The following is a 72,089-nucleotide window of genomic DNA, read 5'->3' as shown; positions in this document are numbered from 1 at the left end:
CCCTTTGAAGCCTGCCGCTTAGATTTTTCTTTCTTTTGGGGGGGTGGTATGTCATGTTCGCTGTTTCAATGTGCACTGTACATCGTAACGTTTCACATGCCATGGTGCTGACACACGTTTATGGTGGGAGGGAGCTGCTGTGAAACATTGTGCCAAGCTCTGTATCTGTGGAATGTGTTTGGGTTATGTGGTCTACTCAAGGACTTTTCCCGCGGACCATCAGAAGCCGTTAGGAGCACCTGGAATTGTGAGCCTGGGAAGATTCTACGGGGGGAGGCATCTTGTTTGTACCAAGGGTTTTTTAGTTTGCATTTGGCGCACTTTTTCCATTCTCAGCTTTCTTTGTGATCCTGCATACTATTCTTTAATAAATCAGATATCTTTATGATCCTGTTCATGAGTCTGATGGTGTTTTAGGATAGGCAATCATTACAATAACATAGTTATTCAGGTATTATTTCTTATTTTTTCCCAGTTAGGTGGAATCAATTTCCAAAACACTTGTTTCAGGTTGGAGTGTCTCTATCAACTGAGTTAACAGAAAATAGAATGTGACTGGTTTTTTTATTTTTGAAATATAAACCCAATTGACACAGCTCAGTTAGGTTGTCTGGGAGGCTCTTAATCATTAACATACAAAAAGTTGTAGTTTAATTATTCACAAGTAGCAGAAAATGAACAGTGATATCTAAACAACATCCTAAACACAAATCCAAACAATCTATTTCACAAGATTTGCAAGATTTCCCCATCAGCCTTGGTATTAGGAGTCAGAGCATAATGGAGTAAATAACATCAATATTCCCCAAATTGGAGCATTAATAGGGTGTAGTATGAAGATACACAGAGTACCTTGAGGAAAAGGGACATGGCTTGAGAAAATCTAGACCCTTCAAATTCTAGAAGCCCATTATTTGGTGCAAAGTCATGAAGTTTCTTCATATTTGCTCTGAATGTAAAAAGGTTTCAACATAGGCCTGTGAGGAAACTTCCAGGTTAGGGATCTGCAGATAGTAAAAACCTAATCCATTTTACAGCCCACTTTGCACAGTAAATTCAGGGGTAAGAGATTTGATGTCCAAATTCACAGTTCCATTAAGGAGCAGAGCAAGGTTTTACATCCCACTGAAAATATTGTAAGTTATCCTGCAGGGCAATTCTCTTTAGCAGAAGTGAGGGGTTTTTTTGAGGAGATGGGCAGGTGCAAGCCTGACATTCTTGCTAATATTTGTCCTAAATCCACTCCCACAAGATACATGACAAATTTTTATATCCCTATTCCAAATAAATGTGTCTCAAGTGCATCACTTAGATTAAGATATGATATATCTTTCTCTGTTGTCTGTAAGATGAGTCATGGCAACTGGATTTCTTTCTTTTTGGTAGAAACGTTTTGCTGCTTGTCCAAGCAGCTTCTTCAGTCTGGGCAAAGTTTGGTGAGGGGGCCCCATATACGTCTTCCAGGGTGGCTGCCTTGTCCCTACACCTGAATGGCTGTTAATTGTGCCATGGAGGTGTGGATTATCTTTGGGATGTCTTACTTCTAGATCCTTTGTTCATTCCCAAGTGGATCGTTAAGGGTGGCCTTCCTGGTGGTCTTATCTTCCTGGAGACTGATGAAAGAGCAGCATGAAACATGGGGGACAAGTTGTGTCTGAGGCCTCTGCCTCTACTGAGGGAAGGATTTTCCACTTTGGCATGAATGGATTCCTTAACTCCTCTCTCAAACCACCTATCTACTTACTACATAGTATATGCAATCCAGTGCAGTGAGGAGCGTTCTGAACTCTACATTGGGCAAACCAAACAGCCTTTACACAAGAGGATGGCCCAACACAGGAAGAGCAACAAGATCCTGCAAGGTAGACTTCAGCAATTCATGGAGCGAGAATTGCCAGATGTACAAGCTGGGTTTAGAAAAGGCAGAGGAACTAGGGACCAAATTGCCAATATCCGATGGATAATGGAAAAAGCCAGGGAGTTTCAGAAAAACATCTATTTCTGTTTTATTGACTATTCTAGAGCATTTGACTGTGTGGACCATAACAAATTGTGGCAAGTTCTTAGAGGTATGGGGATACCAAGTCATCTTGTATGCCTCCTGAAGAATCTGTATAACGACCAAGTAGCAACAGTAAGAACAGACCACGGAACAACGGGCTGGTTTAAGATTGGGAAAGGAGTACGGCAGGGCTGTATACTCTCACCCTACCTATTCAACTTGTACGCAGAACACATCATGCGACATGCTGGGCTTGAGGAATCCAAGGCTGGAGTTAAAATTGCTGGAAGAAACATTCACAATCTCAGATATGCAGATGATACCACTTTGATGGCTGAAAGCGAAGAGGAACTGAGGAGCCTTATGATCAAGGTGAAAGAAGAAAGTGCAAAAGCTGGCTTGCAGCTAAACCTGAAAAAAACCAAGATTATGGCAACCAGCTTGATTGATAACTGGCAAATAGAGGGAGAAAACGTAGAGGCAGTGAAAGACTTTGTATTTCTAGGTGCAAAGATTACTGCAGATGCTGACTGCAGTCAGGAAATCAGAAGACGCTTAATCCTTGGGAGAAGAGTAATGACAAATCTCGATAAAATAGTTAAGAGCAGAGACATCACACTGACAACAAAGGTCCGCATAGTTAAAGCAATGGTGTTCCCCGTAGTGACATATGGCTGCGAGAGCTGGACCATAAGGAAGGCTGAGAGAAGGAAGATAGATGCTTTGGAACTGTGGTGTTGGAGGAAAATTCTGAGATTGCCTTGGACTGCAAGAAGATCAAACCAGTCCATGCTCCAGGAAATAAAGCCAGACTGCTCACTTGAGGGAATGATATTAAAGGTAAAACTGAAATACTTTGGCCACATAATGAGAAGACAGGATACCCTAGATGATGCTAGGGAGAGTGGAAGGCAAAAGAAAGAGGGACCGACCAAAGGCCAAGGTGGATGGATGATATTCTAGAGGTGACAGACTCGTCCCTGGGGGAGCTGGGGGTGTTGACGACCGACAGGAAGTTCTGGCGTGGGCTGGTCCATGAAGTCATGAAGAGTCGGAAGCGACTAAACGAATAAACAACAACAAACAAAAGAAAAAGGACACTCATTTGAGGTCAACAATGTTCACATTTTGGACAGAGAAGATAGGTGGTTTGAGAGAGGGCTTAAGGAATCCATTCATGCCAAAGTGGAAAATCCTTCCCTCAGTAGAGGCAGAGGCCTCAGACACAACTTGTCCCCCATTTTTCATGCTGCTCTTTCATCAGTCCCCAGGAAGATAAGACCACCAGGAAGGCCACTCTTAACAATCCACTTGGGGATGAACAAAGGATTTAGGAGTGAAATATCCCGAAGACAATCCACACCTCTATGGCACAATTAACAGCCATTCAGGCGTAGGGACAAGGCAGGCACCCTGGAAGACATATATGGGGTCCCCTCACCAAACTTTGCCCAGACTGAAGAAGCTGCTTGGACAAGCAGCGAAACGTTTTTACCAAAAAGAAAGAAATCCAGTTGCCATGACTCAACCTACAGACAATTCCACCTGGATGACTGAGAATCTTCATCAACTTCTTTCTCTGTTGGATTCTTGGTGTTACCTAGGCTGATAATGTAACATCTGCAAGAAGAAAAGCAAGCTCAGAAAAAGCAAGAATGCAACAATTCAACCCTGAACTACATATATTCTCCACTTTTAAAAAAAGTTCTTATCAGCCAAAAAAAATCCACTGCACTTTCTCTTTTACTATCTGCTGGCATCAATCCACTGCAGGCTGAAAGCCTCTTTATGGAAGGTTATGGACCAGAACTTACCATGCTGGTCCTGTGGGGTTAGTAGATAGATGTTTTTGACTCCCCAGTCTAGGTCTGAGAGAGAGTGTCCACCCAAAGTCGTCCAGCCAGTTTCTGTATCTGAGGGAGGACTAGAACACAGACTCCCAGATCCTAGTCCAGCACCTTTAACTCTTTCTTTCTCTGTTTAATAGCTTTTAACATATTGTTTTAGCAGTACAGGAAAGTGCACAAAAACTCAGGTATTCTTTATAGATGAGATAAGAATATATAACACTTATAGACTAACGTAAATGAATTCCTGGTAAAAATATAGTTCCTAAATATATGGAAGACATTGCAGTATATATAGACACCATATCCAGATATAGATGATCAGCTGGATAAACAATTACACCTAAAATTTGTGATTAACAGAATCATCAAGGAGTAGATAAGAGTTACTGAAAGCTAGATAGCAGTGCATTGTACAAACAGCAGAGGAATATTTAGCAACATTCAATGAAATAGAGTCAGATTGATCTGATAATGGTACTATTCATAGTTGTCTCATTACAAGATATATCCATTGTAACTCACTGCATAGTGCTGGCTGTAGTATTACTGTAGTTGCTAAGCACAAAATTATTTTTAAAAAAGCACACTGCCCATTCATTTTAGTAAAGCAAGCACAAAGCTTTTTCGTCTGACTGTGACCTTTGAATGGAAAACTTTCAATCTTAATTTAGCAGAACATTGGTTAACTGGTTGTAAATTTCACTCTCTTCCCATCATACAAGTACTCTGTAAATGTTGGGAAATGTTGCAAAATTGCATGTTTCAGACAGAATTAGGCAATAGATCCATGAAAGAACAACACATTATTAAAGGCTCTAGTATTACAAAACAAAGTTAAAGTGATATGATCAACAAAGATCACAAAATCCACAATGCTGACATTAACAATAACTAGTTTTAGAAGATGTCCTATTATGATATAATATAGTTAAAAATGCAGTGGTTTCTGCAAAACACAAGAATCAAGGATCAGTTCCAGTGATCTCAAATCTGTCTTCTTGGTGGTACTTCGTGTCATAGTCTTTCCCAGACTGGTCCCTGCCATATGTGTAGGGCTTCAGTTCCCATATCTCTTGTGGATTATAACTTGGAATTATGCAGGATAATGTCTTATATTTCTAGAGGACATAGCATTAGGAACACTGACATCAGATTAATGGCTAAACAAGCAATTCCCTGGTTTTTTTTCCTCTTACACAGTAAAAATAAATGTTTTGAAAAAATATTATTGAAATATGCCATTTTCTCCTTGTATTAACATTATTTTCTTGAATGCATTTCTTGTTTTGGGCTCTTTAGGCAGTGACAGAAGCACAAAGGAAAAAGAAAAGAACTTTGGACTGTAAAAAGGTTTCAGCCCAGTTTTCTATAGATGCAATTTGTGATGGAGGGAGAAAAAAAGAATTCTTGCCTTGTCTCCATACACCATCATGCCCTGAATCACAAATTGTCCCACCTTGTCCCCAGTCCATGAGTGGAAAAGTTGTTGCTGTACAATAAAAGCAACTTTTTTCTAGGTTTCCAATGAGAGAGAGTAAACTACTATTTTGTTCAGAAAAAAATAGAAAGTGTGTTGTTCTGAAAGTAAAGTAAATATACTTTTCTGAGAAGTATTTTTACTTTAAAATGCAGCAGCTTTAGTTTTTCTTATTACAGTATCCAGAAAATAGTGAGTTGGGGAACTGGGCTTTTATTGCTTACTTGCCAATTGGCCTTTTGTCTGTTTCAAACACAGCCCACCCTGCCCCAAACAGCACCTAGTCAGTTTCAGATCACCAGCAATACAGGAAATAACAAGTTTCACAGGTCATGGTAAGATCTGCCTCTCTCCTTTCTACTGTAAGTCTATTTTTGTCCTGATATTTTCCCATGTGTTTCTTAATTTCACTTTATTTTAACTTGGGAGATGCCCAAATGGGTGTGCGAGGCCGGGTAGATGAACCAGCCTGGAGAAACCAGACAGAGAAATCTCTCTTCCTGCTACCGCCTGATTGCCAGTTGCTTTTCCTGCTGGCTGCTGACATGCTGAAGGACAGCAGCAAAATCAGAGGCAAAAGCCACTCATGTTATCTACAACAAGCAGCACACTCACAAATCAGGAAGCTTTTCAGCAGGGACAGATGCAACAGAGGCATGATAAGGACTAGCAAAGGGGAACACAAAGATTATGCCAACACCTTCAGTGTGCTAACTTAATGATGGATAGATGGATAGTCCTTTAATTTCATAGTAGGGAAAGGCCCTAAAGCAAACTTCTCAACTTGGTATCCTCCCTATGTATTGGGAGCTATAATCCCCGCATTCCCTGCCAACAATATACGTTGAAATGGTTGGAGTTACAGCCAAGATAAGGTGGAGAAGAGAGCCAGTCTAGTGTAGAGGTTAAGACATCAGGCTAGAAATTGGGAGACAGAATTCTAGTCCCACCTTAGGCACGAAGCCAGCTAGGTGACAGTCCCTCTTTCTCAGCCCTAGGAAGAAGGCAATGGCAAACCACTTCCAAAAATCTTGCCAAGAAAACTGTAGGGACTAAACCAGGCAGCTGCCAGAGTCAACACTGACTTGAAGGCACCAAAAAGAAAAAGAAAAAGGTTTGGAGAAGGCTGGAGAAAGAACCTTTCCCCACTTACCCTTCCTATGATACAAGCTTGCCCTAGCAACTTTTTTCTACTGTGTCCCTATAACATTGCCTTCATCATATCCCCAACCTGTGAGACAGCCTACTTCTGCCTTGCACTTTTTCAATTTTGCCTGGATTTTTTCTTCATCTGGATTTCCACTGTTGAAGAAATGAGTCACAAGTAGTGACTGAAACATCAGAAGAGAAGGAAAGAGAAATAGAATAAAGCAAAGCATCAGAAACGTGAACCGCCCACACGGATGCCCCTCCCGTTTGGTGACCGATAGGGGCACACAATTTACCTCCAGGTTTTGGCGGGCTTTTTTGAAACTGATTGGCACTGAACAGGCGTTGTCTACCACGTGGCATCCCCAGACTGACGGATCCACTGAAGTCCTTAATGCCACTTTGGAGCAATTCCTCCGCTCTTATATAAACTATCATCAGGATGATTGGGTTGACTTGCTTCCGTTCGCTGAGGTGGCTTACAACAATGCTGTCCACCAAAGCACGGGTCAAACCCCATTTCGCATTGTTTCTGGTAGGGATTTTGTTCCCATCCCCAAATCTCCCCAGCCACCTGCTCCGGCTGTTGACGCTGGTGATTGGGGCTCCCGCCTGGCTGATTCCTGGCCAGTCATTCGCACGGCTCTTCGAGAAGCTCAAGAGACTTATAAAAAACATGCAGATCGCCACCGCCACCACCAGCCGGCTTTTCAAGTAGGGGATTTAGTCTATCTGTCTACTAGATTTATAAAGTCCCCTCAGCCATCTAAGAAATTGGCTCATAAGTTCATTGGTCCTTTCCCAATTACTGCAGTGATTAATCCTGTCACTGTTCGTTTGGACTTGCCTCATAATTTGAAGTGTTTGCATCCTGTTTTTCACTGCAGTTTGCTCAAGCCTGCTCACATTCGTCCCGCTGGCATCCTCGCTCTCCTCCCCCTCCACCGATCATGATTGATGGGCAGCAACACTTTGAAGTTAAGGAGGTGCTGGACTCTCGCAGGCTGCGGGGAGCTCTTCAGTACTTGGTCTGCTGGAAACACTTTCCACATTCTGAATGGGTTGCTGCCCGAGATGTTCTTGCCCCTGATTTAATACGTGCTTTTCATGTTGCTTACCCTTCTAAGCCCTCTAGTAGCTGATTTTTTGGGGGGGGGGCGGTATGTCATGTTCACCGTTCCGATGTTTCTGCATCGTAACGGTTCGCTTGCCATGGTGCTGATACGTGTTCTGGCTGGGAGGGTGCTGCTGCGAGCCTTGTACTAAAAACGTGTTGATCTGTGCCAGAAGGAATGTGTTTAGACTATCTCTGAAATGTCAAGGTCTCTTTGCCCGTTGAGCAGCAGAGCTCGTTAGGAGCACCTGGGAATGTGGGGTGAACTGTATGTGAGGGAGGGGCTGGGCTGCTGTTTGTAAGATGCTATTTAGTTTGAGTTTAGGCACGCTTTTCTCATTCTCAGTTTTTTACCTGTTTGCACCCTTTTCTAAATAAACTCAGAACCTGAATTGCCATTTTGAGTCTAAGCGTTTTATTGGAATTAAAGCAACCATCACATAAAGCTGAGAATCATTTTCCAAACCAACATCGCTGCTCTTTACCGGAAAATTTTCTTGTGAAAGAGGATCCAGCGATGGCTGAGTGGGAAGAGGATCTTACAGAGTTCAATGAACAGGCAGAACAAGCTCCAGAGTCGACGGCCACAAGCAGGGACCCGAACCCTGTCCCCGCCCGAGCAACCTCTCAGTCGGGGGACTCCTATTCTACAGCAGGATCAAAGAAACCCCCGCAGGACGACAGAGCGGGACAGGAGCAATTTCTATGGGATGTGCTGATGGACCCTCAGCCCACCCCGCTCAACATGGAAGCTCCGCTGGCCAGACACTCCGCTGGGAGTGGGACCCGCGGTGTCAAGGAGCCCTCCACAGGAGGGACCAGGGCTGGAGGACTCCGCCATGCCGGACTGAATTAGGGTCCTGGAATCCAAGATCGAATCCATGGAACATGTCTTGCGCTCCATGTCGGCTGCATTTGGGGATCTTGTAAGAATCGTCAAAGGTCCTGGGGCGATGCGGCCGCCCAGCCTCCCACCTTCCCCCTCACTGCCTCAGGGAGGGAGCACCCCACCACGGGACTCACCAGGGGGTCCGAGGGGATCTACTCCCATAGGGGTGGCTCCGAGGCAGCCATCCAGTGGGGTTCGACATATTGGGGGAACCTCCCAGGACTTCCCGGTGAAGTTTGATGGTGACTAGCCTGTCCTTCTTTCTCACCAATGCTGCCAGCTTCATGAGATGGCATGGCCACCTCTTCCCGTCGGAGGACGAGAAGATAGCGGCAGTGGCCACAAAATTGAAAGGCAGTGCTGCGGACCGGTATGTCCAGATGGCGGAAATTGGGGCTCCAGCCCTGGCCTCATTCAATGCCTTTTTGGCTGCCTTAAAGCACTACTTTGAAGATCCCTTAGCTAAAGAAAGAGCTAAGGACGCGCTGAAAGCACTTGTGCAGGGGCAGAAGCCGGTGGCTGACTATGCACTAGAATTTAAAGTTTTGGCAGGCAAAGTTCCTGAATGGTCTGAGGCTACCTTGATTGATCGCTTTAAGGATGGCCTCAATCGCGAGGTCTTGCGTTGGGCTCTTGGGCGAGATGATCCCAACTCATTGCATGATTGGATCTGCCTCGCTGGTAAAGCAGAACATGCCCAGCGCACCTTCATGATGGCCACAAGAGAGGACAAGCCTGTCTCATCTGGCTGCACTCCGGGGCTGGCGTCTACCTCGCGATGGGATACGGAGAAGCAGCGCCGATTTGTCCGGGGCCAATGCATCACCTGTGGGAAGCCAGGTCACCGAGCTGTTGACTGCCCCAAAACTAAGGCGGCAGAATGTCCCACGAAAGTGCTTCAAAAGCCAACCAAGAAAGCTGTCAACCCTACTCATCAGGTGACAGGAGCTCTGGCTACTGCGGATGACGAAGACGTCTACACCCCAGGAGAAGAATTAGACACCTTGGAGCAGTTGGCGAGAAACGCTTTCCACCTGTCTTAACCGGCACCATGGGGCAGGTGGTGCAATCCGGGCGCAACTCTAATGGGGTGAGTGCTGATTGCCCTATTCTCGCTGTTAAAGTTGACTTGGGCTTTCAGAAAAAATCTATTGAGGTCTGGGCTTTACTAGACTCCGGATGTTCTAGGTGCTTGATCCATCCTGATTTAGTCAAGGAATTGGATTTACCCTGCTTCCCCCTCCCAAAGCCGCTGCATTTCCAGCAGCTTGATGGCTGTACTGCGGGGGGGGGGGGCAATCCACTTCACGGGGGAAGTTGCGTTGCGCATGGGATCCCACTTCAAACTTATCCAGTTCATAGTGACTCCTGTGGGGAATCCCCTGGTGGTACTAGGGATCCCATGGTTCGCTTCCCATAACCCCTACATCAATTGGCGCTCCCGCTCCATTACCTTTGAGGATGGCTTCTATCAAGCCCCTCTGCTAGGACGTCCCATGCCTCCAACGGCTGGGCAAGCAGAGATTGTGGCTTCCCCCCCTCCCCCATCCCCCTTGGAGGGTCTTCCAGCCACATACTCAGACTTTGCGGATGTCTTTGGGGAGGAGGAAGCCAACCAATTGCCCCCCCATCGCAAGACTGACTGTTCCATCGAACTCCTTCCTGGCGTTCCCTTGCCAAAGCCAAAGATTTACCCTATGTCTAAAAAGGAACTCTCCATGCTGCAGGAGTTCATTGACAAAAACCTCACTCGAGGCTTCATTGAACCGGCGAATTCGCCGGTCGGGGCACCTGTTTTCTTTCGCGAAAAGAAGGATGGCAGCCTTAGACTTTGCACGGACTACCGCGGGTTAAATTCCGCCTCCCTTTCCAACAAGTACCCTCTGCCTCTTGTCAAAGACATGCTCGCACGTCTGTCGACAGGCAGAGTTTTCTCCAAGTTGGATCTTTGCGAAGCCTACTACTGCATTCGCATTCGGGAGGGGGATGAATGGAAGACTGTTTTTAATTGCCCACTGGGTTCTTTCCAATATAAAGTTCTCCCATTTGGTTTGGCAGGGGCTCCGGGGGTGTTTATGCAACTAATCAGTGAGGTTCTGCATGACCACTTGTTTAAAGGTGTGTTGGTGTATTTGGATGATGTTCTCATTTACACTAAATCCTTAAAGGAGCATGAACGCCTGCTGAAACAGGTGCTTACCAAGCTTAGACATGCCAAGCTGTCTAAATGTGAGTTTCACAAGTCTTGCTTGGATTACCTTGGCTACAGGATTTCAGCTAAGGGCATTGAAATGGATCCTGTCAAAATTCAAGCCGTGCTTTCTTGGGAACGCCCCAGAACCTGGCGCCAGCTTCAATGTTTCCTGGGATTTGCCAATTTTTACAGGTCCTTTGTCAGGGGGTTCACTGAAATTGCTCTGCCCCTCACTGATTTGTTAAGGACTAAAGGGGTGGGGGAGACCCGCAAGGTTAAGAACCCGGGGGCCATGCTCAATTGGACCCCTGCATGTCAGGCTGCTTTTGATCAACTTAAAAGTTCTTTTTACGGAGGAGCCCATACTCTCCCACCCCGACCCAGATCTTCCCTTCGTCGTTCAGGTTGACGCTTCTGACTTCTCTATTGGGGCTGTTTTGTTGCAGAAGGATTCTGCTGGGGTTTTGAGACCCTGTGCTTATCTGTCCCGAAAGTTTTCAGAGACGGAAAGGCATTGGCATGTTTGGGAGAAGGAGGCTTTTGCCATAAAGGCTGCCTTAGAGGCTTGGAGACATCTTTTGGTAGGGGCTTCTTCCCCCTTTGAGGTTTGGACGGATCACTGCAACCTCGAGGCACTCCGCACGCCCAGGCGCCTCACCCCGAAGCAGATTAGGTGGGCTCAATTTTTCAGCTGTTTTAATTTCCAACTAAAATTCCTCCCTGGAAAGAAGAATTTTATGGCTGACGCTCTTTCCTGATTGCCTCAGGATGAGAGCCCAGTCTCAGATGTCGTTGGCACTGTTCTATCGGGCCCACAACTGGGTTTGGTGGCTGTCACCCGCAGCCGCGCACGGGGCCAGCCGCCGCCTCCTGCCTCGCAGGTTCACAAGCCACCTACTTTGTCCACTTCATTGCGCTCTGCTTTTGTCTCGGTGCTCCGCTCAGATCCATGGTTTCTGGCTAATGTTGACAAGGGGTCCATTGAGCACGACCTCGCTTGGGTCAAGGGGCGGTTGTATGTACCTGACTCACAGCGTTCCACTGTACTGTCACGGTCTCATGACAGCAAGCTGGCTGGTCATTTCGGTTTTCTAAAGTCCCTCCATCTCACCCGTAGGCAGTTCTGGTGGCCTACTCTCCGTAAGGATGTTAAGGCTTATGTGGCTTCTTGCCCTGTCTGTGCTATGTCAAAATGGGCTGTGGGTAAGACCCAGGGGCTGCTACAGCCGGTGGCTGACCCTGCACACCCTTGGGATGTGATTTCCATGGATTTCATTGTGGACCTACCCCCCAGCCAAAAGAAAACGGTCATTTGGGTGGTTAAGGACTACTTTTCTAAACAGGCACATTTTGTGCCCTGCGCTGGTATTCCCTCAGCTCAACTCGCAAGACTCTTTTTGGCACATGTGGCCCCTCCCGTTTGGTGACCGATAGGGGATTTAGTCTATCTGTCTACTAGATTTATAAAGTCCCCTCAGCCATCTAAGAAATTGGCTCATAAGTTCATTGGTCCTTTCCCAATTACTGCAGTGATTAATCCTGTCACTGTTCGTTTGGACTTGCCTCATAATTTGAAGTGTTTGCATCCTGTTTTTCACTGCAGTTTGCTCAAGCCTGCTCACGATTCGTCCCGCTGGCATCCTCGCTCTCCTCCCCCTCCACCGATCATGATTGATGGGCAGCAACACTTTGAAGTTAAGGAGGTGCTGGACTCTTGCAGGCTGCGGGGAGCTCTTCAGTACTTGGTCTGCTGGAAACACTTTCCACATCCTGAATGGGTTGCTGCCCGAGATGTTCTTGCCCCTGATTTAATACGTGCTTTTCATGTTGCTTACCCTTCTAAGCCCTCTGGTAGCTGATTTTTTTTTGGGGGGGGCGGTATGTCATGTTCACCGTTCCGATGTTTCTGCATCGTAACGGTTCGCTTGCCATGGTGCTGATACGTGTTCTGGCTGGGAGGGTGCTGCTGCGAGCCTTGTACTAAAAACGTGTTGATCTGTGCCAGAAGGAATGTGTTTAGACTATCTCTGAAATGTCAAGGTCTCTTTGCCCGTTGAGCAGCAGAGCTCGTTAGGAGCACCTGGGAATGTGGGGTGAACTGTATGTGAGGGAGGGGCTGGGCTGCTGTTTGTAAGATGCTATTTAGTTTGAGTTTAGGCACGCTTTTCTCATTCTCAGCTTTTTACCTGTTTGCACCCTTTTCTAAATAAACTCAGAACCTGAATTGCCATTTTGAGTCTGAGCATTTTATTGGAATTAAGGCAACCATCACATAGACTGGAAGTATTTTAAAATAAAATGCTCTGCACTTCAAAAAGGGTATAGCTATGGGACAGGATAGATTAGTTAAATACAGGGAAGTGATATCGGGTTTTTATAATAATTTTATTAAAAATTGCAATTAAAAAGATAAAAACTAATACAAACTCAAAAAAAGAATAAAAAGAAAAAATAGAAAGTGCAGAAAAGAAAATAGAAAGAAAAATAGAAGAGAAAGAAAAAATAGGAATGTAGTAAAGAAAAAGAAAATATATAAAGAAATGACCTCCCCCTTCATCACAAAAAGTATAAACAATGTTAGTTACTTATCACCTTCTCTTAAAATACAACAAATTATCTCTTCTTCCCATATCCCATCTCTTATCTATAAACAAATCCATAAAGCATCATCATTTCAGTCCTGGTGTCAGCAAAAGTTCATTAAGGGTTACCAGAGATAACAACATATCTATTTTAACCTTGATCAAATAAACCAACTTCATATTCCTTCCTTTTACTTTTAACAATTTTGACCTTTAGTCCCTTCAAATAATATCCTAGAACTTGATTTCTTTTCATTTTTTTCTTTGTCCCTTCTCACAAAATTCTTCAAAGCTTTAACAAGTCTCTTTTGTAAATCCAATATAGGAAAATTATCCAGGTCATTCTTTTGGTTTGTTATTTATATATTCCTTTTAACTATTAAGACATCAGCAGGTGTCATTTGTATGTCCAGTCCAGCATCTTTGTCCATATCATTCTTGCAGCATGTCATTTTTAAATCTATTTTCAGATCATTCTCGGTCTTGTCAGGTAAAACTTGTTCCTCTTCCATTACATATTTTAAACACAGTCTATCTATAGAGTCAGAGAGGCCCACAAGTAGGGTCTGTGTCACCCAAACATGAATTCCGTGCCATTTTGGCACCCCCACCAGTGCTCATTTTGGTGCCACCCCAGCACGGTGCCCGGGGCACATGCCCTGCTTGCCTGCCCCACCCAGTTGCAGCCCTAGAGTCAGACACTCTTCAAATTAACATCTGGGTCCACTGTTCAAAAATATCCTTCAGTATGTCCAATGTTAAAATATTTTGCTCCATTCTGTATTAGTAAGTCAAATTTAAGTGTTCTTCTCATTTAATTGTGATCTTTAGTTCCTTCTGGTTTCCTCTAGTGTCCAACCTTCAAAGTCTCATCCTATCATGTTCTTTTTAAGAGAACATCCTAACATCCTATCATGTTCTTTTTAAGAAAATTCAAAACCATGGGAAGGATTCTTGGAAGTGATACAGTTTGAATCTACACCTGGATGAGAAATCAACTGACTACAGCAATTAAGAATTTCAAGAGCCATTTCAATGAAGCATTCTTCAATTTTTTCTTACAGTGGCCAACACCTGTTCAGCCTTCTTGCAACACGTGAATCGTCTTGGACTCCAAAGAGTAGGGATGGAATTTGCAGGGTCAGCAAAGAATAAACTGGATGTGAGTCAGGGTGAACAATTAGAAGAGAGCATCTTTCTGTAATAGTGGTTAAAATCTTCAGTCAGCTGCAGGCTGACTGCATAGCTGCTTTGTTCTCTCACTGTTTTGAGAACTGCTTCCACATTTCAAAAGCAGCTGTTTGGATTGCTAAATTTTAGGCTGAATGCAAATTAAGTAGATAGCAAGTAAATTTACAGAAAGTTGTTACAAGCCTGGATATTGTGCTGACAAAATTCAGGGACAAGCAAACTTCTGTCTTTGTCAGATTATTTATGAACACTCAAACTCTATCACATCCAGTTAGGAAAATAACCCACTTCCCCACCACCCCAAAACATTCCCTGGATGCCCATGTTGTAATACTACTATTTGACTTGTTCTGGCTTGGGCACAAGGGAATGGTAGTAGCAGTAGCACCATTTCATTACTCTTGGCTGTTACAATAGCTAGTGAAGGAAAGAGAAGTTTGGTAAATCAAAAATATACTGAGCCTGGCATGCAGCATTGTGAGGTCCAGTTGCGATTAGTGTTGCTGCTGCTGAGTCTTCTCTTCACAAGACAGTGTTCTAGAATCACTAATGAAGTGTAGGTCTCCCTAAGACTGATTTTAGAACACTGTCTTAATTGAGAATTATATCCATCAGACTTCCGTATCAGGACTTCAGGATCAGAACTGAACCTGGTTGACCTCACAGTGTTGTCTGTTTTTCAGAACTGAGTTGATTGTATTTTTGACTCTGCTTTAATTTACTGGATACAATAGCAGAGCTAATACTTTCCTTTAATTGTTCTAGGTTTGTGTACTTAGTGGGCAATTCATTTTCTAGTCTTCTGGCTCTTAGACTCAAGCCAGCTGTTACATGCTCCTTTCTGAGGTATAGCATCCTGTTCTTGGATTTTTTTCTTCTTCCTGCATACATTGGTTAGAACTGATTTCTGCCCCTTCCACATCCAGCTGCCAGAGCAACATGGAACCACAGACACAGTTATTGAGAAATGAGCCTGTCTGCCAATATGCTACTATTTCTTATTCACAATTTATAGGAATTTTTATATGCATTAGGAGAATGGCAGCAAGATAGCTGGGGAGTCTTTGGAGGAATTTGATCCTTTTGTTTACATTTTTTACCATCAACTTTCTTTCACATTGCTTCCTATTACAGCGATCTTGTAGTTATTATTTGTCTTATAGGTTTTATTTTATAAAGACAAACAAGTCTTTCTAAATTTTCTTTAAAATTTTTTGCAAATCATCAAAGGCACAAAATATATGCACTAAAAAATATGGACGAGAAAGCAATTTATTTTTGCATGGAATTGGGATGAAGGGATTTTTCATAGAATCATAGGGTTGGAAGGGATCTTGGAGGTCTTCTAGTCCAACCCCCTTCCACTGCATGAAACATCTTATCATCCCAGACAAATGGCTAATCTTTTCTTGAGAACTTCCAATGATGGAACACCCATAACTACAGAAGGCAGGCTGTTCCACTGTTTAATAAGTCTCACAGTCAAGAATTTCCTCCTTATTTCAAGTTTGGATCTTCTGCTGTAAAACTTTCACCCATTGGCTCTTGTCTTACCCTCAGGGGCTATGTAGAATAAATCCACACCCTCTGCTGTGACTTCCCTTCATGTATTGAAAAATTGCTATCATGTCTCCCCTTAGCCCTCTCCTTTTTAAGCTAAACATACTAAGTTTGTTTAACCACCCTTTATAGGATTTGGTGTCCAAGTCCCTTGTTGTGTGGATTTATTCTACATAGCATCTGAGGGTAAGAGAAGACAAGAGCCAATGGGTAGAAGTTTTACAAAGAAAGATCCAAACTTGAAATAAGGAGGAACTTCCTGACCATGAGCGCTCTTAAGCAGTGGAACAGCCTGCCTCCTGAAGTCATGAGTGCTCTATGGAACAAAGTTCCCTGACTTTTTTCCAACTGTTTGTCCATCAACCCTACAAGAAAAGCCTCTGGTTTCAACTGTACATTCGTCTTTAAAATCTTCTGAAAGACTGTATGTATTTGAACCCAGAAATTTCTGGTTTTTTTACAAGTCTACCAAGCATGATAAAATGACCTTCACGTTGTCCACGTTTCCAACATAAATTTGAAGCACCTTTATACATTCTAGACAATTTTCCTGGAGTCATATTCCAATGGTACATCATTTTATAAACATTGAAGTTATAACATAATGTAAATTTCAATCCTTTTAACCACATATTTTCCCACTATTCCATCAGAATATTGTGTCCAAAGTTCTTAGCCCATTTTATCATACAGTCTTTCACTTGTCACAATGGCAGTCTCCTATGAAGGACCTCCTTTGCGCTATGACGAGGCTCAGTATCAACGTGTTTTAAGCATGGTTTAAAAGCCCAGCCGTACCAGTCTTTTTAATGGTTTTAGTCCAATAGTTCACACCTTGTGCTCCCCGAGGACACTATAAATAGTTCACATATGCAGGGAGATAATATTAATAGAGCCCCTTGGATCTTGTATGTATTATGTTCAAAGTTCTATTATTATTCACAGTGTAAATTATTTCACAAATATATGTGCAGTATTAACATTATATAAGCTCAAGACGGCGGTGCTTTCACGTGATGTCAAAGTGAAATGACGCACTTCGGCAGTTAGAATTTGAGAAGCCATAAATGAATGGATGTTTCTCACTTGGTATGTAAATGGAGAGCTTGTTTAAACGGTGTGCTCCAGTAATAGCTATAAAGCTTTTCTATGGCAATGTAATGGTCAGCATTAAGAAAAAAGTTGGGAATTCCTGTTTTCATCCATTCTGCAATTATTGTAATCCTTTTCAAGGAACTATTATGTATAATGAACAATAATATACAAATACTTTTAATTAATCAATAGTATGCAATAAATAGCAAGGGATATTGTGTTACGCTACCTAACGCAAGAATATATTGTGCAACAGTATGACCAACTCTTCTTTACAGTTATGAAAACTGACCTGCTAGAATTGAAATGTAACAATCAATTGAATTGATGAGTGACAGGAGGCTCTGGCGTGGGCTGGTCCATGAAGTCACGAAGAGTCAGAAGCAACTAAATGAATAAACAACAACCCACACCATGATGTGCCCATATCTGAGTGGGTGGATATAGTGGCAATGAGCAAGTAGGTGAGCGCACTGCTTGGAATGTAGACCTGAAAAATGTAGGAGGGAGGCAGGGCAGGCATCAGCAGTGGGCCCTACTCAGTTGAAGATGCCAGATACTGACATCACTTTTGCTGGTATTTGATTAAAGTTACTCTCTCACAGAGTTCATACATCCTAGAATTTGCCAGTAAATTATGGAACTTGGTAGTCAGACAAGGGAACACTCAGTCCACCCTTTGTTCCTGTAGCTCTTTCCATATTATCATCTTTTTTCAGAATGGGAGACTCAGAATTAAAAGGAGAGAAGGTATTACCTTCTAGAAATTTGGTTCTGTCTTTCATCTTATTAGTCTGTTCACTGCTCAGTTTGCTTTAGCACAACAAATAAAGTATTCAATTTTGAGCAATTGCTCAGCTTTCTCAGTCAATTGTCCAGGGCTAGAATGCAGCTGCTGCTTCTTGTGAACCCTCTGGCTGCAGGGAGTAGGCAATTAAAAAAAGAAAAATGGTTACTTACTGACTATTCTCCCAAGCAAATTTAAACTGTAATGTCAAATGGAAGTTATCGGAATGTTCAGTTGCTCTGCTAAAAGTTAGATCCAGGGCTGAGGCTTTATAAAAATGAAATATTAAAAATTCCTGGAGCATACATGACAGATTGTGTACTTGTCACCAAATTCTGTCCCCCCCCCCAACATCTGCCTCCAGTTGTAACAACTATCCATCTGCTGCTTGGAATAACAAAAGATATCGTTCTTTCAGAATTTCATCAGAGTGTTATATAAGAAAAATAGATGAGAAGCTGAACCATTCCATCTGGCTACTGAAGGGTCAGCTCCATTAGCCTCCTGTTCTGTATCCAGCTGATCATTAAAGAGTAATTATTGTTTAAAAATTGTATCTGAATTTGCTTTTCCCCTTCATGCTTGCCATTCTTTTTCTTTCATGCCTATTTGACTCTAAGTCTGTAACCTTTTTTCTCCACGTCTTATTAATCGTAATGAAATTTAATTTGGGTTTAGCATGTTGTGTGAATCTAGCCATCTGGTTTTAAAATCATAATTTATAGCTTGTGTGGTGTGCGAAGCCAACCATCAAAGGCTAAACAAACCATGGGTTAGCCTAATCATAAACCAGAAAAATACATACTGTATATGCTCAGGAACGCATGGTTTTTCAGTCCCAGTTTTCCTAGCTGTATTCACAACTCCTTGTAAGGCAGGTTAGCCTGAAAAAAGTGAATGGCTTTTAACTTGAACTGAACCCTTATTAACAGCGATACGCTCCATGACACATCTGCACTTTCAGTGCACAACTGGTATTTTAGGGTGATCACAGCTGGGATGCAAAAAAAAACGGGCCAGCATTGGACCAAACGGATGGAGTCCCGAACCAGCGACCTTAAGTATGAAACAGCGATCTAATGTGAACTTACTCGACCTTTGTACATTGATCATCAGTCAGAGCAGAAATGTGAAAGCATGCAAACGCTGAAAAGCCGATCCCGTATTTTAAGAGTGGTCGCTAATGGCAAGTCTAAATGGATCGACTAACGCCGTCTCTAGGACGATCATATACTTGAACATCTCCTTCAGAGAAAGCAGGATTTAGAGAAACCTGTACCAGACGTTAGAAAGTTTTCTTCTGCGCAATTAGCAGAACAACAGCTCCCGGAGCCTCCGCGAATTCTGTAAGGAAGGATTGTGTAATTAGAAGAGAAAGGGTAGAACAAGCGTCTGGCTCCTCCCACTACGGACCAAAATTAATCGCCGCCGTCCAATGGAGAACGCCGAATTGACGCCACGCATACTTGGGCGTTCTCAGAGCAGAAGCCTCTCTAGCCGGCCGGCCGCTCTATAGTGGGGCGGGACTGAGGAGTGACGCGCTGATGCGACTGCTATCGGGCGAGTCCCGTGATGGCTGGCGGTGGTGCCGCTGCTGCGGTTGCTCTCTCGCTTGCTGGGCTCCCGGCGACTGCTCCAGGGCCCGTTCTCGGGCGTCGCAGCAGTGCTGCCATGGCTGACGACGGGCACCTGGAGTCCCCCAACGAACGGTGAGTTAAGGAGGCGGAAGCGAGACTGGCAGGTCGGTTGGCCGGCGGTGTCAACGAGGGCGCTATTGAGAGGCCCTCCCTTGTCAGCCCCTGCTGTGCCTGACGCGCGCCCGTGTTCCCAGCTACTTCCTGGCCCGGCGAGTCCCCGGCTTCCCTTGTCGCCCTAGAAATGGGAGCTTGCCCGCTTCCACCGCCGGCCCGCGTGTAGCCTTCTTCTCCAGGATGCATAGCCCTGATTTTGCCTCGCAGTCCCTAGGATTTGCCTGGTGGAGCTCTGCTCTCTATTCGACGTATCCGTGCCGCTTCGCCGCAGCCGGTAGTGTTTGTCAGCTGAAGCTGCCTTCTCTCTCGCTTCCCTTACAGGTGTACCTCACCTGCGTAAGGCCCGTGCATTCACCCTTTTCGTTTTCGGTGTTGTCAGAGATGAGAAGCTAAAAGATGACTATGATAAACCTAATGTGCGTGTGCTCCACTGCTAAACTAGGGGCAACAGAGAACGAATTCGATTGTTTGGGTACAAATTGATAGACAGCTGTGAATGGAGATGTGAGATTTAAAGCATTTTGAGAATAGGAAAGTGTGTTCTCACACCTGGGTTTGTTTTTTTTGCGCTGAATAGCAGCTGTCCTACCTGCTTTTTTACTCCCTGTAAAAGTTGTTTCCAAAGTTTAAGCTTTCACCAGGAGAAGGAACAGCTAAGGACAGCCAGTTTTAGGACTGAAATCACTCTTGGGAGGAGTAATCTCTGCCTCCCTCCCCCCAATATCTTTCAAATCCACCATCCTTTGTGTGTAATTGTGCACATGAACACAGAACTTTGACATGACTTAATCCCTTTAACAGTACAGGTCTGCCATTTGTACATCTACTTGCACCTTACTTTTTTAATCTATATATTTGCTGTTGTCTTTCTCCAAATGTGAAATAAATTTTTCAGTGCCTTGGCCTGGTGACCTGTTCATGCTGCTTCATTAGAATTGTGTTCTAATTCTAATTTCTTCTCCTTGTACTAGTTTCATACATTTTTAAGAAACAATATTCTAGAAATTCAGCTTTCTTTATAGCTTTATTTACTAGTCTGAAATATATATTCTATAATTCCAAATATAGTTGACTTGTATTCAATCTGTATTCTGTGCATACTCTCTCTTTTTCTTTTAGCTTTATATATGAGAGATTGTTGGAGACAAAATTCTGGTAAGATCTGCCTTGAATTAACTTGCACAATGCCAGCCCAACATTCTAGATCTGCTATAATCCCATATGTCACTTACATTTGCTGCCTGCTACTACTCCAGCATAACTGTGTTTGTGTATGTATTTCCCAGCTACAGTGCGTTTAGTGACAATTGCATTAAAAAGCTCACTTTTTCTCCAGCAAATTCTGCTGTTTCCAGTACAGTACAAGATTTTCCAAAAGTCCTTTTAGTGTTCCTTGCATTATTACATTATTTTAGTACATTTCTTTCAGTGCACAACTGTTAATCTAATCAGTACCTCAATTTTTAAAGTAGTCTCTCAAAATGTGTTCCAGTATGTACTCCCTTGCTCCATTTAAAAATATTTGTCTGCTTCTCCCAGTCATTATCCTCTCCCAGTATACGATATGTACTTAGTGAATCTTCTACATATAACTTTAGTCATCTTTTATTACTTTCTCTCCCGAGAAATATCTTTGAGAGAAAAGCAGTGCTAATATATATGTGTCATGTTCACTGTTTCAGTGTGCACTGTACATCGTAACATTTCACATGCCATGATGCTAACACGCGTTGCTGTTGGGAGGGAGCTGCTGGGAAACCTTCTGCCAAGCTTTCTATCTATGTTTATTTTAATGGAATGTGTTTGGGTTATGTGCGCTGCTCAAGGACTTTTCCACCACACCATCAGGAGCCGTTGGAGCACCTGGGATTGCGAGCCTGGGAAGGTTCTACGGGGGGAGGGATCTCGTTTGTACCGAGGGCTTTTTAGTTTGTATTTGGCGCGCTTTTCCCCATTCTCAGCTTTCTTTGTACTTGCATGCTATTCTTTAATAAACCAGATTTTATTCAAGCTCTTGCTTGTGAGTCTCAGAGTGTTTTAGACTAGGCAATCCTTACAATATGTTAATCATCAGTGTATTATAATAGCATTTTCTTGCCTAGATATATTCCATTTATTATTACTGTCACCACACTCATTTTGTATTGCTCGCCCTCTTGCTTGGCTGTTATTGCTTGGCTAGTATTGCCACTTGCTTGGCTAGTATTGCTAGCCTTCTTATCTAGGATAAGTAAATAAATGTCTGAATTCACATATTTTTCTCTACCCCATCTGTTTGTTGTGAAAGTGTCAGGAATCGAATCTGGGCCCTTTTGCATGCGAAGCTTGTATGCTGTACCATCTTTTTGTTCTATCTTATTTTTGATCAGGTTCACAAGGAATATGATTCTTCTTTTGGTTCTTAGTCTACAGTTTTCTCCTGTTCTTGTTTGCTGTATTTATCTGCCACTTTTTTCTTTACTGAAGGGCCATCAAAGAAATTTAGATAACAACCATGAAAGCCTTCCTTTATACAAGAATGTGAACTTTTCCAAGGTGTGTATAAACACTCAGCTGTGCATGCAAGGATTTAAAATGTAGTGAAAATACAGACACACTGCCCCTGAATTTCTCTGTGCACCTGGTATTTCTACAGACCTTGGAATGTGGAGCATGAAGGTCTCCATGGGATTATAATTGTTTTCAACTGTCTCCATTATAGGGATAAGTCAGAGCTTATATTCACAGGGATATTTGTTAGCATATTCAGTTGACACACTTATAACACCCATGCAATTTTAGCACTAGTGTCATAATGTGTGCAGATCTTCTGGTAATGTAGAAACACTGGGTTTGAAGGTCATATGCATACTCTAACAACCAACACAATTTTAATCCTGATATATTCAGGGTAAATGTGAACAAAGAGTTCAGATGTTTCTAATTTCAAGAACATAAACAATAAAGAGGCACTGTTGTAAACAGATTGAACAATAAAGAGACACAGTTGTAAACAGATTGAACACACATGCAAGATCTGCAAAACCTTCAATGTGGTGTTACCAATAGTACTATATATAAAATAATTTCAGGTGGTAATTTCATAAGAATAATTGATGTTGTCTAGTAAATCAGAATTCCTTTCAGGTAGCTTTTCTCACAAATTGATTGTATAGTAATTTCAGTCCTTCAGGCATACAGTGTCATGCTTAGTATTTCCTAAAGAGTATAAAATGCATTTTTACTATTTAATATTATACTATTCAATAACAAAAAGAGAAATATCATAAAGACATTTCACATTCACCTTACAAGTTGACCTTGAGGATGCCTGAATCTGAAGATAGCATAAAGAAGTCCCCAGCATAGCTTCTATAACAGTCTTCAACCTAAAGTGGCAGCGTCACATATAGAACTGTTTAAAAAGTATAGAGAAATACTGTGGTGGACCTAACTTATTACAATCTCATCTTTGTGTTTGGCAAGTCAAGGGCCAAAGTAATTATTCAGTTTTATGCACAGTAAATCCTGGGTAGAACAATAATTGTATTATTTTTAGTTTGATTCTTAAGAGCCATCCCTAAATACCAAGTTCAAGAAGCAATAGCTATATGAGAAGAGTTGTTTTACCTCTCACCTAATGTAGCAACAAACTGCAGTAATGCCAAGGCCTCTTGGAACAGTTGATGTACAGTACAATTCCTAGAAATATTGCGCAGTAATTTCCCCTCCTCTTCCAGATATTCCTCTCTAGTGCAGGGAAATATAGCCCACTACAGTACTTTGTTTAGAGATAAAGTTAAGAGAGATTTTTACATGTAAATGAGGAAAGAAGACTATTCTGAGAGATCTTCAGAGATGATTGATGTTGTCTAGTAAATCAGGAAGAGTTCTCAATCCAAATTTGAATTATTACTCAGAATTCCTTTCAGGTAGCTTTTCTCACAAATTGATTGTATAGTAATTTCAGTCCTTCAGGCATACAGTGTCATGCTTAGTATTTCCTAAAGCAAAAACCATTGTTATGGTTCTCAGTGTATGGCACCATCTGTGACTGAATAATTAGCATATAATGAAAGCAGTTCAGATTGTCCATGAAACTTTAAAAGTATGTAGCATTTGTACTTTTAATCGAAAACTAGGAAGTGACCCCCTCCTGGCTCACAAGGTATTTCCCTGCATTCTATGGCCAGGTTCTGTCCCCCTTGCAAGCTTACTTTACAGTATTCTTTGAACTGCTAGGCTGTACTGAAGAGAGTGAATCTCTTCAGGATCTTAGGCTTGCCACCCAAGTTTTTCAAAAATACGAAATAGTATAAATAATATAAAAAACCCTTTAACAGTAATGTTTATTACAGTACAGTATTGTATGTGACGCATACTTACGTTCTTGTTTGTTTTTTACTAAGGTACCATATTTTTCAGTTGGATTGTTGTGATAGTTACACTATCAAATTAGAATTTATCTGGGACTCATGGTATAGCCCTCACAGGTTGTTGATGTAAAATAGCTGATCATGATATACTTAATTCAGAATGCAAGTTTTAATTTTGAAATCTTGATTTTATTTGTGTGTAAACAGTGAAGATTACTACAGCCACCTCCTCAGTTCACCATCTGTGTAAATCACTGCCTCCATTCACAATAATGCACAGTTAGCTTAAAAAAAAAGAATTTTATTTCCTTTTTTTGACAAGGCAGTCATTGTATTCTGTGTAGAAATTAGGGAGGAGGAGATGATTGTTAGGTAAAGCTTCAGAATGAAGGATGTTTAAATTGGATTAATATACTTCTAATTAGTTCCTCATGCAAATAAACCAAGCCATTGCCATGACCAAAGCAATGTTGATGTTTTTAACAGATTTAAACACCAAAAGAGTTCTTAAAATGCCTGGGAAAATAAGATTTTCACCTGATGCCAAACAGAAACATAATATATATACCAGGTGAGCCTCTCACTTCATGGGAGAGGGGTACCATGACTGAAAAGGCCTGTTCTCTGGTATCTTTCTGCTTTGCCTTGTTGGGCAGGCATATATGAGAAAGAGCCTCAGCTGAAGATCTTAGAGATTTTAGAAGATCTTAGATAGGTAAATGTGAGAGGAGCCTGACCGCAAGCTGAATTGCATTCAGAAGTAGACTGGAACCATATGCAGGTAGCAAAGCATTGCTATAATATACTTGTATCATTCAGTCCCATTTATCAGTTTAGCTGCTCTCTTTGAACTAGTTGAAGTTGTTGGACTGTTTGCTAACATCGGCCAATGTAAAACATATTGGGGTAATTAAAAAGGGAGGTTACGAGAACATGGGTAACTATTACAAGGCTGTTTCGCATTAACTTGATTAGATGTGAATGTTGTAATGTCAAATTACTGTCTGAATATATGTTGAGCCATCAAGAGCAACTGAACTTCTGGTGACAATGCTAGATTCAAGAGTACAGCCAGATTCCAATCTGATTTTTGCGAGGAGGGCAGTCCTTTTAGAACAAAATGAACTCCATTTAGCTGGACAGGTGGATCACTCAAAAACAATAGCTGTATCTTGTCTGGGTAGAGTCTCAGTTCAGTAGCCCTCACCCAAGCCCAAAGTAGGATAATCAGGTTCCTTATAAGCCTGCGCATCAGTTTATTATTTGGAGGCCATTCTTTGGATCACCTCAACATGATGTACAGAGATTAAGTGGCTAGCTATTTTCTTTCATAGGATCTGAAATTGTAAAATTATCTCCTAGAATAGATGCTTTATTTTTCAAATATCAAGCAAAATTAATTGCTTTCCTCTTTGGAATATATATGAATGAATGAAAATATATTTTTATATTGAAATCTTTTTTTAATCCTGCATTATTCATTCATACTTTAAAAGTTACATCTGAATGCTAAGTCTACTACTTGGAAATCTTTGGAGAATTTATTATAAAATTTTAGCCTTGTAATAGTTACCCATGTTCTCATAGCCTCCCTTTTTAATTACCCCAATATGTTTTATGTCAGCTGATGCTAGAAAACAGTTTTACTTTTTCTTTCTGAATGTATGTTTAAATTATCCAGTGCTTGTACAAAAAAATTCCATTAGTAGGAAATCTTCCTTATAGGTAATCAGAAGTTACCTGACCTAAAACAAAGCCCCCAGAATGTTTGTTTACCATTCTTTCTAATAAACAGCATAATTCACCACAATTTTTCTACTTGGAGTAGAAGTTTTCTACTTGAGTTACATATTTGCTGTATCTTATTCACATTCAGAGAAAGAAATCTTAGTAAGTTGGGAAGAGTCTGGCCTTTTTTATTTAAAGTTTTGGAAGACATGAATTTTGGAGAGAATTTATAAAATGGCTAAAATCAATTTATACCTCACAGAAAGCACAAATTATTGTTAATGGAGATCTAATAGAACCTTGTGAGATACAAAAAGGAGCAAGCCAAGGTTGCCCATTATTCCCTCTCCTGTTTGTTTTGGTTCTTGAAATTTTGAATAGAGATAAAAGGCAAGATGAGAGGATAACAGGTATAAAAATTTTAAAAGACAAGTTGAGAGCTTTTGCAGATGATTTGGTACTGGTTTTGGAAAATTCTTAAGAAGGGATTGATTTACTAATGAGAAAACGAAAAGAATTTGGTGGTTTAGCTGGTTTTAAGATTAATAAACAGAAGATAAAGATGTTAACAAAAATATGAAGATACAAGATCAAACAGAATTGATGACCAAAACAGGTTTCAAGATTGAGAAAAAGGTAAAAGATTTGGGTGTTACTTTGACAAATATGAATTGTATGTAATTTCAAAATAATTATGTTAAGACATGGAATGAAGTCCAAAAAGATATGTTAAGATGGGACATATTATAATTATTATTGTTGGGGAGAATTTCTGTGATTAAGATGAATGTTTTGCCTAGAATGTTATTTTTCTTTCGGACAGTACCTGTTTTGACAACTGATTATCAATTAAACAATGACAGAAAGACATAATCTAAATTTGTGTGGCAGGGGGAAAAAAAATCACAAGTCAAATATAAGGGGTTACAGGATGCTAAGGAAAGAGGAGGTTTAGGTTTACCTGATTTGAAACTTTACTTTGCAGCTTGTTGTTTAGGTTGGATGAAAGAGTGGGTGATGCTGAGAAACAGAAGACTATTGGAGGTAGAAGGACATGATTTGAGGTTTGGGTGACATGGTTATTTATGGTATGATAAAGCTAAAGTTAATGTAGATTTTAAAAATCATTTTGTCAAATGTGCCATATTGAACATATGGAATAGATATAAATCCAGGTTGTGTCTGAAAATGCTTTTGTGGCTTTCACTGCAAGAAGCATATTATAGAAGAGAAATAATTAAACACACTGTAAATGGTTAACTTATGCTGACATATTAGAATTTTCCCATGGAGAATTCAAAATAAAATCAAGAGAAGATTTGACATTAGAAGTATACATGTGTCAATGGCTTTCCTATGTACAATTATTAGAAAGCTTTTAAGTAGATAAAAGGACTTTTCATTTTGAATATTGTGAGACTGACTTTGAAATAGAATTATGTACAATTGATGCATGTTATTGCTAAAATTTATAAACTTTTATTGAAATTTGAAACAGAAGAAGAACAAGTGAAAGATATATGATAAAATAGACTAATAACTTTGGTTATAACATACAAATGGAACAGTGGGAGAATATGTGGATGAGAGGATTGAAATTTACATTATGTTACAATCTTAAAGAGAATTTTTATAAAATGATGTATTGTTGGTATTTGTCACTGGAAAATTGTCTAAAATGTTTAAAGATACTTCGAATTTATGCTGGCTGGCTGGCTGGCTGGCTGGCGGGCTGGCTGGCTGGCTGGCTGGCGGGCGGGCTGGCGGGCTGGCAGGCTTCCTTCCTTCCTTCCTTCCTTCCTTCCTTCCTTCCTTCCTTCCTTCCTTCCTTCCTTCCTTCCTTCCTTCCTTCCTTCCTTCCTTCCTTCCTTCCTTCCTTCCTTCCTTCCTTCCTTCCTTCCTTCCTTCCTTCCTTCCTTCCTTCCTTCCTTCTCTTCCCCTCATCTTAAATATTAGTTTCTGTTAGTTTTTCTCTTTCTTGCTTAAAAATTTAATAAAGGGAAGAGTTGTGATTCCTCATAATTTGTACACAGACTGCACTGACATGGAAGTCAATGGTAGATATTACACAGGTTAGCTCGGTGTAATCTTGCACCCTCCAGATGTATTGGATTGTAGCTCTTACCATTCCCAGGTAGCCTGACCACAAGATAGCTTGTTTGGAAGTGGTAAGATATTTAGTCCAACAAATCTGGAGGTCTTCAGTTTACGGGAGGATAATAGATGTTTTCAGTTCTCCAGCTTGAAAATTCCACACCTTTTTTTTTTTTTAAGGTACATCTCCTTGAACCAAACATACACTAAAACCTCAGTTACAACCACTGATTTGTTCCTGCTATTTTTAAAAAACAGAACATTACATTTTTGAATACATTTCCATTTTAGGTATACTGTATAGCCCTGACTTGGAAACTGTGGAGCTAAAAAAAATTATTCTTCATGGAACCAAGTTATCATGCACACGATGAGATTCAGTCCTCAAATGCCATTAAACTCTTAAACTTTTAATCATGTAACATTTGTGTATGCTATGTAAGTTCAATGTTTTAACATTTCTTGCAATACACTGTAGGCAGCAGCAAAGAAAATTCTAACAACACAAAATTCTAAGACATGCTCGATGCAGTAAAGCAAGTGTGTTGGAACAGAAAAAATAAAGTCCACTTAGCCATAAATATATTCTTCCTGGCCTCCAACACAGATACAAGATACTATTTAAAATATATATGTGTAAAACAGGACCTTATTGGTTTTATTTTTCCCATTTTGAAAAGTTAGCATTACAGTAGTAAGTTTGGAATCTCAAGCAGTATTAATGGATAAAATCACAATGTTATTCATATTATTGATATTGGAATAGAACGTAAAGTTTCCTTTGAGTTGTCTACTGGTGCTTCATGGAGATTTACATGGTGACTTTATAGAAACTACAGGTAGTCCTCACTTAACCATTTGTTTAGTGACAGTTCGGACTTAAGACGGTGCTGAAAAACCTGACTTACAACCAGTCCTCACGCTTATGATGTTGCAGCGTCCCTGTAGTCATGTGATCATGGTTTGGGTGCTTGACAACCAGTTCACATTTATGACTTTCGCAGCATCCTGTGGTCACATGATCGCCATTTTCGACCTTCCCAGCTGGCTTCTGGCAAGCAAAATCAGTGAGGAACCACGCGATTTGCTTAAAAACCATGTGGTTCACTTAACGCCTGCAGTGATTCGCTTAACAATTGCAGCAAGAAAGGCCATAAAATTGGGTTGGATTCGCTTAATGACTGCTTCACTTAGCAACCAAAATTACAGGTAGTCCTCGACTTATGACCACTATGACCAATGGCCCATAGTTATGGCCATTGCAGTACCCCCGGTGTCACGTGTTCAAAATTCAGGCACTTGGTAGCCCACCCACACTTGCGACTGCAGGGGCGCTTCAGCTACCCCCACCTATCTCCCTCCCCATCTCTGCCCTTTTGGCTGCCCTGACCCTGTCTTGCAGGGCGGCCAGCAGCCCCAAAACCGGGCAGCTTGGAGCTGCTTGCCACATCGCAGTTCAGGGGCTTCTTGGCGCGCCATGGCTTGGGCTGCAAGAAGCCCCTGAGCTGTAGCGTAAAGCTGTCTGTGGACGCCTCAGCCACCCCAGTCCAGTCCCAGCAGCAGCTGCCCTCGCCACCCTGCACTCCAGGGCCCCTGCTCCCCTGCGCTCCGCCACCCTAGCTGACCATCACCATCTTCTTGATCCTGCTGCTGACAAGGCGTGTGTGGCCTGGCCCTTCATGCCAAGGAGCCCCTTTGCACCGTGCTGCTGGGCCAGGCTGGGGCTGGGCTTCGCACTGCGATGCGGCTCTGGGGCTTTGCAGGAGGAAGGAGAAAGCCTCAAAAATGGCCAGCAGCTTCCAACGTGAGCTGCAGAGTACACCCCAGAAGCACCCCTGGAGATTCTGCGGGTGCTTCCAGCACGCTCTGCAGCTCACGTTGGAAGCTGCTGGCTGTTTGGGAGGCTTTCTTCCTCCTGCAAAGCTTCACGAACTGGAGAGTCTGTGGGCTAACCTTCCCATTGGGTGAAGAATTTAACTTGTCATGAATGTATTGTTGACTGTTTTAATCTTAGCACTGCTAGGCTATTTGATAGATTGTAAAAAAGTGTCTCTGTGTTTAAGAGCAGAGGTCAGCAATGCTTTCTGGCTCTTCTACACTATATTACAATTTGGATTCATCCCCCTCCCCCAAAATTTTCACAGTAATTATCAAAATACCATAACATTTCTGAAACCTTAACTTTCCACCATCCTGTCATCTTTCCCTGTTCTCCTTTTAGAAGAGATGGAACTGAGAATGAATGCAATGTTCTGGTTAAGTATGAGGGACTACCTGAAAAGATATGTATGACTCTTGAGCAATTTTTAAAAAATCATTTGTTTAAATCTCATTTCAAAGGGAGTATATTCTAAATTTTGCAGTAATCAGATCTGTGCTTTTTCTCAGGAAATACATCCTGAGCATCCCTTTATTTCTGTAACCCTAACAAATAAATTACGTTGAGTGATTGAAGTTTGGATGACTACAGTGATTTTGAGCACCACCAGTTTTTCACAGCATGACAAATATTTAATATTTTGTTGATTGGATTGGAAATAATTGAATGCCAGATTACCACATCTCCGGTAATTATTATCTCCAATGTCTAATCAAATAAGCCTATTCACTTGATCACTGAATAACATTAGTAGCATATTATTTAAATTATTTTAAACTCTTATATTTGTATTCCATCTAGGTCAGGATGGCTATCTAGTTGGCTCCCTGCATGGTGTCCCACATCACTTGTACATCTAAAAGAAGCTGAAGAGAAAATTTTGAAATGTAAGCACCTTGTGGTAAGAAATCTCAATGGCATACATCTCAAGTTTTATGAGTCTCTCCCCCCTCCCTTTTTAATGGAGAAAGAAATGAGAAGAACAAAAATAATTAAGAAACAGGCTTTGGTGCAGTTGAGCATCTGGTCCCACCCAGAAAAGAATGTAAGATTTTAATTGGGCAGGTAGTGTATTAAAGAAAATAGAATATAGCCTGACCATAATCTGTTGCATTTGAGAGGTTGGAAGGTTCATACAAATTGCACAGGTGAAGATTGGGGAATAAAGTAAGTGAACAATCCATATAATGAAGCTTTGCTTTCTTTTTTCACAACTATTCTGGATTGTGTTATAAGGTATAAAAGTAAGGTTCTCTCAGTGGTTTTGATCTCAAAATGTGTTCATTGCATTTGTAGAATTGTTTCAGTATAGAGTGAATAATAAGGCTTGTATTTCTTCCTTCAGGTATTACAAGTACCTACAGTAAACAATATGTATTCATATCCAGTGGAAATAAAATATGGACGCTTACATTCTCTCAGAACCTTTCACAGAAAACTCCACTTGTTCTTCTCCATGGGTTTGGAGGTGGTGTTGGACTTTGGGCTCTCAACTTTGAAGATCTTTGTGAAAATAGGACTGTGTATGCATTTGATCTCTTGGGATTTGGTCGCAGTAGTAGACCACAGTTTGACACTGATGCAGAAGTGGCAGAAAATCAATTTGTAGAATCTATTGAAGAATGGAGACGGAAAATAGGATTGGATAGAATGATTTTACTTGGACACAACTTGGGTGGCTTCCTGGCAGCTGCTTACTCACTAAAATACCCATCAAGGTATATGAAAACAATAGATAAAGGGAAATTATTTCTATAAGGTGATAGGTTGGCAGCATAACGATATAATATGTGCTCAGTCTGGAACCATATGGCTAAACTCTCTGCCTAGCTTCAAATACAATTGAAAAACTAGTTTGATGGTTTTAAATATAGAATACAAACTTTATCGCATTGATATTCTATGTTATCTTCTGATGGAACTTGCATAAAACATCTTTTCTGGGTTGTTTTTAAATATCCCAATTTACTTCCAATTTTGAATGCAGGTTAACTGGCAGGAACTCAGGGCTTTCTGTAGTATCATGTGCCTTCTGCGGTATCATGTAGCCAGGTTGTCTGCTCAACCATTGCTTGCTTACCAGTATATGTAATGGTACTGGCCATTGCTTTTTTTTTTCTTTTGGTATAAATCTTTCTGAGTATCTACAATATGTTAATGCAGGGAGGACATTTAGGGGACCACAAAATACTGTTTGCTCATGTGTCATTGTTAATGAGCTTGATTTCAGAATACCTATGGAACAAAAGCCTTGGGGGCGAGGGGGAGGGAAAGTGGGAGGTAAATGGCAGATAATTACTAAAAATCATGAGTAATGAAGAAATGGTATACTTCAGGGAAAAGCTGCTAACTATATGGAGAGGGTTTGCATTACAGGAATTTAAAAGTGTTCACTTTCATTTTTGTTTAATGGCAGTTTATGTTCTGTGAGTTTAGCTATCATGATTGATGTTAAATTATAACTCAAAAAATCTTTGTAGAAAGGTATCTTCATTTATTCACTTTGCACAGTAGTACCCATGTTAAAAACTATAGATATTCAGGAGTTTAAGAAGTAAAGTAATTTTAGATTAATCTGCGGTATTATTATTTAAAAAACAAGAATAGAATTATTGGGTGTGATTGAAGTTCCATCTTCTGGTAAAGCTGATGTTAATACATAAGCAGTTATTTAGAAATTAAAGTGAGATGTGATATAGTGCTTTATTTCTATCACATTTTAAGAAAATGAATGCATCTGTTTCAACTATTTAAGAATTTAAATGCTGAGAATCCTGAAAGATTGGAGTATGAGGGACAGATGCTTTTAAAATGTTTTATTGTTCATTTAAAAAAAGCCAATAGCTAAATGTTGCTGGCTTACTGACCAGACAAATGGTGTTGCCAGCACCTCTCCTTATTCCAGGTCTTGTTCTTAACCACTTTCTGTATCTCTGAAATAAAATAAGAGGTCAGGGAAAAGTGTCCTCCCACAACCTCTAAGGTTAACATGGTGGTCTAATCCTGGGTGCTTATGCCTTGCACTTCTCAACCCAGAAATATAAGGGAAGACACAAGGCTACTGAATGGAGAGCTGGCCTCCCACCAGCTTCCTCCAAGCTAAAAGTAAGAGGCAGAGCATGGTGGCTTACTCCTCATCTGCACATGACGATTCAGAACCCAGTGAATGCAGAAGCAAGGTCATGTCCATTTTGCAGTTGGAGACGGAAGTATGTTCAATTTCTATAATCTCACAGTTAGAACTTAATTTAGTCTTAAGCCCAACTAGATGGTAGAGAGCTGTGGCTCATCCCTTCTCCTTTTGTGCGGGTGATGGTGACAAGCAAGACTGTTGAGCCCTGTGAGCCCTGTTCAGCAGAATGAGTGAGCTTAAGAGAAATGAATGAACTCTCCTGTGTCTAAACAAAAATATTTTTTTTATTTCAAGAATGAGCAAAGTGTTGCTCCCCAGATATTATTGACCTTCAGTATTCATCAGTCCCAGCCCGAATGATCAGTGGTGAGATATCATGGGAATTGCAGCCAACAGCATCTAAACTGCTACATCATATCAATTCCTACTTTGCTGAAATGCTACAGACCATAGACCTTAGATACCTCCAAGAGATATCTTGGAATGTGAATAATTTTCTGGCAGTGTTTTTTAAACGAATGATACTGATGTATGACTTGATTATTATGCAGCTACAGTGAGAAAACAGAGAGATTAAGTTTTAGTAGCCAAGAATATCTTTTACATCATATGGCTGCAAAGGAAACTTTTGCCCTCATAACTCCACTAAGTTGGAGAGCAATAATGCCAGCAAAGTTATAACCTGTGTCCACCCAAAGCTAAATCATAAAGCATAGTTTGCAAGCTGTAATATCTAAGTTTACTTAGCAAATGAATTTGGAAGAACAAATGCATGGTTTAATGTGATTATGAAATGTGAGGGTTGGAAGATAGAGATCATCTAGGCCAACCCCGCCCAGTGCAAGAGTCCACTGCTGCAGCATCCTCAACAGATGGCTACCCAGCCTCCGCATCGTCATTTTTTCTCCAGTGTCTTTTTTTGCTTCCAAATCCCTTGTTATCTTGATCGTTCTCCACTAGATATACCCCAGGTAGTCAATAATGGCCTTCCCAAAATTTGTCCAGAACTAAATGCAATATACTTGATATGGTTTGACTGATGAATGAACCTGCTAATATTGATCATTTTGTGTATAAAGCTAAATCAGAGCACTGTGCAAATGGCTCATGTCTCTTCTGTGTCCAGTATACTTGGGGGAGGCATTTTGGGTATTTCTAATTTCAGTGTTAGTTAGCTACAACTTGCCATTTCATCTCTACTGAAGGCTGTGATTAACATTAACCATGGTTTAAATGGATGGGTAATCTTTGCCCAGCATGTACTTCCCCCAGTGTCAGGCCCAGCCCAAAAACAGCGATGAGTCAGTGAATTCAAACTCCACTTCTTTATTAGCTCTCACCATACAGACAGAATCTTGCCAGACTAAAGCTACTCTAACTGATCTAAGGGGAAATAACCTGGGAGGCTCTAGGGCGGGGCTATCCTGTACCTCTTCGTTTTCCCACCATCACTCTCTGGACTGTGAGTCTGCTTATCTCCTCCATGCCCTTGGAATGTACTCCCTCCTTCCTGAGAACCAGCAGCAGCGCCAAAATCCACCACACCCAGCCCCTAAATTATTCCCGGATTGCAATGCTAGGTGCAATGGAAAAACTCCACCTTGTACTGGCATGGTTTCTTTCCCCCAATTTTTTCCTCATAAAAGTTGTGAAATAGGCCCCCAAAGGATTCAGTGTGTCTGTTTTGCATATTTAAACCCGACCTCAGACTTGGAAAAAGAACAAAAGAAATGAACCAAATATCTCCCCTTCATCAGTAATGCTGCTGTCACCAGACTCAGAGTGCACATTAAAATACATATACACACACACATACATTATCATGAGTACTGATGGCGAGCAGGAGGGGGCCTCTATCCAGGGGGGAAAACGCATGCGTAGTACTGAGGAATTAAGCAGCCATTCAAAGAGACACAATTCAGACCCGCCTTGACTTTTGGGGTTTATCTGTCTGGGTTTTTCCCACGCTTCTTCAGTTTGTTAGGATTTTCTGTCTTATGTAGCAGTAATAAACACTAGAGACCTATTCCTCGTCTCAGCGTGATTCCTGACTGTTAGGACATACATATACATATACACATACATACACATACATACTGGGAAGAAAGTTGCCCATCCTGGCTTAAACCCAATTCAATGTAATTGTCTATGTATATTGTTATATATCATATACTGTCATAAACACTCTGTAGGGGTTCAACTGACTGGATAAAGAATTAGGCTGTGCCCTACTCCATTTTTGTTTGGACTTGTGTATACCCATTAAACAGTTCAGGATTCTAATAAAGCGAAATCTCAGGTCATGTGAATGTCTATACTGATTAAATAAAAGGACAGCTCTCCTTCAGATTATGTGGATAGAGAACGGATGAGGCCAACACGCACTTCCCATTCTGTATCCAGATTGAAGTAGTTGATAATTTTATAACTGAACTTTGAAGCATATGATGTACATAGATGGATGAGCTCTTATTCTACATCTAAATCTATTTCTTAGGCAGATACAGAATAGTTAAAATATGATTTGCACTGTTTAAACTATTTCCTTAACTTTACTCTTAACTCTACGTTACTCTTAACTTTCTTAACAAAATCTCTTTAATTTTACCCCTGCAGAGTAAAGCATCTTCTGTTAGTGGAGCCATGGGGTTTTCCAGAAAGGCCTTCCAATGCGGAGCACGAGAGGCCTATTCCAATATGGATCAAAGCACTTGGAGCTGTTTTAAGTCCATTTAATCCATTGGCTGGTCTCAGAGTAGCTGGACCTTTTGGTGAGTGCCAGCCTAGCTTATTTTGAGGTCCTGCCAAAGACATCAGTTTTGAATTGCAATAGCTTGAACTTAAGGTCATCCGTATATTTTAGCACTAATTGGTTAGGGTTAGAATGTGGAATCACATTAAGGCCGTTGACCAAGCTGGCTGAGGAATGACAGTGCACTTAGATCTTCCTTTGCACCCAGCATATAGAAGGACAACAGGCTCCTGCAGGAGAATATAGATTTTCTGCCAGGTGCAGTCCAGTAATTTTGGGGACCAATTTCTTTAGATGTTTATTGGCAAGGATAAATGTGTTGGTGAAAAAGGCCTGTGTGTTACTAACTTTCTCTTTCTCTTGCTCTATACTTCAAATGGAAATTTTTACTGAAAAGTGTCCAAAGTTTATAAATTGGATGGATGCTTAGGGACCAATAGAAATAAAATACCCAATAGCAGAAAATGTTTAAAGATATAATAATTATTTTAGCAAGTCATAACATCTTGGATTTCTAAGGTAATAGTGTATTATTTATTTTGTTTATGCTGTTTAGGACTTGGTTTATCAAAATAGAAGAAAATGTAGCTTTGTCAAATCAGAGTTTGTTAGAACTCTAGGCAATTGTTGTTTGTCAGTTAAATTGTATTGAAATAAATAATAGTTTCTCTAATTCTTATATGAATGACTGATAATGAATGATAGTATCAGCTAATATATTTCAATTCTTGAATAGATTGAATTGTTATTTTCTGCACATTTTGAACTTTCCATCCTGTGTCTGCAATTAGCAGTGTTAAATTCTTAACTTTTGATGTATGATAGGATTGAGCCTGGTACAACGTATAAGGCCGGACTTTAAGAGAAAGTATTCATCCATGTTTGATGATGATACAGTCACCGAATATATCTACCATTGTAATGTGCAATCACCAAGGTAAGCATAAGATTTTAGAAGTCTTTATATTAATGTAATTATTCTATAAAGCATGGATCTTTAAATGATCAAAACAGTATCCAGCATCCTGCAAAGATAGGAAGTGTTATTGTTTGCAGAACTACAGTCTGCAAAGAAAAAGAAATACCTGTGGGTGGAAAATTACTTTTAAAAAACCCATGAAGAATAACAATGCTGGTTATTAGAGGAAGAATGGAATGGAGTATTTTCAAAAAGGGCATGATAACATGGACAAATAAATTCTCTGCTAAATCATTTTCTTGCATGGTGTTTTCTTAACATGTGAAATCACCATAACTCTTCAGTCTTCACTATTGTTGAATAAGCTGTTTGTAAAGATGACAGGTTAAAATCCATCCTAAGCTGTTACCCAAAGAGTAGAGAGGTGACAGGTATGGGGTTCCTTTGAAATCAGGTAAGTTTTTTTTTAAGAAAGTATCAATTTCATAAATTGATACGTTTTTAATATTCTCCCCTTCCGTTCCCTTGTTCTGCTTTCAACATTCACAAAGGCCAGCTTAGCTTTTAGACAGGTGTCATTGTTCCTGAAGTCGTATGTGGCAAAGGCTCTATCAGACTGGTGCCATTGACTTTTCATAGAACCACAGAGAGATAAAGATAATTATTTTAAATTATCTGTGATTATATTAAACATACTTAAGACTTGACAAATGCTAGACAAAGTTTTTTTTTTTAATGTAAGAATAGCAACATTAGGTGGTGTTACGTTAACAAAAGATAGTCGTTTACAAGGCCAGCTATATAGTAATTAGGAAGTACATCTTGTTTTTTCATTGATGTCTTTAAGCGGTGAAACTGCTTTCAAGAACATGACAGTTCCCTATGGATGGGCAAAAAGGCCAATGCTACAGAGAATTGCCCATATGCATCAAGACATTCCTATCACTGTGATTTATGGAGCAAGGTCATGTATAGATGGCAATTCTGGAGCCACCATCCAGTCCCTGCGACCAAATTCATATGTGAAAACAATAGTAAGTGGGACATTCTAGTCATTAGTTTGATTTCTGTTGCAAGGTGGATCCCTCTAATTTACCTTCTTTGAACATTTGGCAGCCAGTATCAGCTATCTTTTCTCTGTTACTGAAGCCTAAATGTATTCAAATTACAATTCTAGCAGTCTTTTAAAATATGTTTTGATATATGTTTTTTCTTCCTCATCATCTATGGATAAATATGAAAGACAAAGCAGCTCAGCATAAATTGAATTGATGTACAGCTACATTCATTTCGCTACAGATCTGTAAGCACCATAGTACTAGTAGATCTTACTTCTCTATGATGAACAGATGAGAGGAAGGTTGTAAATGGACTGGAGAATTATTCATACACAAAAAAATTCAGTTTTGTGCACAGATGGACCCTCCCTAACTCATCCAGATTTTTTTTTCCTGTACCTTCGAGTCAGTGTTGACTCCTCATGACTGCTTGGACTAGTCCTTGCAGTTTTCTTGGCAAGATTTCAGAAGTGGTTTGTCATTGCCTGTTTCCTATGGCTGAAAGTGATTGGCCCAAGATCACCCAGCTGGCTTTGTGCCTAAGGCAGGACTAGAACTCACGGTCTCCCGGTTTCTATCCTGGTGCCTTATCCACTACACTGTCTCTGTCTCCAGATTTAGATGTATTGAATTTCTAATACACAAGGGCTTGATCTAGATTTTTCAGTAACGTTACTCTGTTTAGCTTTTTTGGTAAATGTGTCTTAATGTGTGGAAATGAAAGCCAAATGTGAAATTATCTTTTTGCATGGATACCCTTGAAATGTATAAGAAATGATGATGAGTAATACAAATTAACTAATTATTGCTTAAAATGAATAAAATCCAGATCGATCTCTTGGTTAGATCCCTGTTTTGTTTTGGTTTTTTAAATATACATCATTCACCCACCCACCCACCCACCTTTATTTTTATAAATAACTCAAGGTGGCAAACATACCTAGTACTCCTTCCTCCTCCTATTTTCCCCACAACAACAACCCTGTGAGGTGGGTTGGGCTGAGAGAGAGTGACTGGCCCAAGGTCACCCAGCTGGCTTTCATGCCTAAGGCGGGACTAGAACTCACAGTATACATCACACTATCCCATTTTGCAAAACCCCCAAAAGGTGGAAGAGATTAAAGACAGGAGATAAGAGGAAAGGAAATGTAAATGTAAATCTAGTGTTAGCAGGTGGACCTATAAATGTTGATCATGCTGTCCATCATGGCTTTGGTCACTCAAGGCTTTCATATAACACCTTTTAGTAAGGTGACAAAAGAGTAGAATAGGTTACTGTCTTACTCCTGAGCAGCATTTCATGCAAATGGTAAGGACACAGTATAGGTCATCTTTTGGCATATTTTGGGCAGGGTACCATAAGGGCAACTGAAGCTCAGTTTTATCCCCAAACATGTGCACATCATTCTGTGCAAGCAAGGATCCAGTGTTGCCTATCACTCCTTCAGGCATGATACTAAAACAAGTACTGTAACACTTCCTTGCCTGCAGTCTTAGACTCTTATGTTTAAAAAATCTGGGAAAAAGAAAAGTATGAACCTGCAAAAGTAGGGAACTCAGTTCATAGTTTATTATTCTAGAAACACACATTTCAACATAGTTTTTGTAAATGTTAATAAAGTTATAAAACATTTATGTTTGAACATTGAATTGATTTTTTTCCCTCCCTCCCTTTCCCAGGCTATCCTTGGTGCAGGTCATTATGTATATGCGGATCAGCCCGAAGACTTCAACCAGAAAATAAAAGATATCTGCAATTCTATGGACTGAAAGGATTCTGCTTTTTTGAAAAAGGTGGCTACAAATATAATTCAAAGCAATACTTTGTAGTGTATTATAAAAAAAGTTAAGGAAAAACTGAAAAAAGAACTGATTTTGTATGCACCCTTCTTTCAAAATGTTTGCACACTTTAAACCATGCAGTGCCTTTTATTGTAATGGGCAGATTTTAAAAAAACCTGTACATTTTAGTTGGATTCTGTCTCTGTGTGTTTAGGAGAAATATTATGTGTCAATATGTATTAAAATATTTTAAAACTAGAATTTTAAAAGTGGAACTTTGCAAAACTAGAACATTTAACATGCAGGGATTTCTGTAGCAAACATTTTTACAAAATGTTAAGTAGAATTACAGAGTGGCTACTTCGTTCAGTATCCATATATTGTAGCCTTCATATCTTGAACTTTTTAAGAAGATTAAATATTTTACTGAGGTTCCCTTTGAGTCAGAAGATTGCATGTAGGATGTCTGCATTGTATTTTATGTGGAGCTTGCCAAAATAATATTGGTAAGCACTCAGGAAAAAGAGCACAAATAGGAAGAAGAGTTGGGAATAATTCTGATTTTTATTTTTTGCTCTTGTAACTTTTGTTTACTGTGCTAATGATTGAATGCTTAGTGTCCTAAGGAGCTTCATTTTCTAAGATACTAGTACTGCTCTCACACACTTTTAAAGAGAAGTTGCAGAACACAGTGGATTTGAAATCTTCATCTGACACTATGATTATTGCAAGATATATTGCTGACCTGATTCTCGACTTTTACATGCTACTAAAATTCAGTCATTACATAGATAAAGTAATGATTAATGTTTGGATGAATATGTGTTTCTTATAAATTATTGGAATTTTGAGCCAGTCTAACTGTAAAATAATAATAATAACCTTGTCAAACCAGGTATCTTAAAAAAAGGCATCTTTGATTAAATAATAGAAATGAATCTGGAAATGTTCTCTTACCTCAGCATTTTTAAAATAAAAAGGTTTCTTTATGCAGTATTTTAATGCATTTATTTAGACCTTGGATTCTTTAAAATAAAAATCTAAGGTAAGCTTTTAAGTACCTGGTTAAAATAAGCAGAATTGTTGTAAACTTAAAAGGCAGGTGGAGTGGTTTGTAAACCTAATTGTCTACAAGATAACTTATTAGTTAACTTTTTAATGTTGAATTAACTACTGAATCTCTGTTTTTTCTTATATAAAAAACTTTCAGCAAGTGTGATGTATTTCTTGAAAAGTAGTTATTGTGCTGTCTTTTAAAAGTATCATAATTCTCTTAAAATATAAATCAATTTAGAAGTTCATTTTAAGCATAATGGTCTTATTCCAGATACTTAGGAATACTAGGTCATATCTCTCAATTTTGTTTCCTTTGTGTCAAAATAGGGAGACATTTAAAATTAACATTTGAAAAAAAAATACTTCCAAGAAATTTTTGTATCAAGGTAAACAAAGATGCCACAATACAATCTAAAACTGCAATCACAATGAGTAAGAATTATTACTGAAAACTTTCATATCTGAATCCATCTAATTTATCAGGTCAGGGGTGGTCCAGCATTTTTATAGAAGTAAATTTTGTGCATTTAGTTCCAGATGCTGGACTATCCATGTTTCAGCCAGGCTTGAAGGGTCTGAAAGAAAAACAGGATATTTTTGTTCTGTTCGGTCCCTGGAACGGTACGCTTTGCACATCCCTAGTTTCATTAGACTTAATTAAGTTATAGATGTGACAACATAAACTGCTCACAATCTTCTGGGTATTCTACTTTTAGTCACATCCAATTTGTTACATAAGTTAGTGGCAATTTTAATATTGTTTATATATCCCATCTTTATAAGGACAGACCTGATGTCCTTTGTCAGTCTCTGCAGCTGTTGCCTTGGGAAGGGAGAAGAAAATCATAATAATCTGTTTCTGACTCCAATGATGGGAATGAAGCAATTACAGGATAACAAAACTACAGTGCTGAAATGTGCCATTTTGACTGGAACTCCAAAGCTGCTTTATAAATACATTGGTCAAACTAATCAAATTCAGTCAGCATCTACATGGGCAACATGTTCTCCAGATGCTGAATTCTGATGAACCCTTGGTAACATGGCATAGTACTCCAATGTAAATGGAAGACCATATATTGTCCTCTCCTCTCCTATATAAACAAGTTACAGCAGCCATTTACAATATATTCCCCACCAAGCTAAGTGCAGTCTATGAAGTACTGTATTCTGAAAATGCGGTGGGCAACCACCCTCTGTTTTAAATCTTAAGACAGCAGAAATGGGAGGTCTATTGACCAGCCACTGTAATAGCTGTTTGTCATGGTTGAATTTAGCTGGAATGTTTAAAATCATCTTGTGTCAAAAATTGCTGCTGCTGAGAATTTCCTAATTCATTTTCCCAATCTGCTGCCCTAAAAATATGTTGGGACCACAATTTCCAGGCAGTGTGGTTATATGGCTTGGAATCTGGGAATTTTAGCCTCAACAATGTGGAAAGCATTAGGCTGCAAAAGATGGTCCTTTTTTAAAAATAATTTTATTAAGTTTCAAGCAAAGATAAAAGCTACAGAAAAACAAAAAAACTACAAAGAAAACAAGTGTGAAAACATGAGAAAATTTTTCAAAGTTACAAAAAGAAGAGACTTCTGACATTTATTTATTTATTATTCCAAGTTCTATCACCGCCCATCTCCCCCTGAAAAGAATATACAAAACGATATACAAAAATTTCCATAATCAATACCTTACTCTATATTAAACCAAAATCACATTATTTCTATAAATCATTCCATTGGCACATTGTAAAAATCACTAAATACAGTTACTCCCTCCCCTTCTATTAAAAGGAATTTTTTTTAAAAAAACCTAAACAACTCGCCCTCAAAGATAACATTTATTTCCTTCCTATTACTATTCTATACATTTCTGTCTACTATAATAAAAATCAAACTAAAAAAATATAAATTGTCTGCCATTATACTTGATAATAGGGGACACGGTGGCGCTGCGGGTTAAACCGCTGAGCTGCCAATCGGAAGGTCGGCGGTTCGAAACCGCGCGGCGGGGTGAGCTCCCGTTGCTCGTCCCAGCTCCTGCTCACCTAGCAGTTCGAAAACATGCAAACGTAAGTAGATCAATAGGTACCGCTTCGGCGGGAAGGTAACGGCGTTCCGAGTCATGCTGGCCACATGACCCGGAAGTGTCTATGACAACGCCGGCTCTAAGGCTTAGAAATGGAGATGAGCACCGCCCCCTAGAGTCGGACACGACTGGACTTTACGTCAAGGGAAACCTTTACCTTTACCTTTACCTATACTTGATAATAGAACAATTTTAATAATCTTAATCATATTGAACCCCAAACCATCCAAACAGACATTTTTTTTATTATACCGTAATAATCTTAATCTATTAAAGCTAAACGAAGTCAGCCAAACCCTAAAAGCAATCCAGATAAATATTCTTAAACCCTTATCCCACTTCAAAATAAACCAGAGGATTTACATATCCCCACAATGTACACAGAGCTTTTTTCTTTAAAAAACCGAGCAGCCCAACTGCCCTCCTCAAAAACTCTGACTTCTCTTCAGGAAACCTCCCATACACAATAACCCCTTCTTTTCCATGGCACTCCACCAGAAGATCAATTTCACTTGTGGCTTGTAACCCACTCTCCAACTCGACTATCCAATCTTCATCCAGCATTTCAATAGAAATCCCGATCTCACTCTTGGAAAAAATACTATCACTGTTAAATTCCTCAGTCCCATCCATGACATCCCCAACCAGATGGCACATTTTAGACCTCATATTTTCCATAATGTTCTGAATGTCTTGCATAAAAACTTGGTAGGAGTCAGAAGGAATCTGTTTAAAATCTTGGTGGAAGTCAGAGAAAATCTGTTTAAAATCTTCCATGTCTCATGCAGCAGATTATGGCACCCCCTAGGAGCTTAACCAGCGAAGGTCAAAAATATGGAAGAGTTCGGGAATGTGTTTACACAAGCGAAAGTGAGATATGCAGACAGTTCTCAAGGGAAAGTAGAAGCAGAAAGGTGAAGGTTCAAATCAGCAGATTCAACGTGTAGGGAAATACCAATATCTTCAAATTTAGTACAAAAATAACAGGGAGAAACTTGCTTACCTCAATCCTCCTTAATATTTAGAGGGAAAACAAAGTCCAAAACTTTGAATTTTAAAAAAGTAATCCCAAAAATAACGCTAAACACCAAGAGAACCAGCTTCTCCTTGCTGTAGAAAGCCTCTCTTAGGATACACATACTTAAAAGTAATATAAATTGGGTGATTTAGAAATGGGGTGGCCGGTCTTAGTATCCCTTTAAGGCAACAGTGCAGCTTGGAAAATGGTGATGTCCCAGTCTCCCAGCTAAGCTCTTACTAGTTGAACACGAAATGCTGTTTGCTATCTTCTGGCTGCAAGCAGCCATCCGGAGGACAGATGGGGTGATTCCTGGTGTTTTCCTTTTTCTGGAAAACACTCCTGGACTTCAGGAAAACCTGCCTGAGGCTGGAAAAACTGCCACATTGTCAGCTCTGCCTGCTGAGCCTGTGGGGACAGCTGTTCAGTCTGCCATGTCCCCACCAGAAATCTAGACTGCAAAAGGTGGTCTTAATCCATGTATTGTAAGAGAACATGATCTCTGGTTCCTGAAGAGCTCTGTAGTTAAACCTCATTGATTAGACATGATGGATGTTCCATCACTGAGGGAAGAAGTTTCAATCTTAGCCTTAGTGCTCTAACAAGATGGATCCCCTGTCCTGTTTTGGATGTGGTACTAGGATTCCTACCTGTTTATGGGCTAACAGCCCAGGTCTGAAAGATCCAGGATACAGTGCTCCTAAGGGTCTATTTATCTACTGATAAGACCTGGAAAGCTTAATTGGCGTGTGGCAGATTGGAGAGGTTACACTTTGTCCCCTGTCTTGTTTTGTGATTTCCCAGACACACAGGAGATGGGTGGTAGAAAACAGCTTCATTAATCTGCTTTATCTGCTTGTTGCTTGCAGATCTATCTAGCTGACAGGGTCAAACTCTTAGAGCAACTAATGCTTTTCTTTCCTGAAACATGACAAACAAAGAAACCTCTTGAACTACTTTAGAAGAAGATCCTTCTGTTCTGTGCTTTGTGCAATCCTGAAACAGCTCCCCCCCACCTTTCCCTGTGATATAGGGGTGCAACAGCAAAGTGACAGGCAGCTATGTCAAGCTGCCATTTTCTTCTCCCAGTTACTCTGGCAGATTTTGTACTTGTTAGGACAACATGAAAAGGAGGCCAAGGCAGATACTAGTGCTAAGCTATGTCCCTACATAGTTGTGCTCTAACAGATCATCTTCAGGATGATCAGTAGTAATGGATTCCAAACAGCAACATCTTCCTTCCCCCACTGACTTATGCATTGCTTTCATTGAAACACAATAATATAAAGTATTTGCAAATATAAGCAAAATATAGAATAATAAAAAGGGGAAATCAATTAAATATATAAACAGGCAGAAAAATACATCCATCCATCATACATACATACATACATACATACATACATACATATGAAGCAGGAATGTTGGATGTAAATTCTTAACAAAATGTGCTTTGGGGGCTTTTTATTTCACAGTAAAACAGCCTGAATATCTCTGATGTGGCAAGAGGAAAGCTCCCTATTTCTGCCATTGGCAATATTCCAAGCTAAGCCATTTCCTTCTTCTAAGTTGCAGAAGATGCAACACATTTCAGAAAGGGTGTGAAGAGTGATTTCCTCCTCTGCCTCACCAGAGCATCTTAGCATTTGTTTGCTTGCTAAAGCTGTGAATAAGACATTACAGGGAAATGAATTTTTCTGCCATTTGTGAGCAAAACTGACATCCCTACATGTCTTAGCAGACAAGGTGCCAGTGAGCATTAAAGAGCACAGAGATAATTATTCTGGAGTCACCAAGAATACTATTTTAAGAGACAAAAGATGTTTTTCTTTAGCAGTCTATTATTCTGTATTCTTTAGCACTAAGCATTTCCACGAGGAGATTGTAGCTGAATTTTAAATTAATAATTTAAAAACTATAAATCTTTGTTGCTAGTATGTTGAGCTGATCATGTAATCTTTGCTGTAATTTACATGAGGGCTGTTTGCTACTCCATCTTGAGAGAATACACAATTAGTAAGAGGTTCAACCTTCTTTTAAAGAAATTCAGAATTTTTAAAAAATGTATCAATTAGTTTTCATTCACTATTTAAAAAAGAAAAAACTCTCACCAGGTATTTGCATGGTCACATGCACAGTTTTCTTGCACAGGCTTCTGCAGGGTGGTGAAATATGGAAAGTTGCATCACACCAACTCAATGCAATCTCCACCCCTTTTCTATGTACGCTGTAACAGAGTACACACATACCAAAGGGGTGGGACTTGCACTGAGTGTGTGACACTGCTCTTGTCATGTGGACAAAGTGATGGATCCTGCAGATGCCTCTCTCTTTTAGACCAAAGTATGAAAATGGTTTCCTACTGCCCTTACTCTAAGCCTGCAATACAGAAAATCCCTTGGTTTCATCAGTTTAAGACCATGACTGGAAACAGTGAGGGAATACAATGACTATTGAAAAGCAGTTTGATTCACAGCAGGGATATTTATCTTTTCTCTCCTATTATGTTTAGGAGATATTAAGTTAAATCGTGTATAGCACTGCAGTGTGAGGATGGCTTCTAAGGGCAAGGATGGGGCAAAAGTCTGTTCCAGACCCTTGCAGGATCTTAATTCTGGATCCAACCCTGGATCCAACTTCATCTTATTTTTTCTTTTATTTTCTTCTTTTGATATTATGTTTAGCACTTTTCTCTTAGCCTATCGATTTGCAGTGATGGCTGTGATGAATCGTAAATACTTAGTTCTTACATTCCCTTTCAAGGGTGTCCATGGGGTATGGTCAAAAAAGTCAGGATGACAGCCGGGATGGTGCAATCGAAGCTCTGCCTGGTTTTTATGTGCATCCCATACCCTTTTGTTTCTCCTTGATCTTCACATGATGGGCCCCAGGTTAAACACAAATAGAACAAGCACCTTGGAAGGCCCAGGTAAGGGGTCATTATTTTATGCAGAAGGAGCAACTCACCCTCTTCCTTGGCAAGGGGAGCAAGTCAATTGCCCTGCCCTGTGGTCAGTATGGATGGTAAACTGACATAAATGACAGCAACCACCAATGACATCCTGGCCTTTGGGAGTTGCTGCAAGGTGATGTAAGTAAAGAAGAAATTCTAGATTATTGCCATATTGTGTCTATGAAATTAGCATCCATTTGTTTGTCACCTGTTTGAACTACCTTGTCTTAAGTGCAGCTGTTTACCTCATACTTATTCATGTCATCTCCCAACGGCCTCTTAACCTTCTAATCTACTCCACAAGGGCTTTTGAAATCTTGGCCCTTTGTTAAGAAATGCTGAAACTGAGCTGGAAATTGCAAAAGGTTCCTGATTTAAAATTGTTCCTGCATGTCCTTTAACTCTCTTGATGGGGTGCACAGTTAGAATTCAGAATTAAAGGAGGAAGGAAAAGAGTTGTAGCATAAACAGACACATGCAAAGCTTCCTCCCACAGGTCTCTCTATGGCCATTTTATTTAACAGCAGCAACAACAAAGTCCATATCTTGCAGGGTCTGCATCACAAATTTTCTGTATATCCAGAGGATATAGATTCAACTGCCATTTTTTCTAGATGAAAAGATGCTATTTCAAACTGATTCTGCCCATTCTGTTTTTCTAGCATTTTTCCAATTATAGAGCATGCCAACATTCAATGACCTAACCAGTGTTTCCAAACTTCAGCAACTTTAAGATGTGTTGACTTCAACTCCCAGAATTCCCCAGCCAGCATGCATCTTAAAATTGCCAAGTTTGAAAAACATTGCTTTAACATGATGCAGACAAGTTCTATGTTCCCACTCCTGTGCACCCTGATGCAGCTTTTGAAGATCAAGTTTGTGTGTATGCACCCAGATACACACATATATATATATATGTATAAAACACATATTATCACAGGCAGCTGCAGGAGCAAGAGGGACAAATGATGACGCATGCATCACATCATGACATCACAATGGGAATGACACATCGGTGCTTACTTCAGTCATTGTAATGTCATGACATGTGGCACCATTGGTGTGATGTCATCACATGACTCATCATTTTCACATAATTGTGGCCAATTTTGGACACCTATGGTGTGCATGTTTGTATGTGAAGTCCCAATTAATTTTTTAAGGTGATCTTTCTTTGAATTCTGTATTGTTACTAATGTTAAATTCTAAAAAGTACAAGAGAAAAACCAGAAGTTGAATTACATAAAAAGATGCTTCCTTGCAAGACTATTTTCAAGGGTAGTAATACAGAGTTTAGGAACCTCTGGACTGTAGATGTTCTCTGGATTATAAAGCTGGTGTATCCAGTCCATGGTGCCTTGAGCAAGTCTACCTGCCTTGACATTCTTTGCCTGTGCATCAACCTTCTTCCTGAGGGGGGAAAGTTGAGGTGCATTTGCACCTGGCACAAAATTCCCCTTGTGCTGCTGCATGAAAAACATTACATCAGGGAGGGGTTATGTGCTCCCCCCAGCAGATAAGTTTCCCACACCTGTAACAGTATGTAGAATATGTGTGGGAAGGATATTGTATGTGCATGTGTATAGTGTACGTGCATGTGTTTTCCATATTTTAAAACCGCTAATGGGGAAAAAAAACCTAGCATGGGAATGGAAAAAAGTAATCTCTAATGCATTGGATTATAGAATGGTAGTTGAAGAAAAATGCTGGGCCTTGTTCTAAGGTGTCTTTGCAGGTTCCAGAATCAAGCAAATGCTGCACAGGTGAAGGGAGGACCACAGACAGATTTTAAGGATGGTCTTTAGATATCTGGACACACTGGTAAATATCCTCTCTTAGGTTCATGACCAGGCATATTATTTTTTAAGCAAGAATTCAAGTTGGGGTGGTATCAGTGAACTGTATGAGAAGCAATGGGCAGGGGAGGAGCTGATTTTTCAGCTATAAAATATATTTAAATTATGTCTCAGTCCTTTGGGTTATCTTATCTTGTTTTCATGTACCATGATTTTTATTTCATTTTATGGGTAGGAGTTTCAAAAACCTGAAGTCACCCGGACCTGTCTGATTCTCTTAGAGGACATGTGTGCCAACTGAATTAATTTAAAGACTAAGCTAGACTATGCACTATGTAGTTTGCTTGCTTTTAAAGAAGCCTTGCTCTTGGTTTCCTTGACTTTCATTGCATGCTCACCTCATTTTCATTGTGGATAAATATAACATCTCTTGAAAGATGTGGCTCCTATTGAACCTTCAGCTATGTCATGAAGACATCGTCATTCTGTGCATTTCTTTTCTCCACAAATCCCACAGTCCAAGATACCTGGACCTCATCAATTGCCAGCGTTTTTTTTTTACTTCTTGAAAAATAACTGCCCCACCAAACTGTGCTAAAGCAAGAATATGCAGTGTTACTTGTTGAGAGGCCAAAGTTCATTATTATGACTGAGAAGGACTGGGCTTTTCATGCATTTTTCTTATTCATATTTGACTTTTCCATCAACTTTCTAAAGTAGATTATCTAAAAGGGCCAGATGCTTCTCTGATAGGAAGAAAATTCAGTATAGAGTGGGCCAGGAGCGGAATTTCCTCTTTTTAAAAATGCATTTTCTCTCTGCATAAACAACCAAAGACTAGGAGAAGTCAGTGCTGTATGCACATTTATAGTTCAGCTCCTTAGATTGATTTTTCTTACTGTTCATCAGCAATATTTATATTTTCTCTTCTATTTCTCCTAAGCTGGGTTAGGCTAATTGAAACATTGGCTCACAAAATGCAGCTCTATGTTTGTATACAATGGGCTGTTTCTCAGACTTTGTTTAAACATTCTTTCCAGTAATTTATTGTCTTTTTAACCAGGAAAGTTATTTTTAACGAGCTTTCAGAATAGAAGAAGTGCAGTTTATTGATCTGGCATCACAAAGTACACATTGAGACAAACAGGGCTGATTTTTTAGAATCACATTACTTATTGCCATGATCCCCAGAGTTCTATTCATTTAGAAAGATGCCTTTTATGAGGCTTTGTTCATGGGAGATGTGCATTCCCAGACACGTCCAGCAGAGGGACACCGGCTTTCATTGCTGGGTACGATATCTGGGTCCATTCTGTTCGGTAATGTCTGTTAATATGCGCTTGGCCTCTTTCTTTTTCCTCCCAGCAAGCAGGAAGTGATCCCTTTGTTTGAATTGCCGGCTGGCTATCGTAAAGTAACAAATAATTCCACAGCCATTATTGCCATCAGAGCACATAATGACTACCCAATGACTCCATTTACAGGAGGAGGAGCCTTCAAAAGCCCACCAAGCCTGCAGCCGAGTCTCACCTGGGTAGCAGCACAGTAGGTAGGAGGAAACAGCAGAAAGCATCCCCCTCAGCGTTGTTTGCTTATGTCAGGCGCTGTTTGGTTTTTCTCACAAGTCGAGGTCCTTGTTTGCTGGCTGCTTCCGTTCAGTCTTGGTTATTGTTCTTTCTCTGCTCTTGGCATCCGGCTTGATTACTTGTTTCCTCCCTTGACAGTGGAAAGAAAGAGGACATTTTAATCAAGCAGACAGACAGCTGCGGAGAGGCAGACAACGGATCATCTGCCAGAGAAAGAGACCATGCTTTCCTCTGACTAAAAAAACAACAACAGACATAGCTTCTTATGTATGCGGATACATCAAGGAATCTGGTGATATTCCTACTTTTTGTGTGGTTAGTTCTTGGAAGGAATGTAAAATTGATCACTGCAAGTTATAAATGCTGCCAGCAGTGGAGATTAGGAAGATTTGAAACAGATCATTTGCAATTCTTTCCCTTCTCTGAGTAGCAAAATTACAATTAAAAAAACAACAACTGAACATATATAGAAAGGAGTTCCTTCTTGCCAAATCTTAGAGGGCTGGTCCTAGTGTTAGGAAAGCAAGGTGGCTGATCTGGAGTGTCATGAAAAACATCAGAAAATTACTTAAGCTCTGTTGCTGCAGCTTTACTGACAGCGGGGATGGTGGGAACTTACAAGATTTTCTGTCTCAGATGCAAGAATCATTCCAGTAACTGGGGGCCTTGTGCACTTTGACTTACAGAATTTCCTGCCTTGCTTCACAGAGCAAACTTCTCAGACCGGCAATGGAGATCACTCATCCTGAACCAAGGTAGATCAAAGGGAATCCCCAGGGAGGGTTCAAAATCTGTAAGATGGTGGCTGTGGCATCATGGTAGAAGCCCATCTCTTTTGTATGAGTAAGCACTGTGTGTACAAAAGGGTGGAGTTTCAGTCACAACACTGCACATCGTGCAGATCTTGATCCCTGTTTAGATCTTGTTTTGAATTTTCTTGGGACAGTAACTGACAAAATAGCTAATCAAGGCTGGATCTGTAATCTGAAGATGCAATGATAGACACAAGTTATGGTTTTCAGGCCTATTTCTGATCCTAGAGTTGATGCTGAAGATGTTAACAAAATCCTGCCACAGACTTCTAGATCAGTGTTTCTCAATGTCAGCACTTTAAGATGTGGGGACTTCAACTCCCAGAATTCCCCAGCCAACACGTCTTTCTACGGCCATTTTATTTAACAGCAGCAACAACAGTCTATATCTCACAGTGTCTACATCACAAGCTTTCTGCATATCCAGAGGATATGGCGTTCAACTGCTATTTTTTTCTAGATGAAAAGATCCTATTTCAAACTGATTCTTCTCCTTCTGTTTTTCTGACATTTTTCCAAGTATAGAGCATGCCAACATTCAATGACCTAAACCTGTGTTTCTCAACCTCAGCAACTTTAAGATGTGGGGACGTCAACTCCCAGAATTCCCTAGCCAGTATGAAAGATGAAAGCATGCTGGCTGGGCCATTCTGGGAGTTGACGTCAACACATCTTAAAGTTGCTGAGGTTGAGGAACACTGTTCTAGAGGAACCAATATGCAACAGCCACCAAAGTACAGTCCATTGCAGGAAAGGCAGCACCTGTGAATAGAGTCTGCTAGAGGTAATCTTTCTCTGGTTGGAAATCCTCAGATCAATCCGCACAAAATGATTATCTGATGTAGATTTCTGAAACTGTTTACAGAAGGAAGTAGTTAAGGGTTTATTGCGTGTGTATTCTTATTATTTTTTTTAATGGAGCGAGTACGGAGCAAGTAAAAGCTGCAAGGAACACTTTTAATATTTTTTTCCTTAAACATGTTCCAATGATGTCTCACTTTTAGGTGAGTTCTGTGCTTTATGTTGTTTACAAGGCTGTCATTTTTAATATTTATGTTTTAATGTTTATTGTGTAGCCATACTGGATTGGGACTGCAAAAAACAAACCACCACTAGATGGGAGCAGAGAGGTAGAGTTTTCTTTCTTTTTTTCTTGATTAAAATGTTTTAAAAAAAAGAATAAATAACTGTAAAAAGAAGAAAAGGAAAAAAAAAGAAAAATAGTGGATAAAATAATAAAATATAGATAAAAAGGGAGTTTACAATTAAAGTTTAAAATCCACTATTTAATTAATTGATTGTATGGAATTGACTACATTGTATCATTTATAAAAACCTAGAAACCTCTATAAAAGTCTCAACAAGATGTTAATATCACAACTATTTATCATTATTCCAAGGATAAATGCACATAATCATAGAATGAGAAAAAACAGTATTAAGAAACTACATAATTCTAAATTCCCTCCCATTGTACTATACTGGTAATTGCATTAAAATATTTCTAAACATTGCAATTGCTTCTAATTACTGTCTTTACGTCAATTATTTCTCCCTTAAAAATCATACTCTATGTGTCTGAATTAGCCTTGTTGTGTATTAAGTGAATTAAGTAATAATTCTTGCTTAAGTTTAGTCAACTTCAGCAAAGGATCGTTACCTTGTCGTGGTGCTGGAGCTTGAGCACCTCAGTGATGCCATGAGCTAAACTGTGAAGGGCCACCCAAGACGGGAAGGTCATGACAGAGAGGTCAGACTAAATGCGATCCCTGGGGAAGGTAATGGCAACCCACCCCAGTATTCTTGCCGTGAAAACTAAATGGATCAGTACAACCAGAGATATGTCGGTATACCATCAGAAGATGAGACCCCCAGGTCGGAAGATGGTCAGAATGCTACTGGGGAGGAACAGAGGATGAGTTCAACTAGCCCCAGACGTGATGACACAGCTAGCTCAAAGCCGAAAGGACGGCTAGCGGCCGACGGTGCTGGTGGTGAACGGCGAGTCCGATGTTCTAAGGATCAACACACCATTGGAACCTGGAATGTAAGATCTATGAGCCCGGGCAAATTGGATGTGGTTATTGGGGAGATGTCAAAATTAAAGATAGACATTTTGGGCATCAGTGAACTGAGTAGCCTTCATAATTAATAGTCAAGTGGCTAAAGCAGTGCTTGGATACAATCCAAAAAACGATAGAATGATCTCAATTCGAATTCAGGGCAAGCCATCTAACATCACAGTGATCCAAATATATGCCCCAACCACAGATGCTGAAGAAGCTGAAGTGGAGCAGTTCTATGAGGATCTGCAGCACCTACTGGACAACAAGCCTAAAAGAGATGTTATTTTCATCACAGGAGACTGGAATGCTAAGGTGGGCAGTCAAATGACACCTGGAATTACAGGTAAGCATGGCCTGGGAGAACAAAATGAAGCAGGACACAGGCTGATAGAATTTTGCCAAGACAACTCACTCTGCATAACAAACACTCTTCGAACAACCTAAGAGACAGGTTTATACATGGACTTCCCCAGATGGACAACACCGAAATCAGATTGATTACATCCTTTGCAGCCAAAGGTGGCGGACATCCATACAGTCAGTAAAAACAAGACCTTGAGCTGACTGTAGTTCCGATCACAAACTTCTTCTTGCACAATTTAGGATCAGACTAAAGAGATTAGGGAAGACCCACAGTTCAGCTAGATATGAGCTCACTAATATTCCTAAGGAATATGCAGTGGGGGTGAAGAATCGATTTAAGGGACTGGACTTAGTAGATAGGGTCCCGGAAGAACTCTGGACAGAAGTTCGCAACATTGTTCAGGAGGCGGCAACAAAATACATCCCCAAAAAAGAGAAAACCAAGAAGGCAAAATGGCTGTCTGCTGAGACACTAGAAGCAGCCCAAGAAAGAAGGAAAGCAAAAGGCAACAGTGATAGGGGGAGATATGCCCAATTAAATGCAAAATTCCAGAGGTTAGCCAGAAGAGATAAGGAATTATTTTTAAACAAGGAATGCGTGGAAGTGGAAGAAGACAATAGAATAGGAAGGACAAGAGACCTCTTCCAGAAAATTAGAAACATTGGAGGTGAATTCCAGGCCAAAATGGGTATGATCAAAAACAAAGATGGCAAGGACCTAACAGAAGAAGAAGAGATCAAGAAAAGGTGGCAAGAATATACAGAAGACCTGTATAGGAAGGATAACAATATTGGGGATAGCTTTGACGGTGTGGTCAGTGAGCTAGAGCCAGACATCCTGAAGAGTGAGGTTGAATGGGCCTTAAGAAGCATTGCTAATAACAAGGCAGCAGGAGATGATGGCATCCCAGCTGAACTGTTCAAAATCTTGTGAGATGATGCTGTCAAGGTAATGGATGCTATATGCCAGCAAATTTGGAAAACACAAGAATGGCCATCAGACTGGAAAAAATCAACTTATATCCCCATACCAAAAAAGGGGAACACTAAAGAATGTTCAAACTATCAAACAGTGGCACTCATTTCACATGCCACTAAGGTAATGCTCAAGATCCTGCAAGGTAGACTTCAGCAGTTCAAGTTATCCTGCAGGGCAATTCTCTTTAGCAGAAGTGAGGGGGTTTCTTGAGGAGATGGGCAGGTACAAGCCTGACATTCTTGCTAATATTTGTCCTAAATCCACTCCCACAAGATACATGACAAATTTTTATATCCCTATTCCAAATAAATGTGTCTCAAGTGCATCACTTAGATTAAGGTATGATATATCTTTCTCTGTTGTCTGTAAGTTGAGTCATGGCAACTGGATTTCTTTATTTTGGTAGAAACGTTTCGCTGCTTGTCCAAGCAGCTTCTTCAGTCTGGGCAAAGTTTGGTGAGGGGGCCTGTCATGCGCTGCCTACCTCTGAATAACGTTCAGACACTGGGTTGCAAAGCAGGCTCTGGTTTATTTCAGGATAGGTACAACGTTGTTAGAAAAAGCTGAGAGTGACAGGAGCGCGCCGGTGCGGGGTTTAAATACCCCGCGCCGGTCAGCGCCCCCTCGCTCTCGGTCACGTCACCCCCCTTTGTCCCATGCGTTGCCCTGCCATTGGTTGAGGGTTTCTAGGATCGCCCATCCTCAGGTTTTCATTCTTCTGCTGATTGCTTTCAGCTGGGCGATCCCCGTGGTATTGCTGCTGATGGCTTGGGTGGCTCCGTGATCCGTTTATCTATTGTTTGTTAGCCGTTAGTCGTTGTGGGTTGATGGCTACTTAACTTGTACCCCTTCACCTATTTCCTTGTCATTGTCATGAGTGCCATTGCGCTGATTACTTTAGCTCAACGGCACTCATGACATACTGCCCCCTTTCCGAATAGTGTTCTCCCCCGGGTTTCTGGGTTTCCCCCATGGAGCTGTCAAAACGCCATTTTTTTTTTTTTTTTTTTTTTTTTTTTTTTTTCAAAGTTCCCGCCGGAGTAGTTGTCGCCCCTCCCTTTGCTCCTCCCTCTACCACGTGCCTTCCCAGGGTGTGTCCATGGTGCGCATGCTCGGGTTCTGACCTGGCGTGCGCATGCTCCAACCACACCCTGTTTGTTTGGCTCAGTTCGGCGAGGCGAGAGGCGTGGCTGGTCGGGTGCTGCTCAGCTCCAGGTAGGGCCCTTTTTTGCTTATTTGGAGTGCGTCGCCTTTGTTGTGTCTCCTGGGCGTTGCCCCCAGGTTGCCCTGTTGACTTGCTTGCCACTCCCCCGCGGCCAGGGGGCGGGGGGAGGGTGCTGGCGATCGTTTGTCACCACCCCGTGGGCCCGGGGCGGGGGGAGTGAGTCCCGGGGGGGGGAAGGTCCACCCAAGTCGCGGGCTTGGGGGGGGCCCCTTCCCTTGGGGCACGGGAGGCGGGGGGAGGCCTGCGGGGGGGGGGGTTGGTTTTGCTGACCTTGATTGCGGTTTGTCGGGGTATGCCCGGTGGAATGCTCTGGTCAGGTCAGGCGCTTTAACGTTGTGCGCCGCCACCCATTCCGGGTGGGGGAAGTGTTTCCACCTGACCAGATAGTGTAGGGTTCCTCGTTGCTTGCGTGAGTCGAGGATGTCCCTTATCTCGAAGTGGTGTTGCCCGTCGATCATAAGCGGTGCGGGCTGAGGCGTGCTTGGGTGCCATCGGGAGGTGGTTGCCGGTTTTAGGAGGCTGGTGTGGAACACCGGGTGGAGCCTCCGGAGGTTGTGTGGCAGGTCCAGGCGTATTGCTACCGGGTTCACTATTTGCGTGACTCGGAACGGCCCGATGTACTTAGGCCCCAGTTTTTTCGAGGGTTGGGTTGACTTTAGGAACTTGGTGGAGAGATAGGCCATGTCCCCCGCCTGGAACGTCGGTTGTTGGCGCCGGTGCTTGTCGGCCTGCTCTTTGTAAGCAGCCTGTGCCTCCTTCAGCGCCGCCGTGATTACTGGCCATGCTTCCGCGATCTTCCGTCCCCAGTCGCTGGCGTCCACCTGGGGTTCCGGGGGTTGAGGTAGCTCCGGTATGGGGACGAAGTCGCGCCCCGAGACTACTTCGAACGGGGTTTTTCCCGTGCTCGTGTGGACGGCGTTGTTGTATGCGACTTCGGCGAACGGGAGCAGTTCAGCCCAGTCGTCCTGGTGGTAGTTCGTATAGGATCGTATAAATTGCTCTAAGGTGGCATTAAGAACCTCAGTGGCTCCGTCCGTCTGCGGATGCCAAGCCGTAGACAGGGCCTGTTGGGTCCCCGTCAGCTTCAAGAAGGCCCGCCAGAATTTGGAGGTGAACTGTGTGCCCCTGTCGGTCACCACACGTGCGGGACATCCGTGTAGCCTGTACACGTGGATGAGGAAGAGTTTGGCTAGTTGTTGTGAGGATGGGACTGACGTGCAGGGGATGAAGTGGGCCTGCTTTGAGAAGTAGTCCTTCACCACCCAAATGGCCGTTTTCTTCTGGCTGGGTGGGAGGTCCACTATAAAATCCATAGAGATTTCCTCCCATGGGCGGGAGGGTTCTGCCACCCGTTGCAATAGCCCCGCGGGTTTGCCTGGTGCCCGTTTGGCCCGAGCGCACGTTGGGCAGGACGCCACGTAGGTTTTTACGTCTCGCCTGAGCGCGGGCCACCAGAATTGCCGCCGTGTTAGGTGTAGGGTCTTGAGGAACCCAAAGTGTCCCGCTTGCTTGGCGTCGTGTGACCTATGCAAGATCGCCTGGCGTTGCGAGTCCGGGACGTAGATTCTGCCTTCCCCCCATGCTAGGTCTTGCGCCATCGTTACCTTGTCGGGGTTTGCCAGGAACCAGGGGTCGGTTTTGAGGGCGGCGGCGAGGTCCGTGCGCATTCCCCCTGGTAGTTGCGGTTGCCTTCTTTCCGTCGCCGGTTGTCCCGCCGTCGGCTGCGCCGTAGCGTCGAGCTGCCTCCGTGCGCCGCTTCGGGTGGTCACGGCCATCCCCAGTTGCGAGGCGGATAGGACCGTCCCAATGGTGTCTGGGGCGGGCTCTTCGTCTTGGGGCAGCCGGGAGAGGGCGTCGGCCAGGAAGTTCTTCTTGCCCGGCATGAACTTCAACTGGAAATCAAAGCGGCTGAAGAATTGTGCCCATCGGACCTGTTTTGGGCTAAGGCGTCTAGGCGTTCGTAGGGCCTCGAGGTTCCGGTGGTCCGTCCAGACCTCGAATGGTTGGGTGGCTCCCTCGAGTAGGTGACGCCATGTTTCTAGTGCCGATTTCACCGCAAAGGCTTCTTTCTCCCAGACGTGCCATCGCCTCTCTGTCTCGGAGAACTTCCTTGACAGGTAGGCGCATGGTTTCAGGAGCCCCGTGGAGTCTTTTTGTAGGAGGATGGCTCCCAGGGAGAAGTCTGAGGCGTCGGCTTGGACCACGAACGGCCGTTCTGGGTCCGGGTGCGCGAGGATTGGCTCCGTCGTGAACAGCGCTTTCAGCTTGTCGAATGCGGTCTGGCACGCGGGAGTCCAATTCAGCACTGTGCCTGGGTTCTTGGCGCGTCTGGTGTCCCCCACCCCTTTGGTTTTGAGGAGGTCCGTTAAGGGTAGGGCTATCTCAGCGAACCCCCGGGCGAAGGACCTGTAGAAATTCGCGAATCCCAGGAAGCTCTGTAGTTGCCGTCTGTTGCGGGGCCGCTCCCAGTTTAGTACCGCTTCGACTTTTGCGGGGTCCATCTCGATGCCGTCCCCGGAGATTCGATACCCCAAATAGTCTAGGCGGTCTTTGTGAAACTCGCACTTTGTGGGCTTTGCATAGAGCTGCGCCCTTCTGAGCTTGTCGAGGACTTGCCTGACTAAGGTTACGTGTTCCTCGTATGTTTTTGTGTAAATAAGGACGTCGTCGATGTAGACCAGGACCCCTTTAAACAGATGTTCATGCAGTACCTCATTGATGAGCTGCATGAACACCCCAGGGGCCCCCGCGAGTCCGAAGGGCAGTACCTTGTACTGGAAAGCGCCTAGGGGGCAGTTGAACGCCGTCTTCCATTCGTCCCCCTCCCTGATTCGGATGCGATAGTACGCCTCGCGCAGGTCCAATTTGGAAAAGACTTTGCCCGTGGACAGGTGGGCGAGCATGTCCTTCACCAGGGGTAAGGGGTATTTGTTGGACAGGGAAGCCGCGTTTAGGCCCCGGTAGTCGGTACAGAGCCGTAGGGTCCCGTCTTTCTTCTCCCGGAATAGGACGGGGGCTCCGACCGGTGAGCATGCTGGCTCTATAAATCCCCTGTCTAGGTTTTTATCGATGAACTCCCGGAGGGTTGCCATCTCCTTCGGGGTCATCGAATAGATCTTTGGTCTAGGTAGGGGGACGTCGGGCAGTAGGTCGATTCGGCAATCCGTCTTGCGGTGGGGGGGTAGTTGGTCTGCCTCTGCTTCTCCGAAGACCTCGGAGAAGTCGGCGTATTGTTCCGGTAGGTCTGCAGTGGTAGCGGCGTTGTCTTGTGTGGTCGCCTCCGCTCGTCCTACCGTGGGGTTGCTTTTGCCAGCTGGTACTGGTGCTCGATACTCGCCGTCGCCGAATGTGAAGGTGCGGGTCGCCCAGTTGATCCGCGGGTTGTTTTTCGCGAGCCATGGCATCCCCAGGACTGCAATGGGCCGTCCGATGGGCGTGACTACGAACGATGTGCGCTCGGTGTGAGTGCCCATTTGCAGGGTGACCGGCTCGGTTTGTAGCGTGGCTGGTTTCCCCCCCGCTGTGGAGCCGTCCAGCTGGTGGAATGCCAGCGGCGTGGGGAGGGGGAAGCAGCGGAGTTCGAGTTTGGCGACTAGGTCGGGGTGGATAAGGTTTTTTGAGCACCCCGAGTCCACTAGTGCCGCGGCCGTGGTGGCTCCGTTGCCGGCAGAGAGTTGAATTGCTGCCAATATTACGGAGCTTTTGTCGTTTCGTTGAGGTGGTTCGCGTTGTTGTCCCGCCGCCTGCCTCGCCACGCGTTTCAGGGCAAGCGGGGAGCATTTCCCGCCGGCTGGTCGGGGTCGGTATTGTCCTCTTCTCCCCAGTAAGCGTCCCAGCCCTCTTCCGGTGTCGCTGTGGCCACGGTCATTCGGCGGTGAGGGGGCGGCCCCGGGTTGGGTGGTTTGGGGCTAATTTTCGGGGCGGGCTTGGGCGCGCTGGTCGGCGGTCGGTTGGCGAAGCAGTCCGCCGTCTTGTGCCCTAATTTGCCACACCTCCCGCAGGGCTCCCGGTTGAACTTCTTTTTAGGGTATATGGGGCCGGCCATCCCCCCGTGTGGTGCGGGTACCTTTTTCCCGACGTAGTTTGTGTCTTCCGTGGTTGTCATAAGGAAGGTGCGGTGCGCGTGTTCGGCTTTCCCCGCGAGGTGGATCCACCCGTGTAACGTTTCTGGGTCGTCGCGGTAGAGGGCCCATTGGAGAACGTCGCGGTTGAGCCCCTTCTTGAAGATTTCCAGCAGGGTGGTCTCAGACCAGTCGCAGACCTTTCCCGCGAGGGCTTTGAACTCCAGGGCGTAGTCAGGGACCGTGCGTGCGCCCTGTTTAAGTCTCTGGAGTGCGCTTTTCGCCCGTACTTTGGCTAGGGGGTCTTCGAAATAGTTTTTCATCTCGTTGATGAAAGCAGGGAAGGTGGCGAGGGCGGGGGAGCTGGACTCGTACAGTTGGACGTACCAGTCCGCCGCCCTGTCTTGGAGTTTGATTGCCACGGCGCCGATCTTGTCGGCCTCGGAGTCATAGGAGTGTCCGTGCCTCCCCATGAACTCCCTAGCGTTGGTGACGAAAAACGAGAGTTTTGAGGGGGTCCCATCGAAGAAGATGGGGAAGTCCTTTGGGGCCCGGGCGTTTTGCGCGGCCCCGCCTCTCGCTTCCCGGGATGTGGTGTCGGCCGCCTGTGCCGTCTGCTGGCTTTCCGCTGGCTCGTGTGGGTTCGGTGCTTCGCTCGGGGTGTGGGCTTGTGCGGGGACGTCATTGGGTGGCGCGGGGGGCATAAGCGCCTGGAGCATGGTCCGGAGTTCCGTCAGCTGAGCCCGCATGGCCGCGAGTTCAGCTCGTGCCTCCTCGTCCACAGCCCGCACCGCCGCTGGGGCCGGTTCCGTTGGCGCGTCCTCGGGGGGGGGGGGTTCATCGTCCCTCCGCCGCGGGTCCGCTTCCTCCTCCGTCTGATGGGTGTCTCCGTCGTCCTCCTCCGTGTCGAGCACCGTGGGGCTGTCGCTCCACGCCCGTTGCTGGGGTGCGATGTGGGGCGCGGGGTCCTCCGCTGGTTTCGGAAGTCGTGCTGCTCCCTCCCGCGGTCGGGTTGCCTCCGTCGCCATCTCCCCTTGGGGTTGGAGCTGAGGCTCGGGTCGGGTGGGGCGGGCGTCCATGGCTCCGGGAGTCCGCGGTGCCTCTGGCCTCGGTCGGTCCTCCTCTGTCTCTTGCCGCGCGGCTCGCCCTCCTTGCCCGCGCCGTTCCGGCCTCATCTTGCTGGTCTTCTCGCCGTCTACTCCTCCCGCGGCTCGTTGTCGTCCGGTGGGGCTCGGCGAGGCTGAGTTTATGACTCTCAGCTTTATGTCATGCGCTGCCTACCTCTGAATAACGTTCAGACACTGGGTTGCAAAGCAGGCTCTGGTTTATTTCAGGATAGGTACAACGTTGTTAGAAAAAGCTGAGAGTGACAGGAGCGCGCCGGTGCGGGGTTTAAATACCCCGCGCCGGTCAGCGCCCCCTCGCTCTCGGTCACGTCACCCCCCTTTGTCCCATGCGTTGCCCTGCCATTGGTTGAGGGTTTCTAGGATCGCCCATCCTCAGGTTTTCATTCTTCTGCTGATTGCTTTCAGCTGGGCGATCCCCGTGGTATTGCTGCTGATGGCTTGGGTGGCTCCGTGATCCGTTTATCTATTGTTTGTTAGCCGTTAGTCGTTGTGGGTTGATGGCTACTTAACTTGTACCCCTTCACCTATTTCCTTGTCATTGTCATGAGTGCCATTGCGCTGATTACTTTAGCTCAACGGCACTCATGACAGGGCCCCATATACGTCTTCCAGGGTGGCTGCCTTGTCCCTACACCTGAATGGCTGTTAATTGTGCCATGGAGGTGTGGATTATCTTTGGGATGTCTTACTTCTAGATCCTTTGTTCATTCCCAAGTGGATCGTTAAGGGTGGCCTTCCTGGTGGTCTTATCTTCCTGGGGACTGATGAAAGAGCAGCATGAAACATGGGGGACAAGTTGTGTCTGAGGCCTCTGCCTCTACTGAGGGAAGGATTTTCCACTTTGGCATGAATGGATCCCTTATCTCCTCTCTCAAACCACCTATCTACTTACTACATAGTATATGCAATCCAGTGCAGTGAGGAGCGTTCTGAACTCTACATTGGGCAAACCAAACAGCCTTTACACAAGAGGATGGCCCAGCACAGGAAGAGCAACAAGATCCTGCAAGGTAGACTTCAGCAATTCATGGAGCGAGAATTGCCAGATGTACAAGCTGGGTTTAGAAAAGGCAGAGGAACTAGGGACCAAATTGCCAATATCCGCTGGATCATGGAAAAAGCCAGGGAGTTTCAGAAAAACATCTATTTCTGTTTTATTGACTATTCTAAAGCCTTTGACTGTGTGGACCATAACAAATTGTGGCAAGTTCTTAGTGGTATGGGGATACCAAGTCATCTTGTCTGCCTCCTGAAGAATCTGTATAACGACCAAGTAGCAACAGTAAGAACAGACCACGGAACAACGGACTGGTTTAAGGTTGGGAAAGGAGTACGGCAGGGCTGTATACTCTCACCCTACCTATTCAACTGGTACGCAGAACACATCATGCGACATGCTGGGCTTGAGGAATCCAAGGCTGGAGTTAAAATCACTGGAAGAAACATTAACAATCTCAGATATGCAGATGATACCACTTTGATGGCTGAAAGTGAAGAGGAACTGAGGAGCCTTATGATGAAGGTGAAAGAAGAAAGTGCAATAGCTGGCTTGCAGCTAAACCTCAAAAAAACCAAGATTATGGCAACCAGCTTGATCGATAACTGGCAAATAGAGGGAGAAAACGTAGAGGCAGTGAAAGACTTTGTATTTCTAGGTGCAAAGATTACTGCAGATGCTGACTGCAGTCAGGAAATCAGAAGACGCTTAATCCTTGGGAGAAGAGCAATGACAAATCTCGATAAAATAGTTAAGAGCAGAGACATCATACTGACAACAAAGGTCCACATAGTTAAAGCAATGGTGTTCCCCGTAGTAACATATGGCTGCGAGAGCTGGACCATAAGGAAGGCTGAGAGAAGGAAGATCGATGCTTTGGAACTGTGGTGTTGGAGGAAAATTCTGAGAGTGCCTTGGACTGCAAGAAGATCAAACCAGTCCATCCTCCAGGAAATAAAGCCAGACTGCTCACTTGAGGGAATGATATTAAAGGCAAAACTGACATACTTTGGCCACATAATGAGAAGACAGGACACCCTGGAGAAGATGCTGATGCTAGGGAGAGTGGAAGGCAAAAGGAAGAGGGGCCGACCAAGGGCAAGGTGGATGGATGATATTCTAGAGGTGACAGACCCGTCCCTGGGGGAGCTGGGGGTGTTGACGACCGACAGGAAGTTCTGGCGTGGGCTGGTCCATGAAGTCACAAAGAGTCGGAAGCAACTAAACGAATAAACAACAACAAAGTTTAGTCAAACTTCTGTTCTGGGTGTACACTCTTAATTTTGCCATTGCTGCTTATTCCCCAAGTTTTGTTTCTCAGTTCTAATACTGTCAGCAAACTGTCTTTTTTCCAATGTTGAGCTAAATTTGTCCTTGAGGCCGCTTATATCTTCATAGAACTTATGAATATAAAGTACCTTCACATGATATTTTATATTTATATGTTCTGGAAAAATTCCTAATTCTAAAAACTTGAGATTTCAATTCAAGCATTGTTTTTAAGATTTTTTAAAATAGTACTGTTTATTTCTTTCCAGTATTTTTGAAGTTTTTTTACATGACCACCACATATGATAAAAATGTTTCTTGTGTAGAACATTTCCAGCACTTTTTGTTATATGATTTATCTACTTTTGGATTATTGACAGAGTTATATCCTATCTGTAAAAGATTTTATACTAATTTTCTCTTAAATTATAACTTGGGATAAAAGTGATTGATTTTTTTTCCATAATTCCTCCCATTGTCATACTGTAATTGTTTCTTTAAAATTTTGCATCCACTTTATCATACAGTTTATTATCTGTTCTGTCTCCATGTCATATTTTAATAGCAATTTATAAATACATCCTAGTAGGTGATTTTGATTCTTTATAATGTTTCACATTCTGTCGTTTGTTTTAAAAACCCTCCCTCTTTCTTAAAATCACTTTTGTTCTTCCAGCAATTTGCAAATACATCAACCATGGTAAATTTCGGCCTTCACCGGATCATTCTTGCTGTGTCTTTAATCTGTTTCTGGAGTCTGAATGCACCATATCCGTATATGTAATTATACGTTTGCTGCAATAATGTTCTCCAGAATAAAAAGCATTTGAAGGTGAGGCTAGGTAAGATTGTTAGAAAGATGGAGTTTTCTATATCTTTGTGCTACCATCTAGTAATCATCTGGATTTTTGCAGCCTAAATATTATATGCCTATAATTTGTTAGGGGCAAAAGCTGGAACTCAGCTCTCCCAGAAACACCCACAACTTCCCACCTAAAAACATGCAAACAATTACATTCATTGCATTTTGAAGAGGTTCACTGAAGAACTTTCATTAACAATTATGTAAATTTGAGAACTGTGTATTTTTTATTTTTTTGTTGGCTTGTTTATTTATTCACGAAAATATGTGTATTACTTTCCCTCATGACATCATCCCTTGGGATTTAGCTGAAGCCTGGGAAACTAAACTCAACTAGTGGAAAGATACTGTATAATGGAAGAAAGGACATTCATGCACACACCTTGTCTACCCGAGCAAATGAATTTAGCAGCAACAACAAGGCCGAAGAAGGCTGTTTAATATGTTGTAGGAAGACCCAACTGTGCTGAGGCACCAGGCATTTTTCTGAAGTAGCTGTAGCATCTGAAACTCACTAGTGAGCCGCACTGCTTCAGAAGCCTCTTTAAAACCAATCTCACAGAAAAAAATAGTGGAAGAGATCATGATTAATAAGAAACAATCACCAGCAAGTATTTCTTTCGTCTTTCTCATTTAGCTAATTTGTTTTATTTCTTAATGGCCATGGTTCCTTATTAGGCATATGGCAGAAGAGCAACTGTGAATCTCTGGAGCCATACTTTCCATGGACTACAGGAACACACCTTCCTCAGCTAAATGTTTGTGCTTGCAGTGAGACATTTTTACAGCAGGCACTAAGAGCTCTTACATTTTAGCCACCGTTTCTGCAAGTGACAGGAAGAGTCAGGTCTTGATTTAACTTTGGGATCACCCACACAGCGCCCTTGCCTGGCTGGCTTTGAGAAGCTCTACTTGCAGGTCATTGAGGACATCACCTCGTAGCAGACCTGCCATTTGAAGGCCAAAAGCTAGGTCAAGGTGATCCATGGACAACAGAACAGACTCTTCTCTATGCAAACTTTCTGATTCACGTGGCTGATAACTGCAGGGCTCCAACTGGGCTGCACAGGACCACCCCCTCTTATCTGGCCAGAGTGCTTGATGCCACTGTACCTATTTCTCCTTTGGCTGCTGGAGAGAACAGAGCCTCACTCAGGAACCAAAGTCTTCTTGGTGTGTGTGTGCTCCAGAAGGAATACTGATCTCACTGAAGGTATTTCAAGAGGTCAGTCTTCTTACTGGTAATCTCTGTTGCCTCCCACCATGGCAAACTCTGTCCTTACCTCCACGCATTCTGGCAATTGAGTCAACAGTAGTGCTGTCATCAGAGCATCAGAAGCTCTCTTCAGCGATCCTGGAGGCAAGGACAGGACCGCTGTGATAGGAAGTGCCAAGGGATCTATACATGGTGAGGTTGGGGAGAGGGGCAGGTCACAGAGAAGAGGAACAATTGCCTTCCCTGTGCCTTGCTCCCCCAACAGAAGCAGTGTGATCTCTACTCTCCAACACTTCTCCTCATCTCTGTGCCTCCTTGCCTGCCAGCCAACCACCTGCCCCTTCCCCATCAAATATGTGTTGTCATTCATTCTCATTTGCCCCCAGCTGCAGTTTCACCCCACAGGCATCCTTTTCCCCTGTGGATTCCATGGAGCTGCTGCCGCCCACTTGTCAACTTAGCCTAGTTCATATCCCCCCCAAAGCAGCAGATATTGGAGAAAAAAGAGGCAGTAGTGCCTGTTCTGATGTTGTGCTGTCTGAAGATATTCCCCTGCCCTCCACTCTGTGGTGCTTACTTGCCAGGACCACTGGCAGAAAAGGGAGCACAGCAGCAACTGTGCCCCCCTCCCCAATTGTGGTCGCATAAGAACCAAAGAAGGAGCAGTGCAGCTTAGCGAGCTGCATTGGCTGCCAGTTTGCTTCTGGGTCCAATTCAAGGTGCGGGTTTTGACCTTTAAAGCCCTTCATGGCATGGGGCTGGGTTATCTGAGGGACCACCTCTCCCTGATTACATCAGCCTGTCCAATTAGATCAAGCAGGGAAGGCATGTTACAGGTTCCGTCCACCAGGGACTTGCATGTAGTGGGTCCCCAGGAGTCACGCCTTCCCTGCTGTGGCTCCCTCCTCATGGAACATTCTCCCCCCTGAAATTAGGCTTGTTCCTTCCCTGCTAATGTTTAGGAAGTCCCTCAAGATGTGGTTGTGTTGTCAGGCCTGGGGTCTCTGGGAACGGGAGACATTCTTAGACGGTTCCACTATGATGGACATTCTTGCTCTCTCCGTGGGGCTGGTATATTTTTTTACAGTGATTTTGTAATTTGGTGATTTTTTTTAAATAATCATGGTATTTTTTATAATGATTGTTCTTAGTTACTCATTGTTTTCATCTCACTGTTGTATGCTGCCCAGAGTCACCCTGTGTGAAATGGGCAGCCATATAAATGTGAACAATACAAAAAGAAATAAAATAAATAAGACAATTTATCATAAATGGCAGATTATTCCAACTGGATATAATGTAGAATATTAAAATCTCTAGCTATCCCCAACTTCCATCCTGGAATTACATTTCTCATGATTCTAGGTCAAGTCTGCTCTAGAACCTTTGGAAAAATATTGAAAAATAGATTCAGAATAATTTGCATAATGAATTAAAAAGGGGGGATGAAGAACAGGGAGAAGTAAAATAAGCAATAAATCAATCTTTGTTAAAAGGTGGAATTTATAAGATTTCAAAAGAGAATTATTTTGCTTTTTGCTTTTCTCCTTCTCCCCCTCCTCCACCTCATCAATGGTTGGAGAAGTGCCAAGTGGCTAACCACAAAATTAGATTTAATGTTCAGTTATATTCAAGGCCTTTATAAATGGTTTGAATGCAATAATAGAAGTAAAGCTCTTCAGATTTGCAGATTGGGTGGAGTTTATATTCCTTAGAAGGCAGCAAAAGGGTTTAAGACAGGTTTGGACCAAAAGTGACACATTTTCATCATTAGAGTAACATAAAAAAAAATAGTTTAACAGTATTAAGTGACATCTGATTCAACAGCAGTGCATATGTAAAAGGTAAAGGGGTTTTGTAGACCACAAGCTAAACATGAGTGAATAGGGTGATGCTACTGCAAAAAAGCTTATCACAATTCTAAGTAGTATCACCAGAAGCATGATGTCCTATTATGAGAAGGAATTGTATAATTCCATCCTACTGCAGTCAGATTTACCAACAATACTGGTCCAGTTAGTCATAGCTTAAGACTAACAGAGCATTAAGTGTTGTACGCCGTCCAGATTCACTTTTATGTGAGATGGGTGACTATATAAATATAATAAATAAATAAATAATACACAGAGTGAAGAGCAGTCAGAGAACAGTAACGAAGAGGATGAAGGGCCTCGAAACTGAAGACAGGTTGAATTTAGGTATTTTTATATTTTATTTTTAGCCATATCTAATGAAGACAGGTTGAAGTTAGGTATTTTTATATTTTATTTTTAGCCTGAAGTTTAAGAGCCAATACAATCATTATCTTCAATTATTTGGAGGACTGCCACATAGATAATGGACCAATGTTGTTTCGGTGGCTTTAGAGGCTAGGAACTGAACCAACAGATTTAACTTATAAACAAAACTTCGGGAAGAACTTCCAAATACTGCCAGCTATTGGACATTAGAACAAGACTATTTCACAAAGTGATAGATTGATTTTTATTAGAATCTTTTAAGCAGTGGATGAGTGATGACCCAAGGGGAGCTGTAGGGTGAAAGCAAGAAATCATGAACAAGATTGGGTGCAGCGAACTTTTGAAGCAGGGGGTTTGGCTGATGTTATAGTGCTGCTGGATGAGATGCGGCTGAAATGTTCTGATCCATAGGATGGGTTTGTGAAAAGATTTAAAGAACATTTTTTACACCATAATCCCCCAAATCAGAAAAACTGGCATAATATTTTAGGATGATTGGATTTTTAAGAGTTGAAATGGATGTATTAAGCCTTTGGATTGCTTTTTTCTCCTAATCCCCAAACTTCAAACAATATAAAAAGAGGGTTCAAACATTTTGTCTTTCAGTTATTGTTGGGGGTACTTTGGGACATGTGACCTATGGGCCAACCACTCCTGAACTAGATGAACATTGAAGTTTTCATATTTCCTTCTCCTAAGTGTCTTTCTCTCTTTCTAGAGAAGAATATCCCGTTCTCTAACTCTGGCATTCAGATTCTTCTGCTTGATTTTCCTATCCATTATGTTATGTAAGAACATAAGAATAGTTTTGTTGATTCTGGCTAAGAATCATGTTGGTCCAGCATTTTGCTTCTCGTGGCCAACCAGATACCCTTTGGGGTGTTTGCAATGGAAACATACACCTTTCTTGTATCAACTAGCACTTGGGGGTATGCAGACCCAACCTGGAGATAACATAGCCCCTGATAGACCAGCCCTCCATGAATGTATTCATCTTTTAAAACCTTCCAAGTTAATGGCCACCACCATGTCATGTGGTAGTGAATTCCACATGCTACGTATGATCTGTGAAGAAGTACTATCCTTTTGTCTGTTCTAAAGCTCCTTCCAATCAGCTTCAATGAAAGTATAATAAAGCTAGAAAACAGAAGAAGAGGGTAACCAAAATAATAAGGGGACTCAATCACCTTCCTTATGAGAAAAATCCAGAACAGATAAGATTCTTTAGCTTAGAAAATGTATGACTGAAGGGGAACATGACTGAGATACATAAACAGTTACATAAAAATAAATTGACAAAATAAAGCTGTTTCTCAAAACACCAGAACATGAAATCTCCTGTAATGTGGTTTCTTCTACTGCTCTGCTGGGGCAGCATGAACAACTTGTATTCTGTCCCTGAATTGTGGCCTGTATTTCACATTTCATCAAAGGAGCTGGCGGAAGCAGCCAACAATAATGAGCGTAGGCAGTTAAGCTTACCAGGAATCTTAATTTCCAAGAACGCCCCCCCTATAGCATCACTTTAGCTCACTGAAAGAGATTAAAATGGAAGATAAAGCTACCAGTCTCATGCAATATCATCCATCTACTCTATCCCTATCTATCTATCTATCTATCTATCTATCTATCTATCTATCTATCTATCTATCTCTATCTATCTATCTATCTATCTATCTATCTATCTATCTTTAAAGGGAGGGACAGGAACAAGGAGATATCTTGGTGGGAGGGTCAAGGGGAGAAATGATTAAAACAGTATTGCACCATCACAATGCAAGCTCTGCCCCTTTTGTATGTGTATCATGACGTTGCAATCATGTACAAAATGGGTGGAGCTTCTGGAGTGACGGCACAATACTGCCTTAATCATTATGATGTAAGCCTTTGATCCTATGGATGCCTCTGGGGACAGTTGTCAGTAGTGGATTCTGGTGGGGCAGAAGACAGTTCCTTATGGGGAGATAATGCCAATCCTGAGGTTAATGCTAGTAGTGTTGGTGACAGTTGACTCACCACAGTTACTCACTGCAGGTGGAATAATTCTGAATCCACATAGAAGCCTTTACCTGCCTATTACTTAAATGGCTCTGTAAGTTAAAAACACAAGTTTGGTTCCTTATATAAAGAGGATATACAAGCAGGGAGGGTAAATGTCAGAAACAGAGCCAATGAGTGGAATTTCTACAGCAATTGACTTCCTACGTCAACATCTAATTAGATAAATGTTTGACTTTCAATAATAAATGAACAAGAAGTTCAAGAGACAGCCATCTAAGTGGCATGAGATGTCTAATGTAAAGCCTTCTTAATGGGAAGGAGGGAGGCACTTTACGCCCTGCCCTCTGTTTTTAAAGAAGCTGAGTACGTGGCAGGGGTGGGGGATGAGCTTCACACAGGGCTGAGAAGGGTAGGGCAAGACTTTGTTCCTTGCTGCTCTAACCATTTGGAGTCACCCATTGGCACAGATATCATCATCAATTCTGCATCTTCCTGAAAATGTACTTTAAAGCACCTTAATTGCATTTCAGAGATAACCCTACAGGCAAAGTGACAGGAAGAGAAACCCATATAGAGCAGCCTGGCGGTCAGACTCTTTGTTTTAAATCAATCAAACATCTGCGGCTAATGCAGCTTTGGGCTGCTCCTCAGGAAGCATTAGGCCTATTAGTCTGGGACTGGCAGGAACACAGAATAATATATTTATGGACAGAGTACGTGGGCATTATTGCAAGAGAGCAAATGCAGGAGGAGGCAGGGAAGTGCGGTCAGCACTTCTGCCTCGCCCGCTCCTGCACTCAACACACAGGAACGGAAGGTTTCTTCCCAGTCTGCTACCCGCTACAGCCCCATAGATCGTGTTTCTCAGTTAATCACATCTGCTCCCCTGAACCATTGCTGTGCAGAGGAGACAAGAGGGACATGGGGCAGGGGCTGCTCCTTCCCTGTATTCTGGCTTAAACCACTAAAATGTTGTGCATTCTATGCACACTTTAAAAATTATGTTGGTGCATAGTTCATGGTTGGTCTAGATCATCAAAGACTACACCCGCTTTTCTCTACCCAGATGCATTGGACCACATTCCCCCTCCCCAAGCAGCGGAGCCAATGGCCTTGACAGCTGTGGGGTCCTTGGAATTGACATCTCTGAAAGACCTCAAGTTGGGGAGGGCTGGGCTAGAAAAACACCAGACACTAATGCCCACTTTTCTTTCTAAAGTACGGCTGGTTATGTATGGTTGGTTATGGTAAATAAACAGCTTTATTGGAAAAAAAGACAATTATACTATTAATCTTCTAATTTATATATTGTATGTATCTCTACCTGAAACTAAATGGACTAAAACATTTTTAGTTTTAAAAGTGCATATTAATAGTCTAGCTGCACCACTCTCAACCCCTCTCCCAATCACGGAGATTTAATTTTAATTTTGTAAATCTACCAAAGGTCTTATGGCTGACATCTCTAAGATCTTTCTGTGCAGGCTCTATTGTGCTCTTCCTTTTTTCTTTTTCACTTTTCTCTTATTTGTCTCTTGAAATATTAGGCTGGACCCAGAGGAAGTTATATTCACAATCATCTCCCATTCAAAGCAATGTAAAACATTAATTACAACTTCATTGGTTTTAATGAGATTTAACTGCAAATAATTTTAATTTGCAATTAAATTGTATCATTATAACGTCATTACTGTTGTCCTAAGTAGTGATAGAGGATATTCATTTGGTTTACATTTTAATGTGAAGTTGCTTTATTTTGCACTTTTGGACCAACACACAAACCAAAATGCAGAGAACTTCCCTGAATTTTGTGATGCAAGTCTTTAATTTTAAATGGCAGAGAATGCATATTAAAATGCACACTAAATATGTATGTAGGTTAAATATTTCTTTCAAACTAGGAAAGGGTATATCAATGTATATTTTGAGGGAAATGTATAGGAAATGCATATAAATTATCATGTAATCTTTTTAAAAAATCAGTGAAACAAAACTCACTCAGGAATTGGAAATGAGAAAACCATGATGAGGAAACATATATCCACTCCCACTCCTGAATCAAAACTATAACTCAAAATGCAGCGATTACAATAGATCAGATCGCTTGATTTACATGAAGGCAGATTTTGGATGAATATTATTTGAAATTCTTAGCAGTTAAAATAGTACCAATTACTTGAGAGGATGTAGTCCCTTGTAAGGTGCCTTCAGACTGAGACCAGTAATTGTACCAATACTCAGCTTTTAGCAGCCTTCTTCCCTGTATAATCATCACTAAAATACATGTTCAGCCCATGAGAAGTGTGGGTTTATGAATCTCATCATTAAACAGCTCCAAAATAGTCCTCAATTTTATTCTCATTTCATCCCATATATTTGATATTGGGTTTTTACATGAGAAAATTGATTTTCAAAATATTTTCATTAGTTATTAATTGGGCAGAATAAATTGAGGGATATCATGAAGGTTAAGTGTCTCAGCATGGCATTGATACACTTAAAAGTTCCATGGGCTGTTTCAAAATATTCCTCATAGAAAAAAGGAAGACAATAAATGATGAGAAAGCAGTTATTTCCTTCCCTTCCCCATTCTCAGCTTTTCTGTGTTGGCTGTTAATTTGATTTATTGTACTCACTTGCTTGCCAGTCATGAATAATGAGTGGTTTTATCTTAACATGACATCCGTGGGAGATCTCAGAGTGTAAATAAGTTGTAATGAAAAAAACTAACAATAACCAGAAAGGAAGTCCACCTGTGCAAGAATAACGAGGAAAAAAAGGGTTAAGAAGAATACTTCCTTGGTGCTTTGCCAGTTTTGGTTTGTAACGTTCAGCATAAGCAAATGCATTTTTAATAGCTCTTGTCAATGCTGTAAGGTTGTAAGTCTACCATAATCATATGGATTCCAGAATAAGCAGTTATGGGGGCTTGAATAAAAATTGAGCACCAGAGGGTGACTCTGATCTACAGACCTATGGGCGATAGGAAGCTCGACTCTCTGCAGTGGAAAAAATGACAATAGACGGGGTATCTCT

The 72,089-nt window shown here is 42.0% G+C and overlaps 1 protein-coding gene across 3 annotated transcripts; it reads left to right on the top strand.

The window, feature by feature from the left end:
• Positions 1 to 19,439: 19,439 nt before the first annotated feature.
• On the top strand, positions 19,440 to 40,307 carry ABHD5 (abhydrolase domain containing 5, lysophosphatidic acid acyltransferase). Of its 3 annotated transcripts, XM_063303939.1 has the most exons (8): positions 19,440 to 19,599; positions 20,761 to 20,796; positions 30,499 to 30,584; positions 31,043 to 31,415; positions 35,447 to 35,601; positions 36,408 to 36,519; positions 37,349 to 37,535; positions 39,240 to 40,307. In XM_063303939.1, the coding sequence occupies exons 1-8, from the start codon at positions 19,463 to 19,465 to the stop codon at positions 39,327 to 39,329; spliced, it is 1,176 nt and encodes a 391-aa protein (XP_063160009.1). In that variant the 5' UTR covers positions 19,440 to 19,462; the 3' UTR covers positions 39,330 to 40,307. The 3 variants fall into 3 exon arrangements, with proteins under 3 accessions (XP_063160009.1, XP_063160010.1, XP_063160011.1); XM_063303940.1 differs by lacking the exon at positions 20,761 to 20,796; XM_063303941.1 differs by lacking the exons at positions 19,440 to 19,599; positions 20,761 to 20,796 and adding an exon at positions 26,727 to 26,788.
• Positions 40,308 to 72,089: the final 31,782 nt, after the last annotated feature.

The sequence above is a fragment of the Candoia aspera genome, chromosome 4 (genome assembly GCF_035149785.1).
Source record: "Candoia aspera isolate rCanAsp1 chromosome 4, rCanAsp1.hap2, whole genome shotgun sequence".
Classification (NCBI taxonomy): domain Eukaryota; kingdom Metazoa; phylum Chordata; class Lepidosauria; order Squamata; family Boidae; genus Candoia; species Candoia aspera.
The sequence above is the reverse complement of the archived record's forward strand: the minus strand, read 5'-3'. Positions and strand labels throughout refer to the sequence as shown.

Coding starts and splice junctions, on each gene's coding strand:
- ABHD5 (XM_063303939.1), top strand. CDS start 19,463: ATGGCTGGCGGTGGTGCCGCTGCTGCGGTTGCTCTCTCGCTTGCTGGG. Junction 35,602..36,407: donor CAGAGTAGCTGGACCTTTTG/GTGAGTGCCAGC, acceptor GATGTATGATAG/GATTGAGCCTGGTACAACGT. Junction 37,536..39,239: donor ATTCATATGTGAAAACAATA/GTAAGTGGGACA, acceptor TCCCTTTCCCAG/GCTATCCTTGGTGCAGGTCA.